This window comes from Hevea brasiliensis, chromosome 6, assembly GCF_030052815.1.
Source record: "Hevea brasiliensis isolate MT/VB/25A 57/8 chromosome 6, ASM3005281v1, whole genome shotgun sequence".
Taxonomy (NCBI): Eukaryota; Viridiplantae; Streptophyta; class Magnoliopsida; order Malpighiales; family Euphorbiaceae; genus Hevea; species Hevea brasiliensis.
Genome location: NC_079498.1, coordinates 102,444,982 through 102,515,522, shown reverse-complemented (window position 1 = coordinate 102,515,522; position 70,541 = coordinate 102,444,982). Strand labels below are relative to the sequence as shown.

Genomic DNA, 70,541 nt, shown 5'->3' with positions numbered 1-70,541 from the left:
TATACAAACAGTAATAATTGACCTGCGAGGGAGAAAGCAGGTTAACCTCAAAAAATATCCTCCTGTGGCCTGTAAAAATTTTTGAACAGGAGTGAGCGTTCGACTCAGAGAGTAAAATATCAATTTTAACCATAATCCCTATAACTATCTAAAACTAATGCACCCTGTAGAGTGAAATGCAACATCAACAACATTTTCACATCATAACATCAAAAAGGTAATTTGGAGCACTCACACACCCTGTAGTATCAATCATAACATATGGGAGCTGATCCCCTATACAGCTCTCTTAAATCCAACTCGTGCCCGAATTACTCACTTCGGACTTCCACTTAATAACCAAATCGAGGGTCCCGAATTACTCAAGCCGTGACTACCCCTCAAGGATCGGGTCCTAGCGAATTACTCAAGCCGTGACTACCGTCCTATCCATAGTCCACCACATCACACGCCGCCAACGCACGCACACCGCCTCCAAATTACCACAACAACATCCATGGCACATCAACAGTTATGAATGCAACATAAATCATGCCTAGAGTTTAACTACATAAATATATGCATATAAGTGATGCATGGGCATGCTTGAACATATAATAATATCGAAATTACAATTAAAATTAATATTCTACTCACAGACTTGACGATGGTCACTGAGGCGGCTGGACGGAGGAAGAAGGTCATCGGCTCACCTGACAATTTTATTACAATCATTTAATAAATTTGACTCAATACAAACAAAGAAAAAGACCAATACATCCTAAGTCGTGCCGAAAATCCGGCAGAGTCTCCCCTATACCTAGGACCTACCCAACTTGCAAAATGGCTCAAAACACACTTCTATATTCAAAATCCATATATCCACAGCTCAATCATATCACACAGCCCCTCCTGGGCCCATCAAATCAGTCATCCATCACAATACGCAAAATTTCAATTTAGTCCTTATTATTGATCATTTTTGCAAAAAGCGCCAAACAAGCTCTAAAAATTATAAAACTTTGCCCATGTCCTTAGCAATATTACTAAGCTATTGCAAAAAGAATCGTAATTTTCTAAGCTACCACGAATATTTTATGGATTTTTAATCCTATTTAAGCACTAGAAAATTATGAAAAAGCAAGGTTCGGGTTTACCTTTGCCGATTCCGACTTCGGGGACGCACTCGGGACGTCTGACAATGGGGGGGTAGCCAAAACCTCGGTCCAATTTGGAGACTTTTCGAAAATTCACAGACCCGGTCAACTGTCGAATTTCCGCGAATTGAGGATACCTACACGAAGCCCATAACACGGGGGTTAGTACATAAATTTTTCAGAATTTTCTAAGCTCATTTAATGCTCGGAAAAACACTGCGAAGTTCCGTGGGACCCATCGAAAAACGGTGTCGGAAAAATTCGAAATTTATGTCGTTGCGAAGCTCTCGACTAGTGGAGCGTGCTGGTAGCCTCGGTTTTCTCGTGGGATTCACGGTTTTCGAGAAATCTAGCCCAAAAATCGAAATGGGCTAAAAACTTCCCGAGCAAAAATTGGACAAACCGCTCGATGGATTTCGGCGTTCTTGGTGTCTATGGAAAGCTCTCGTCGAGTAGATGATTTTAGACACAAGACTCGGTCCAATTGGTGGCCGGATCGGCCGGATTTTGGCCGGAGAAGTCGAAACGCTGCGCACGCAGGGGAGGGGTGTTCGTGCGCGTTTCCGACCGTTTGGGGCGGCGGCCGGTTGGCTGGGATAGCTGGGAGGCGGCGCCAGCGAGGTGGGGACGCAGGGGAGGCGGCTGGCCGGCGGCAGGGGAGGGGAGGAGAGAGAAAAGAGAGAGAAAAGGGAGAGGGAACGTCGCGCGCGGGAGGAAGAAAAAGGGAAGAAGACCGGTCCGATTCGACCGGTCCGATCCGGTCCGGTTCGATTCAGCCGGTTCGATTCGAAATACAGAATTTTGAAATACAAAATGAGGTCCAAAAATTCTGAAAAAATTTCAGAAAACTCAGAAAAATACGTAGACTCCAAATATATTTTTAGTTTTGCCATGTGGTCTTTAAATAAATTTTTAAAATTCATCAAAGTTTATATTTTCGGAAAATCGAACCCGATTTTTAAAATCCGAAAAATCTCAAAAAAATTCCTAAAATTTAAATAAATTAAAATACCAAAATGCTCATAAAAATTAAAATTTTGGGGTGTTACATTATTCATGAAGTTAGAGACCAGGTCTGCCTAGTCTTGAAGTTAATTCCCAGTTTCATACCTGGCAGAAGAGTGTCTGTAGGATAATCAAAGCTCTCCCATAAGACCCGCCTCACATTTCCATCTGAATTAAGCTACCTCAGCACAAAATTTCCTGAATCATATAGTTTTGCACTCACATTACTGCTTGAGCAGAACTTAATACAATAGGGCTGCCTGCGCTGTAAGAAATTTGCAGCTTGCCAAATTCATCGATGTCAAGAATACCAAACTACGTTTCTATAATCCAATTTGAAGCCATATTTCGGCCTGTTGTAGGATATCCCTAGATATCGGTTTTTTGAAGTGCCTAGGCTAAAAAATCTTAGCCTAAAGATCCCTTCTTCTGAGACAAGGTGCTCCCAATCCTTAAGCTGTTGACCTTGTATCAATGTGCTTCTTGTACTTGCAACTGAGACTGAGTGAAAGGGGATCACAAAGAAAAGGATGCATGGCAAAAAGGCAAGAATAAAATTTCCTCCATGGATTGCCATCCAACTTCCAAGTACAATTTTGAAATGAGCAAGAAAATGGTGTAGTTTGTTTGAGAGAAAAGAGAGACTTGATGTTCTCTCTCTCTCTCTCTTTGGGGGTTTTGGCAGTGTTGATTTTTCAACAATTATCCACATAAATATATAAAAACAAAGTAAAAATATAATTTTCTCATTTGACAATTTCTCTAAATTTTAGATATATTTTTTAATTTTAATAAAAAAAAGAATGAGAACAATTTTCTCATTTCTATTCAGTAACTTTTAATTAAGAGAAATAAGTGAGTTTTAATTAAAATAACTTTATTTATTACTTGACAACTTCTCAAGTTACTCCTCCATTCTCATTTTAGCTTTTGATATACAAACATTATAATTCCCGTAGTAGCAATTTTCTCGCTCTATTTAGTAATTTTTAATTAAAAGAAATAAGTGAATTTTAATTATAATTTATTTATTTAGTACTTAAAACTTCTCAAATTACTCATCCATTTTCATTTCAACTTTTGATATCCCTCCATTGCAAACCCATAATTATAATTTAATGTTTGTACTGTTTTTTTCTTATCCTTTTAAATTCCCAAAGTATTTAATTATTTTCATATAAGAGCGATTAAAATGCTTGTAATTAATGTTTGTAACCTTTTTTCTTTCCTTTAAATTTCTAAAGTATTTAATTATTTCTATTTGAGTTTGAAATTTTAGATTCACTTTACGATTTCCAATCTCAAAAATCAAGGTCTTATTTGAACAATTCTCTTACTGTCTTTCTTTTCCCTAATACACGAGGGTGAGTATACTTTACACAATATAGTTTAATACATATTTGTGTTCATAGTCCATTTGGCTTTGTTTGCTTGCTGAGAAGTGAAAGGATATTTGAAATTAAAAATAGGATTGGTGCAGAAGAGGTTTGGGTGTAGCCCGTGATCTTAGGAAAGGAGATTAGGTTCTTAGGGTTCCAAAATTTGTCTTATAAACAAGGCATAATTTATTAAAAGATAGGATACTCTCCTCTACTGTCAATGGTCATCTCTATTTTACTCATATTCAAATTTGTTTATTTTCCTTACTTTCTAGCAAAATAAGGATCATGGGTTTTCTTTATTTTTGTTTTATGAATTTTACTTGAATTTGTAGTTGCTGTGGTTGCCTGATTTTTTTTCCTATGAAATTTATTGTAGATAATGACTGTAATGTATTTAGGTAAATTTTGTCTTTATTTTAGTTATAAATTAATGTTTGTAATATTTTTAGGCATCTCTATAAAGAACTCGAGTTCATATGAGGATGAATTTATCCATCGTGAAATTGAATTTTTGCATATAGATTCGTGCACTCTATGTAACGGTCGGGCTCCAACCACTAGAGAGAAATTGTCCTCTTTGACTATAAGCCTCATGATTTTGTCCATAGGTAGAATGAAGAACTTCCCAGGAGGTCACCCATCCTTAGATTTCTAGGCTTAACCCTAGAGTTTTTCTAACTTTTCATACCATTCCACCAAAAGGCGTCTCTAGTAATTAGTTCCCCCATTTTATATATCATTAATTTTTGAACCAAAAACCATCTCCTTGCTTTGCTAATGTAAGATTTGCCTAAGGGACCTTTCTCCCCCCCTTTCGGGACTTAGTGTCTTCGCTGAGGTTTGCCCCACCATCTCCCAAGAGGACACGCTAGTGGCTCTGATACCAATTGTAACGATCAAGCTCCAACCACTAAAGGAATTGTCCGCTTTGGCTATAAGCCTCACAGTTTTGTCCCATGGGTGGAATGGAGAACTTTCCAGGAGGTCACCCATCCTAGGATTTCTCTCAAGCGGGTACGCTTAACCTTGGAGTTCTTCCTATTCTCCAGGCCATTCCACCAAAAAGCGCTTCTAGTGATTAGTTCTCCCATTTTATATATCATTACTTTTTGAACCCAAGACCATCTCCGTGCTTTGCCGATGTGAGATTTGCCTAAGGAACCTCTCTTTCACATTCAATTCTTGCAACTCATTTTCATGCTCAATTCATATATCAAAATTCACATATTTCCATTAATTTATATAATTTACAAATTAATTACATAAATTCACCATTTACATGATATACAAATTAATTATAATTCCATAATTTACATTTCAACATAATAACTAATTATAATGCACAACATACATAATATGACTTTTGTGAGCCCTATCTATATGCATTTGGTGAGGAGGTGACAACCTTGAACAATTCTGACACTTCTGCAGATCCGGACTCTAAAATTCCAGTTTAATATCCATTGGGTTGTATTTTCCGTACATGCGCAAAGGAGACAATCCATCGCGCTAAGCATTGCTACTTAGTGGTGCGATAATATATCAAAAAAATAATATATACAAAAAAAGAAAGAAATGAAGCATCATTTGGATACTCAGGAATTTAATTTAATTTAATATGATATTTCTAGTATTAACTATCTTTTATTCTAATTTGTTCCTCTTTGGAAGCGCTTAGTTAGAGCCCGGCTTAGGCTGGACGTGGTGTAAAGCTCCTTTGAAAGACAAGGAAACACATCTCACATCGGAATGGGAGGACAAGGTAATGATATATAAAATGAGAGAACTAATCACTAGAGGCGCCTTTTGGTGGAATGACTTGGAGAGTTGGAAGAATTCTAGGGTTAAGCGTGCTAGAAATCCTAGGATGGGTGACCTCTTGGGAAGTTCTCCATTCCATCTATGGGATAAAACCGTGAGGCTTATGGCCAAAGCGAACAATTCCTCTAGTGGTTGAAGCCCGACCGTTACAATTGGTATCAGAGCGGACACTCCCTCAGTATGGTGTGAGAGCGAGGACGCTCGAAGCTTAAGGGGGTGAGGAGCTCGGCTTAGGCTGGACGTGGCGTAAAGCTCCTTTGAAAGATAAGGAAACACGTCCCACATCGGAATGGGAGGACAAGGCAATGATATATAAAATGGAAGAACTAATCACTAGAGGCACCTTTTGGTGGAATAGTCTGGAGAGTTGAAAGAATTCTAGGGTTAAGTGTGCTCTCTTGAGAGAAATCCTAGGATGAGTGACCTCCTGGGAAGTTCTCCATTCTACCTATGGGACAAAACCGTGAGGCTTATGCCCAAAGCGAACAATTCCTCTAGTGGTTAGAGCCCGACCGTTACACTCTATATATACAATTTAATTAATTCTGCATATATCTCGATACAAATATTTAATCTAACGGTAATTAAACTCGTTCTCATGTGAGCTCGAGTTTATATTAGATATAACCAATTTTTTTTCTTCCCTTTTTAAAATTTCAAAGTATTTAATTATTTGCATATGAGATTAATCAAATTAATTTAATAATTTAATATATCCCTTTATCTTTTTTTATAGAAACAAAAGAAAATTATAAGAAATAAAGTGAATAACATGAGAATGAGATTATCATGTTTAATAAATTTAATATATTCCTTTATCTTTTTTTTATAGAACAAAAGAAAATTATAAAAAATAAAACGAATAACATGAGAGTGAGATTATCATGCGCATTTTCTTAATTTACAAACATTAATTATTTTTAAGCATTTGAAATCATTAATTGTAAATATCCTACTTTGTAAAGGCAAATAATATTTGCACATAAAATTTCATGATACATTTATAATACAGACATATAAAATATTCAACATAAAAAAAATCATCATATGTGAAATTCTTAACTATACATGCAAATAATGTAATATGATTTACAATTCAACCTATTAAAATCATTAATATTTAATCACAATTTGATTATTATTATGGCTCATTTCACAGTATCTAAATTTTTATATATATTCCAGCTGCCTGCTTTGACTCTTGACTAGTCGAGGATAAATTCATGTGACATGATATATATATATATATATATATATATATATATATATATATATATATATATTCCAGCTGCCTGCTTTGACTCTTGACCAGTCGAGGATAAATTCATGTGACATGATCTTTCCTTCTTAGAGAGTTAATTTTCAACATCCACTTCTTGGATACTTCCTGGAAATTACTCAGCATATGTCAATATATAATCTTCAATAATTTAGGTAAATATAGAAAACAAATTTACAATCCAAAGTCCAAAATGTTAGCTACTGAGATTTCGAGATTCAAAATGCAATAATTTTTTTATTTTTTTTTTATTTTAAGTTAATGTGAGTTAACAATTAAGTGTTATTTACGTGGCTTGAATTTTAAATATGTATTCACATACTAAATTGTGATTCAGCCTGAAAAGTTTTGCATTGTGACCCGAATAAAATATTTTGTGAAGTCTATAGTGAAAGCGATGGATACGAGTAATACCCGTATAAATATTTTATTTTCTGCTTAATGTGATAGTATTGTAAGTTTTTGAGAGTTGTATGTAATTTTATCTTGTCCTTTTCACTATAGTAGAACTTTTCTGTACTGTCTTATATGTAGATTTTACTGTAAAATCACGTAAATCTTATGTTCATCATTCTTTTACATTTCTATATTGTTTGTATTTGCGCCTTAGATTTGTGCACTTGTCATAACATTAAGCTTGTTGCTTGTAAAAGTTAGATGCAGTTGGTCTTATCTAATCATACTTTATACTTGATGAAAGCTTGTATAAATTATGAATTGTCAATGAGAATGCTGATTTATCTTTTCAGCAATTGTGAGTTTTGTTTTGTTCCTGCTTTCTTCAAATTAAATTTATATCACAATCCAAGTTTTCAATCATCCATTCCTTGGATACTTCCTGCATTTTTCTTTTGGATTTTCTATTTTTTAAACTTTCTTTGTTCCCATCAAAGTCCAATCCAAGTTTGCAATCCCATTTTTTCTTGATCTGGTCTTGTTCAAAAATTCAAAAAAAAAAATAATGGCATTAGACTGACTATCATATAGAATCTCCAAATACATAATCCGAAAAAGAATCAAAAATAAAAATAAACATCCCAATTCCCAATAAACGTTCAACAATGAACATAAGAATCACAGCCAAGGCCTTAACACAGTCCCCAATTCCACCATTGAGAAAGGACATCATTATTGTGTTTATGGATTCAGAAATATACTATCTGGCTACCATCACAGAAATTGATACTTGATTTATGGAACAATTGTCCGACTGGCTATCGGGTATGTCAGGCTCTTCTGCCACTGCATTGATAAAAAATGCAGGCTGTTTTGGTTCAGGTAATTGCATAGTTTCATTTGAAAGCATGGAAACAACATCTGACATAGTTGGTCTATCTGTTGCATGGTATTGTACACATAAGAGACCCACATGAATGCATCTCAGTACATTCTGAGGGCAAAATTCTTTCAGTATTGGATCCAAAAGATCTAATCCGCAACCTTCATTCCAGATCTGCCATGCCTGAAAACAAGTCCAGTGTGACTCACTGAGTATTGAGTTTACATTTCATATGGGATCAAAAAGATGTGATCATGCATGCTTTTAGATGTATAGTGTAATAATGCAAGAGAAAAGGTAAATAAAGTACTCACATATCCTATAAGGTTGAGTTGATGCTCATGATGATAGCTACCGTTATTCTTCTTACCACTTACAATCTCTAGTAGTAAGACTCCGAAGCTAAAGACATCAATTTTTATTGAAACAATGCCATTCATAGCATACTCTGGAGACATGTAGCCGCTGGAAAAAAAAAAAAAAAAAAAAAACCTTAGAACTTGGCTTTGCACAGAGTCCTTTTTCACACCGAAAAAACAGTCGCTTACTATGTTCCAACAATTCTGTTTGTGTTAGCTTCTGATTCTTTCAACCCAAATATTCTAGCCATGCCAAAATCTGATATTTTTGGGTTCATCTCATCATCAAGCAATATGTTGCTAGCCTTTAAATCTCTATGAATCACTCTTAATCTTGAGTATTTATGGAGATAAAGAAGTCCTTGAGCAATTCCTTCAATAATGTTAAAACGTTTCTTCCAATCTAATATACTCTTCCTAGAAGAAACTGTTTTTGAGAAAATTTATTAGAGAACCGAGGTGATTAACTTATAAGCTACGCATAAAGGGAAACATATGTAAACATGAAGAGCTTTAGATGGCCTACCAAAAATATAGAAATCCAAGCTTTTGTTTGGCATGTACTCATAGACTAAAATCTTTTCTTGTCCTTGAATGCAAAAACCTAAAAGCCTCACCAGATTGGTATGCTGGAGTTTGGCAATGAGTATTGCTTCATTCTTGAACTCCACCAGTCCTTGCCCTGAATTTGTTGAAAGTCTCTTTACTGCAATTTCTTTTCCATCAGTTAGCCTCCCCTGAGATTTTTCTTGTTAATGGCTGCTTATGTAAACTTAATCCAGACTCCACAATATGCATGATCATGCAGGAAGCAGCTTACTGTCTAAATGTAAAGTGTTCAAATCTAATAGCAAGTACAAGTGCACAATGAATCATTCTTTGTTGTTTACCTTATAAACTGGTCCAAAACCACCTTTTCCAAGCTTATTTGCAGCTGAAAAATAATTTGTGGCAGTGGCAATGATTTCGAAACTGAATACGTGTAACTCACTCTCTCCTTCCTCTTGTCTTTCTGTTGCATTTCCTCCTAATTCATTTAATAGAGTCTTCTGATCGATCCTCGTTTCCCCTAATTAGGTTAAATGAAATAAGCATTTGTTAAATGATGATACAGATAATTGGCAATGCACAACTTCTTTTACAAATGTAGCGAGAGATGACCTTTTTCCTTGAGTTCCTTGAGCTTTGTCCACAATACATAGCAAAAGGAGAAAACTGGGGGAATGATAGCAACTCCTCCTACTGCAATTGTTAACCATAGCCACCACTTGTTTTCTGCATATTAACGAAGAATTTCATCACCAAACATTTAACACTGTTGATAGTTTCGCTTCAAACCTCAGCTTGATTTAAGGACAGAGCAATATTCTTGATGAAAGTTACCACAAATTAAAATTGACTTTCATTCTTCAAAACTACATGCAACGCATCAAAACAAAAGTTTCTTTGGTGAAGATAAACTTTACTAAAATGAACTTGCCTTTGCCAATGAAGTATATTTGTCTTTGGCCATCTGAACTAGTCCTTCTGAAACCTGCTGTTGTGCTCCAAATTTCACAGCCAGTGTCATCGTTATATTTTGAAGCATAGGCAGCACAAGAACAGCTGTTCAAGCATTTAGCCCTGCAATCTTGAAGAGTCAGATTCTCAGTTGCACTATACTCAACAAATCCATTATAGGACATGTAACCATCATGGGGTGTGAATTTGGAGATATCTTCAGGACTCCTGCATTCAGGAAGCTTTTGTTGGACACACCCATCCACTGGAATCATTCTCCCCGCATAAGGGAAGGAACATGAAACTTCTTGATTGTAACCATTCACCCGGAAACCTACAAGATCACCATCTGAATTGATCCTTAACATTGGGAAAATACTAATAGCTGTATTCACTGAATAATTGAAATACGTTTCATTCTCATTGGAAAAGTAGTTGAACTTGTATATTTCATTGAGGGACGAATCATTTAACAGATTAAAGCGCCCCCTCTGCCAAGGACCACTGGTCCAGAAGACATCGCCTAGCCACCGGATGACCAATTGGTTCGTAACATTAGGATCCACACCAAAGGTAAAAGATCCTGACGCAGGAGACACAGAGCTTCTTCTTGAAGTAAGAAACCACTTATGCCTGGTTCCTAAATTAATTCCTAATTTCATCCCTGGCAATAGTGTGTCAGTAGGATAATCAAAACTTTGCCACAAAACCTGCTTAGATCCATCAGGATTAACTTGATGGAGTACAAAATTGCCAGAATCCTCTAGGGTAGCACTTGTGTTACTCGGTCTTTGAACTTTATATAAGAAAATCGGCTCACCACCATCGTGCAAAATTTTCAAGCTTCCGTTACCATCAATTGTAAGAATTCCAGACGTGCCAAGGACCGGAGCGTCTCGGTTCGCAACCCACACCGGATAACTGCTTTCATAAGTGTAATATATTGCTAAGTAACTCCGGAGATCTCTCTCTGGAATTGCAGTCTCTTGGAAGCGTAACGTAAACAAGCTATTATTTGCTGACAATTCTCCCTTAAGCTGTTCACCTTGCACTATTGTTGTTTTCTGGGAAGCAGAAGGCCTTGTTAAGAGTATGAAACATGATAAGCTGAGAAGGATTAGGGTTATTGCTGAACTAGCCATTAATGGACAATGTCAATGCAACACCAAGAAGCTATCAGGTGGTTTAAAAATGAAACAAAATTATTCAGTAATAGCAATTCATTGTAATTGGATAGTGAACATTGAGAAAGGTCAAATAAAGTGCTCCTCAAATTCAAAAGTTCACATTGAATCAGCATTTACTGAATTATATACTAAAGAATGAAGCTCCCATTTTTGATTTAGGTGTATAATAATCTAATGCTGAAAATAATGTACGTCACTAAAATTACTAGTAAGAAGCATATGAAGCTTCCATTTTATTTAGGATTCATGCTAGATGATTCAAAGCCGGAGACCAATTCTCCCTTTGCGTTTCACACTGGGAACATTTTCTTCAGAGTAAGTTTCATGATGTGCCTTGAATTTTTAGTTTTATATATATATATATATATAATATATATATATATATATATATATATATATATATATATAGAGCAGAGTGGTGTTCTTAAGAAAATGCCACATGCCACCTTCCATAAATACTCGCCTTTATATTAATTATTATTTAGTTTTTTTTATTTCTCTTTTGAATTATCACTATTATTTACAATACTACTTTAACATTTATAATTTAAATTATTATTTCCTTTAAAGTTTAATTTTTAAAAATTAAGACATTTTGTAATTGAATACAACATTTAAAAATTATTTATATTATTTTACAAATACTAATTATTATTTAATTTTTTTATTTCTTTTTTAATTATCATTATTATTTACAATATTACCTTAACAAGTATGATTTAAATTATTATTTTCTTTAAAATATAATTTTTAAAAAATTAAGTCCTTTTATGGTTAAATGTAATGTTTAAAACTTATTTGTATTATTTTTTTATAAATTCATTTATGTAAAAATATTATTTACCACATTTTACCCTTCATAATAATAATAATAAGTCATTGATGGCCATTAGTTTAAAAAAATTGACCATTAATTTTTTTATCTTATGATCAATCATAAATATTCTTTTTTATATAAATTAGTATTTATTTTTTTTATTTTTCTTTTAATTATCATTGTTATTTATAATACTGCCGTAACATTTATGATTTATATTATTATTTTCTTTAAAATTTAATTTTTTAAAAATAAGACATTTTGTAATTAAATATAATATTTAAAAATTACTTATATTATTTTATAAATACTAATTCTTATTTAATTTTTTATTTCTCTTTTAATTATCATTATTATTAATTTATAATACTATCTTAATATTTATGATTTAAGTTATTATTTTTAAATTTAATTTTTAAAAAATTAAGACATTTTATAATTAAATGTAATATTTAAAAATTATTTATATTATTTTTTTTATAAATTCATTTATGCAAAAACATTATTTACAACATGTTACCTTTCATAATAATAATAATAATAATAATAATAATTATAATAATCAAAGGTCATTGATGGCTATTAATTTAAAAAAATTACCATTAATTTGTAATATTATAATCAACTATCATATAATTTAATCAATTTTAAATTATTTTATATCTTTAATAAATATTTTTATTATATTATTACATTTTTATTATGAAATTTTTATTAAAAAATTTGAGAGACAAAGAGTGTAATTTACATAAAAAGTTATAAAAATAAAATATAAAGATTTGACTTATTTATAATTAGTATATATTATTTTTTATATTAATAATTTAATATTATTTTTATTTTATTTTTCTAATATTAATTAATACTTATAATTATTATCATTATGGCCAATTTATGACGATTTAACTGAAATAACTAAGTAAAGAGGAAATATTTTACCATTATAAAAATTGAATTTGAATGTTTGTTACTTTAACTAAATAATATTTAATTATAAATTAATTTTTATTTAAATAATTTTCATTTATTTGTCTATATATAGTATTCATATGAGACATTTAATACACATCAAGCACTCTCTTCTCACCAAGTATTGTCATTTCACCTAAATACTCTTAAATCTTTTTTTAATTTACACTATTTTTTAATTATTTCTTTCAAAAGTTAGTTATCATTCTCAAAATTTATTTATTTAAATATATTTAATTAACATTTATTTAATTATTATTTTTTTTATACATTTCTTAGTTAATATTTCTTTTAACTTTTAAATATTTTATTTCATTATAAATATATATCGAATACAATGATAACTAATATTTTGATTATTCATATTTTATTATAATTAATTTTCAATAGAATTATTTTTAAATTTAATTAAATATTTATATTTTTATTCATAAATTATCTCTCAATTATATTTTTATATAGAAGTAGAATTTTAAAGATAAATTGTAAAAATGATTATATCAAAAATTTAGCTACAAATAAAGATGATTAAAAATAATTAAAGTTATAAAATTAAAATTATAAAATTTATTTTTTTAAAAATAGTTTATATTTTTAATATTTATTATATTAATAGAAAATGACTATATTTTAAAATTTTAATTTTTTTAAAATATATTTATTTTATATTATAAATTTATGTAAAGTGATAACCATTTTTATCAAAGAATTATTTTATAAAAAAATATATTAGATTAACAAAAAAGAATTTACACTTTGATATAGTATTTTTAAAAAATAATGTAATAGAATGTTATTTTTAATTAATAATAATGTTATATATTTTTATTATTATTAAAATTAAATAATTCAATTTATTATTAGTCCACTACAAGAAATTAAAAAAATAGCTACAAAAATTACCGACCAAATATACTAAAATTTCGTAGGTAATAAGTGATTACCGACGAATTACCGATGAAATTTTTTCGTCCACAAATACTAGCGTAGGTAATTTTTACAGACGAAAAAAATGTTGTCGCTAAATTTACCGACAAATTATTTTGTAGGTAAATTTATATTTTTTTGTAGGTAATTTCGTAGGAGATTTTGCTCTTATAAATTATCGACTATTTACCGACAATTTTTCGTTGGTAATTACCTACGAAAACAAATTTTCGTAGCTAATTTTTATTTAATATTTTTTAATTTAGTCATTACTTTTTAATTTAATTTAATTTTTAATTTTTTTAATTTAAATTAACTTTTAAATTTAATTTAATTTAAAATGTAATTTTAATTTTAATTTAATTTAAAATTTTCAAATTAATTTTTTAATTTTTTTAATTTTTAAATTAAATATTAATTATTTTAATTTATAATTTTTTAAGATTTAATTGACTTAAAAAAAATTACTAGTGGAGCCCAATGTAGGCCCCATATATATGACTATGCCATAATTGCTCTATGTTGGAAAGTAGTTCTCCTTTTATAGATAAACTCACTACCCTTAAATCTATTCTCAAACGATGTGGGAATTTCACATTTTTTGTGATTTACGGACGAATTACCGACTAAATATATTTCGTAGATATTTTTTTAAAATTTTATTTTCAATTTCTCCTTAATATTACCTACGAAAATCGTTTCGTTGGTAATTACCGACGAAAACAATTCGTAGCTAAAATTTTTTAAGTTTTTTAGAATTTTTTTCTCTATTTTCTCCTAAATATTACCTACGAAAAGCTTTTTGTTGATAATTACCGACAAAAATTTTTTCATAGGTAAAATTTTTTTAGTTTTTTAGAATTTTTTTCCCTATTTTCTCCTTAATATTACCGATGAAAAGTATTTCGTTGGTAATTACCGACTAAATACTTTTTGTAGGTATAATTTTTTTAGTTTTTTAGAATTTTTTTTTTATTTTCTCCTAAATATTACTTACGGAAAGTTTTTCGTTGGTAATTATCGACTAAAATTTTTTCGTAGGTAAAATTTTTTTAGTTTTTTAGATTTTTTTCTCTATTTTCTCCTTAATATTACCTACGAAAAGCTTTCTTTGGTACTTACCGACGACAAATTTTTCGTAGGTATTTTTTAAAAAAAAATTATTTTCTATTTTCTCCTTAATATTACTTATGAAAAGCGTTTTGTTGGTAATTACCGACGAAAAAAATTCGTAGCTAAAATTTTTTCAATCTTTTTAGATTTTTTCTTCTCTATTTTCTCCTTAATATTACCTACGAAAAACATTTCGTTGGTAATTACCGACGAAAAAAATTCGTAGGTAAAATTTTTTAGCTTTTTAGAAATTTTCTTCTCTATTTTTTTCTTAATATTACCTACGAAAAACTTTTCGTTGGTAATTACCGACGAAAAATTTTTCGTAGGTATTGTTTTTAAAATTTTATTTTCTATTTTTTTCTTACTATTACCTACGAAAAGCGTTTCGTTGGTAATTACCGACGAAACATTTGGTCGTTATTTTTATTATTTGGTCGCTAATTTTGCCGCTAATGTTAGGCACTACTTTTACCTACGAAATTACATCGTCGGTAAAGTTTTAGTCGGTAATTAGTCGGTAATTTCGTCGGTAAAAATTAGTTTAAATTTTATTTCTCTTTTCGTCGGTAAAGCGTCGGTAAATTACCCACGAAATTCTATAGTCGGTAATTTTCGTAGTTATTTTTAACTTTTCTTGTAGTGGTCATTTAATTTTTTATTATATTAATAACAAGAAATATTATGTTTATATATTTATAAAATAATATTATTTTCTCATTAATTTAATATATTTTCTGTAATTTATAAAAAATAAATATTAATTTACTAAATTATGAAATAAAATATAAAAATTTCATAAAATTTAAATTATTCTTGAATGAACTATTTTATTACATTTTAAACGAAATAATCATGAAAATTACTATTAATATATATATAAAAAGAATTAAATATACATTTTAATTAATTATATCATAAATTAATTAAAAATTTATTAATATAACATGTAAAAATTTATTCAAATTAAATTAAATAAAAAAGAAATTTTAATTTAAAATTAATTTAATAATAATAATTTACCTTATTTAAAATATAATTAAAAATTTAATTTAAAAATAAAAATTATAAATTACCATGTATAGCCTGGACATCATACTAGTTGTCCACTAAGAGGTACCGTTGGCAAGACTTGAAATCTAATGGGAGTATTGAATGAGACTTGCTGAGTGAACCAACCATCGTCGGCAAGATTAGATTTTTAATCCTATATGAAGTGAGTTCCCAAGATTAGATTTTTAATCTCTAATGGATACCCATTCAATCTCACAGTTTGACATTCGGTAGATCGCTTCTTCTTATTGATTGTAACAAAAAGTCAGCCTCTTAAAAATAGCAGGTTGCTAAACTTTAACCTTTCCTCGTCGAGTTTGCAAATTATGAGGTTGTGCGTCTCATGTTGTTGTTGCTCCTTTAGATATAAATAATGGGAATTCTTTGTTTTTGCTTCTATACTTCGTATGCTTTGTAATGAAGCAGTTAAATTTTGGCAATGGAGATCGAATTTCAAACCTGTACCAAAGACTATGAATTTATCAATCATGTGCCCAGTAATCTCCAGCTTCCCAGGGTTCACTTGTAGCATTTGCTGGCCATATTTTGAACATTTCATGTCATTGCAGGATCTGAAATTTCTGTACCTAATACATGAATCCAAACAAACAGAAAATTTTGATAACAGAATCCCAGTGCTCCATCAACCATTGTGAATATTTACATCTACTATGTTAATTCAAGCAGTACAGATTAGGTGCTAAAGCAGAAATGTTATCTGGCTTCCACCACAGTAATTGATGCATTGTTGGTGGAGAAATTTTCCCAATTGTTTTTGGGTACCTCTGGCTCTTCCTCAAGTCTGTTAAAAAAAAAGCCGGTTGTCTGGGTGCAGGTAGATTTAAAGTTTCATTTGTTAGCATAGAAACAATATCTGACGTAGTGGGTCTATCTGTTGCCTGGTCTTGCACGCTCAAGAGACCAACATGAATGCATCTCAGAACTTCACTATAAGAACATGATTCTTCCAGAGTTGGATCCATTAACTGTAAGCCTCGTCCTTCACTCCATAGCTCCCATGCCTGAAATGACTCCAGTATCGTAAGCACTTCAAGGTTAAATTGCACATATGGGTTGAAGAAGTTTGTGCACTTGTAGACAACGTCAAAATTGAATGAGAAAAACTAACAAGTCCTATAAGGTTGAGTGGATATTCAGAACCATAGTTTCTGTAATTCTTCCAAGTAGTATAATCCCAAAGCTAAATACGTCTATTTTAATTGAAACAGTGCCTCTCAAAGCATACTCTGGAGCCATATTGCCACTGAAGTCAAGTTGATTAAAAATCTTAGCATTTGAAGAGACAAACATATATTTGCATGATCTGATATGCTTGATTGTGGAGCTGATCAATACTTACTGTATTCCAACAACTCTTGTAGTTTTGGCTTCTGATTCATTCCTCCCAAATATTCCAGCCATGCCAAAATCTGAAATTTTAGGATTCATTTCAGCATCAAGCAAGATGTTACTTGCTTTCAAATCTCTATGAATTATTCTCAATCTTGAATATTTATGCAGGTAAAGAAGTCCTTGAGCAATGCCTTCTATGATATGGAGGCGTTTCTTCCAGTCCAATAACTTCTTTTTAGTAGGATCTGTTCCAGAAAGAAATTAATAAAATGAATGTTTCAGTGACTAAAGATTACCAGATAAAATTAGTAGAACGTAGAGTAGGAAAATAGAAAGTATTGAAGTTTGCAAACCAAATAGAAAAGAATCCAAGCTTTTGTTTGGCATGAATTCATAGATTAATATCTTCTCCTCTCTCTGAATGCAACAGCCAACAAGCCTGACAAGATTAGTGTGTTGCAGCTTCGAAATTAGTAAAAGTTCATTCTTAAATTCTGCTAGTCCTGACCAGAATTTCTTGGAAGTCTTTTTACTGCCACTTGCTGCTGCTGGCCATCATTTAGTTCTCCCTGAAAGAATAACCAGTTACTCTAAAATAATAGTTTAATTAGTTGGTCCATTCTAATCATATATTTTTTTTAATGTACCTTGAACACTAGTCCAAATCCACCTTCACCAAGCTTATTTGCAGCTGCAAAATTATTTGTAGCAGATACTATACTTTCAAAGCTGAAAAAATGTAGTTCATTGCTTTTCTTCCAGTCTCTTTTGACTTCATTTAACTTCCCAGTTCCACTAGAATCTGTTGCATTAGCTTCTAACTCACACGGTAAAATCTCCTGTTCTGCATCATTCTCTGCTGCAAGTTGTATATGTTGAGACAGTGACTAATCAACAACAAATGATGATTTGCAATCCTTTGAAACATTCTAATTAGTTGTGGGAACTTACCTGCCATTCTGTTTCTTCTTTGTATGAAGTAGTACACTGAACATGCCATGAGTACAGCCCCAAGTCCTGGAAATGTTATGACGGGCCATATCCATCTCTTTGCTGCATTAACAGACATGTTCTTCATACTTACTAACTACAGCATAATTTCCTAATTAGTTTAAAAACTTGAACAAGATAGGAGGTACGTGCATCTACCTTTCTTCCCTCTGAGGACATATATGACTCTGGTTTCCTCATATTTCTTTGTGAATGCAATTCTTTGACCCCATATCTCACAAACAGTTTGGTTCTCACTAGCATAAGCATATGCTGCACAAGAACAATTGTTCAGGCACTTTGCTTGACAATCAGAGAAGCTCAAGTTGTAAATTTGATTGAATTTCTGTCCTTCAGCAGACATGAATCCTTTCCTGGCCTCGAACCAAACATTCTGGCTCCTGCACTCAGGGATCTTTTGCGCCACACACCCAGGATCAGATTTGTAGGAACAAGCACCAAATGGTGCTATCCATCTTACTTCTAATTGCGAACCACCTGAATCTATCATATATCTCGATAAACTGTGATTTTCACTTTGACTCAGGGAATATGTGAAATAATTCATGCCATCATTAGAGATGAAGCTAAAGTTTCGATGGCCTTCATTTGATAATTGAGACACTAGATCAAAATAGCAAACAAGACTTATTGAGACTTGATAATCTGATACCTTTTATCAAATGAAAATGCAACATATACAAGTCATAAAAACAGAAAAATCATAGGAAAAACTAAAAATATGCTGCAAGTAAATAAGATAGAGCCAAAACAGCTACTACTTATCTTAAATCATATTTTAAAGCAACAACAAAATTTGAAAATTTCAAAGACTTGACTTGTTCAAAATTCTTCCAACATTGCAATGCACATCAGTAGGTTAAACATGACAAATCAGCATACAAATCAGCAGCAACTGATGCAAAACTTCAACAGTTTTCACCCGGATAGTTTTTTTGTAGAAAAATGTCTACTGGTGCATGGTTTGTTGTCACGGTTGCGGGTAATGGAAATAAGTTTATAATGTCCATCACAATAATAGTCTATTGCCATGCAAAATTTTTTGAATTTGCAAAATTCACCAAATGAATAGATATTTAAAAATATAAGTAAAACTAAAACATCCAACTAAATAATAAGTACAAATATATCAAATAAAGACATTAAATCTATTATTCTTAGATATTATAAGCATTAATCAATTTAAAACTAAAATAACTACATGTAAATAGTTAATACAAATAATACAAAAAAATAAGCATCAAACATAATTTTCTTCAACAAATAAGCAAAAAAATAATAAAAAAAAACTCTCTTTTGCATGATATGGATGTGTAAAACTAGAAAGATAGATTATGATCTTAGCTCAAGATACAATAAGTGAAAGATTTGTAAACACATAGAAAATTTTATATGGAAAGTTAAGAAAGAAAGTACATAACAACTTAAAACTCGCCAAACCAGGAACAAAGCATGAGGAAGAGCTCCTGCCTCCATTTAGACCAAAAAAAGTGAGGTAATGGACTGTTACCATTACTTAATGGTAAATAACTGCCGTTACAGTTGCATGAAGGCCGTTACAGATGTATTTTGTTTGTTGCTTTTAAATAACGGGTATAACGGTAATGGAAGTCTAAAACACCTTTATGAATATTGATTATCACCAACCTCTACTTCAACAATTGCATTAATCAAAAGGATTTCGCCCCTTTACCTTGCTTCCATCTCACTGATTGATACCCCATTTAATGACAAAAATTCTTGCTTGTGCTCTGTTGTCTCTGCACTCAGCAAATTCCTCCTATTGTAAAATGAAGGTTGGTTTGGAGAAGGCAGCTGAGTAGCTCCATTATAAATCATAGACTTGATGTCTAACATGACAGGTAGACCCATTGGGTTCTCTTGTACTCATAAGAGACCTACATGAATCCATCTGAACACTTCATTCTGATATTTGTTACCCATTATTGGATCAACCAGATACAAAACCTCTGCTTTATACCCACAATTCCCATGACGAGATCCATTCAGTTGTGATAATTTGTGAGACCAAGTTCTCAAAACAAATAAAGTAAAGAGGTAATGAAGGAAATTAAGTTAGAAGAGAAACTCGCATATACCAGAAGACTCAGTGGGCCATCAGAATAATGAAAACTGTTACTTCTCTTGCCATTAACAATTTCCAGCAACAATACTCCAAAACTGAACGCACATGAATTTGTTTGAGAAAATGCCCCCCATTGCATACTCAGGAGAGATATAGCCACTGCATTTACATTAATTACTGGTATTTAAGGTAGGAAGAATGTTTTTAGGCATTATTGGTTGTTACTGTGATCAATCTATTATAATGAACGCGGATTCTTCCACAGCACAAGGATGATCTAGATATCACTAGTTCATACTCTCACAACTCTACTGCAACTTGTCACCAAATTTTATATGTTTTAATCAATAATTTATATAAAAAAATAAATAATTCTATAAAATATTTAAATTTAATTATTTAAAAAAGTAAAAAACTTATAAATTTTATTATAACTACCCAAATTTATTTTAATAATATTTAATTGAATTGAAAATCTAAAAATACCCAATTGGTTGCATTCTAAACTAGTTAAGGCCATAGAGGTGGACTATGCATTATGAGCTGTGTGGTTTATCGATGGGCCCGATGTTCGGCAGCAACTAAGCCCGATTACCTGGTTTCCCAGTCACTTTGTTTTTAACAGTTTGCATTTCATTGACTCGAGAGGGAAGGGTAGGTCTGAACATCAGCTGAGCTAACGAGGATTGGCAGGTAAAGAAATTTGAACCTGGTGGAGCACCATACTAGTAAGTCAATTCCCTTCCTCTCTCCCTATCAGGGGAAAAGAAAAAAGAAAAAAAATCTCCCATCTTCAACATGACCTCAGTGATTTCTCTTCATTCATCTGATCATCTTCCTCATTCTTGAAGTCATGGTATGTTCTCTCTCTCTTTGTTCTTGTGCCTGCCTATGGTTTATGTGTGCATTTTCCCTCTCTATCGTCTTGGTTCAGAAGAATGTAATTTAATGTATTCCTTGCAGGCTTTGATGTTGAGGTTACTAGTGAGGCTGCTGATGGCACTAATGTCGCAGCCAGCTGCCTCTGTCACAACCTTACTGTATTACAGTAATCTTCTTCCAAGAAACTTGAACTTAGAGCGATTGGTTCGTCAAGAATTGCTCCACGAGGAAAACTATTTGTTTAATTTTCTCATCAGTGTCTTGAGATGTTTCTGGTAGCTATTGTTCTGCAGTAATTTTTGTCAATTTTTTCCCAGTAGGAGTTTTCAAGTAACTTTTTTTTTTTTTAAACCCATTCTGTTTCAGAGTGAGGACTGCATACTTTTCCTGCAATGGTATCCATGGATGGATCGGTGAGTTGTAATCTTTTACGTTTGAACAGATGCAAGAAATTATGAGGCTTTTATACAGTACTCCTGAAGAGTTGGAATCAATATTTTGTAATTAGGATTATTTGCATGTTAAAGGGAGAGGCTGAGTCTGTGAAATGGAGAGCATGAGCGTTGATGATTTGATATTTAACTGAAGTATTCAATGTTACATATACATTTCTCTTGCTTTTATTGATATTATTTTTTGGGATTGCAATCAATGTATTTCCTCTGCTTAATTCAACTCTTTATGGTAATATTTACGTTGGATCTTTCTTTCTGCTGGCGAAATGAAATTAGGGTTGTAATGGGCCTTTGTTGCAAACTATTTGTCGTGGGCCTGCTTATTTCAACTGACTTAAATCAATTGAAAACCTCCACTTGTGAGAATAGGCCTGGACCGGCAGTTTTCATTTCAGAGCAAGAGGATTGGGACTGAACTCTGATTCACTCTGGTTTTGATTAGACATAGCGATTAAATGTTTTTAAAATTATTTTTTAAGGAAAAAATTTGATCAGATTAAAATAAATTGACTGATATAAATACAATTTTGGTTTGACTAATTTTAATTGTGAATTGGATCGATCTGATTTCAATTTCAAATCAGAAAGTGACACCTTTAGCAAAAAATATGCAACTCTAAGGCACTTTTAGAAGCAGCCTGAAGTCCCATGTAAGAGTTTATTAACCCTAGGCAGAAGATTCAAGATTAGATATTGAAGAGTAGAGCGCAAAACTAAATCCCATAGAAAAATAAGCCTTGAGAGCCTTGAAATACGTAGAAGTAGGGCTGAGCAGAATTCGGTTCAAACTGAAAAATCGAACTGAACCGAGTCAATTCAGTTCAATCAGTTCGATTTTAAAACTAAATCGATTCGGTTTGGTTTTATATTATAAAAATTTCATTTTTTTTTGGTTCAGTTCGGTTTTGAAGATAAAAGAATCGGTTAAACCGAACCGAACCGAATAATAATTTATATAGTCAAATCAAATTAAATCGAACCGAATCGATTTTTGAATTGATTTATTTTTATGAAAAATTTATGAATTATATTTAATTTTATATATATTAATTGTTTAATTTCATTGATTAATAGTTATTAGGTTCAAACCAAAGTTAAAATTAGACCAAATAACTTGAAAATAAGTCTAAATTAAAAAATTAATAAAAAATCAAACCGATTAATTTAAATCGAACCGAACCAAAATAGAATGGTTTGGTTCGATTTGGCTTTTCACCAATTTCGGTTCGGTTCGGTTTCTAAAATTTATTATTCGGTTTTTATAATTTTATTCGGTTCGATTCGGTTCGGTTCGGTTTGAACCGAACACTGACCCCTACGTAGAAGTCCAAACACAATATTAGAATTCTAGCTCTTTTAAAGTGGTATCTCACTGATCGCTCGAATCCCCTAAAAGGGGCAAAGAAAATCAACTACTAAAATAAAAAAGGCATATAATGGAAGGATTTTTATTGCTTAGATTTAGTTAACCGTGAATTCAAGATACAATTTTAAAATAAGTTAATTAAATGAAATCAATTTTACAAGGGATGATGAGATTGAAAATGAAATGCAATTCTTGCAATAGGATTGCAATTCAATGGAAGTGCCAAATCCTGCCAATATGTATTATGGAAGGAATAATTCATAGGAGCTAAGCTTTATCCCCTCAGCTTCATGCATCTATTGAAGATTCTGATGTATTATTTAATTTGCTGATGTAGTTTGCTTTTTCTATCTATAGCCTTCTTATTAAAAGCACTACCATGCCCAACAAGATATGTAAATTAATTAACATAATCATAGTGTTCATATCATACTTATCCTAAAACTATTTTCTCATTTTCCCTTCAAGATTCATGAGACCATACTGATTAATTAAGACCTTTTTCCTTGGTAGCGTCCATTAATATTTGTAACAGCCACTACCCACCAGGCAGTCACTTTCTTGCTGGAAGAGGTAGAGTTCTTAGCTGAATTTTTCAAGGGAATCAGAGAGGACAGGCTCTTTATTTATCCATGACCAACGCCATTTTTAATGATCCATAGCAAACATAACCCCATTAATTAAGCAAACCTCAAGCAACTCAATATGCTTATTTTCAGCTACTTGTCCTTAAAGTTTTATTCCATAGCCAATTCATTGCCAGCTGCATGCTCTTGAAATTCTTTGCCATGTGAACTTGGTAGAATATTAAACTCTCAAACATCCTAGCTAGCTCATTATTGCCTTGACTTATACCAAACCCCTCTTTTTTATTATTTTTTTAAGCCATTAATTATTTACCCAAGGTCTCTACCCTAATAAATTAATTTAATTATGCAATTGCATATATATATATATTCTTATGGTTAATTATAACAAAATTTTTATTTAAAATTTATGCATTTAAGGAGGGTATGCTTTTGTTTGGAATAAATTATTTATAAAAAAATTTAATAATTGAATTTTCAAGCGATCGTGTTTTATTTTTATTTTTTAAAAATGAAATATTTTTAAATTAAAAAATTAATTAATTTTTTAAATATAACAATTAATTAATTAAAATCAAATTTTAAATTTCAAAAAGGATTAAAAAAAATAAAGACATAATGGAGAGCAATTTTCTTGTGATAAAAGGAACAACCTTAATGAGCATGTTGTGCAAGTAACAGCTGGTTGTGGTGGGTGTGAATCCTATGATGTATAGCACGTGACTTATGGGGCCCACAGAAACGACCACCTGGGATCGATGGTGTGACCTCAACCACCTTAACAGCCAACCGATAAATGACCTCCAAAATCCCATGTTCGAATGTGCCTAGGATTCTTTTTTTTTTTTTCTTAGATTTTATATGTTGAATTTTTATAAAATATTGGGTGACTTCACTTGGGTCCTCCCCCAGTCCACCAAGCCCCTACCGAAAATGTTCAGTTAAATATTCTTTTTAACAGGGTCTCAAAATTATTAAACACCACCAATGATGAGAGAGGTTGAGGTCGTGTACTGTGATTCTTATGATTAGCATCCAAGTAAGTTAGCTTTTATGTCCAGCATTATTGTGGCATGGAGATTCTCATGTTGCAACCCATCATAAGTAAAAATTGTAGCTAAAATCAAGCTGAAAAGTTGTCATCTTTTTCCAATTGTAGCTAAAATCAAGCTGAAAAGTTGTCATCTTTTTCCACGTTGATCGACCATAGCATCACCCATTTTATTTTCCTTTTCCTCATTTCAGAAAAGCACAATTGGAAAAAACTACTGGCAAGATAACACTATATATTATTATGATAATTAATATTTTAAAAAATTGATAAGATTTAATTAACAATTAAAGAATTTGGATTTCGAGGGCAAAGTCTTATATATAATATATAAATGTTGGTCACAGCTGTGTTGTAGTAAGGCTGAGATTTCTTGTAGCATATTACAGGGCCTGCATGATGATTCTTTGCTTTTTCATGGAATAGTATATGGTTGTTACACATGGATATTCATTGTGAGTGCCCAGATTTTCAGTCTAAATTAATGCCTAATCATGGAGATGCTTAGAATGAAATTATATTTTCTCTTTAATTAATTTTGAAAGTGCATTCCACCATATCAGCCTACATGCATACTTCTTCTTCACTTCCTCTACTTATTCTTCCACATCCATTTGTATGCATATAAGACCAAGTTGTATTTATTTTTCTTTTTTAAATATTGGGTTCAATCCATCTTCTGTGTGACTCACTTTAAATCAAGAAAATTGACTAAGTAGCCGATGAATGGAGTGTTTGGCAAGCAAGAAATTTCAAACCGTGTCAATACTAAAGAAAAATAATGCTCACTTCACCACCATAATTCTTCGTTTATGCTTCCATTTGACAACACGCGGCTATTTTTTATATATAAGATTCAAGCTTCATTCTATTCTTTAGTTCATTAATTAATAGCCATTGAATCAAGCCAATCATCATTCATATACTTATTAAATACTTTATTATTATTATTATTAAAAGTTGATCTTAATTTCAATTTATTATTTTAATTTATGTTTTTAATTACTGAATTAAATCATACTTGACTAATTTGTTAGCCATTGTATGATTACCTTTTATTTTTGTTATTTTCGTTATAACAAAAACGTTTAATAAGAAATTATTCAATATAGTTGCTATATAAAAATTTAATACATATATTGCATTAATATGTATGCTGGTAGCGGCTTATTCTCAGCGCTGCTTGACAGATCGCGTCTACGTAAAATTTGTTTTTGCATTTACCCAAAATTGCCCTCACTTATTTGCCAAATATACCTGAACAGGCAGGCGTTATAGTAAATTCCATAACTAATAACTGTCATCGCTCTGTAATTAATTGAAAGTGAAACAAAAACGGCGCGCAAAAGCTTCTGGGTATTTTTAATTCTAGGTGGCAAAGCTCTCTGTCTCCTCTAAAAGGCCTCTCTCTTTCTTTCTCTCTCCAAACTCTGAACCTACAACTTCTTCCGTTTCTTGCTTTTGAGCTTCCTTTTTTATGCCAGTCTGGAGATTCTTGATTGACCATTCACCTCTCTCTCCCTCCCTCTCTTCTCTATTATCTGTCTTGTTCTCTTGAACACCTAAATCTCCTCCTTTGGGAGACCCATCTCTACACTTCTTATGTTTCTAGTTCTTTGCTTCATGGCTATTTTAATGCTGATTCTTGGTGTTTCTTGATCCCCATTTTCGATTTCTTGTCATTTTTTTAACTTACCATTAAAAATAAAAAAACAAAAGCTGACCTTTGAAAATCACTCTCTCGCTCTTTGGAGTTCTGTGATTCATTGGAAAGATTGAAGAAATCAAAATGTTTGACGGATTATTGAAGTCGAAATTTTATACAAAATGGTATTTTTATAAACCTTAAATTCTTGAATGTTTTCTTCTTTTTTTGTTCATGGTGCTCTGTTTTTCTTTTCCTCTTCCCAACCCTCTTAATCATTTTGTTGATTCAGTTCATTATTATTATTTCACCTTCAAAACGGCTTTTTGGGTTTTTTTGATGGATATAGCAAGTCGCAGATGAAGATGACAAAGGCTCGACTCGAGATGCTAAAGAAGAAGAAAAGCTCGGTGGCAAAGTTCTTAAAGGATGATATGGCTGATCTTCTTAGGAGTGGCCTTGATTACAATGCTTATTGCAGGGTTAGTTTTCCTTTTTTGCTTGATTTATAATTAGATTGGTGAATATCTTTAGGTTTAACTTTTCCTGGAATAATTTTTCATTTAATGCAATTGGAATATTTCCATTTCTCCCTCCATTTGTTTGCGTTTCTTGTAGCAATTTCGATTTTTGTTGGAAATTTTTATGATAATATCACAGTTATTTTCTTCTCTATATACCTCTGGAGCACTCTCTCTCTCTCTCTCTCTCATTTTTTTTCTCTGTTTATTGCAATTTGTCTGTCGTTTACAACAACAGAAATTGATAAAAATATTTCATCTAAGCTTCTTTCGTCTTTTATTTGGTTATGGCACCTTGCCATTGTCTATTTTTAATGCCTTCTTCTTCATGGCTTTTTATTTAATTGCACGTTGCACCAGCAAATAACTCCATGTGGGACCCAATTTTCTCATTTCAGCCATGGATTCACATGTGCCTCGCCTTGAATGACTTGTTAATTTTTCTTACTCATGCATGTGTCTTGCCTTCTAAGTTCCAATCCACATATCCTCTGTTTTAACTTAAAATTGTCTATGATTCTGATTCAATTGTGGTCGTGCAAAAAGTAATTCTTGTGCTAGGTTCAGTGCCGTGAAAAATGATCTTGGAAGGGATCACTTACTATAGTTTTTAATGGGTGGTGATGCAGGCTGAAGGGCTTCTGGTTGAGCAAAAGATGTTAGCTTGCTTCAATTTGGTTGAGCAGTTCTGTGGATGCATCTCCAGCAATCTTTCTGCCATGAATAAACAGAGGTTTGCTGCCATCCAATTTGAGGCAAAACTTATTGTGGACATCATTTTTAATAGGATATAGTTACGCTTACACTTTAATTTCCTCCACATTCTTTTTTCTAATTCAGGGAATGCCCTGAGGAATGCAGAGAAGCTGTACAATCTCTAATATATGCTGCAGCAAGAATTGCCGAATTCCCAGAACTGAGAGATCTTCGTACCCTATTAACGGAAAGATATGGTAGTCACCTTGAATCTTTTATAAATAAACAGGTAAAAATATGTTTTATCTCTTTCAATTTGGCTAGATCATTGAAAAGTAGTGTGTAAATGATTGAAAGACATGTTTATATGTATCTCTTGAAATTCTTATATATATTCACTTGATAACAGATCTAGTAAATTTGTGATGTGTAGTTTGTTGAGACATTGACGCCAACGCCTACCACAAAGGAGATGAAGCTTCTGTTAATGCATGAAATAGCAGAAGAATTCAATATAGAATGGAATTCAAAGTCTTTGGAACAGAAAATCTTCAAACCGCCTCAGGAGGTAAGCCTCCTATATATTCCCACCTCCCCGGGCCCTTTGAATTTTTGTGCATATAACATGAGATGGTATTTGGTCTCTACATATCCCTTAAATGTTCTCTTTCATTGACAACTTGTGGGATTATTTGGCAGGACCAGAATAATCATTGTCCCAAAAGCAATGATGACATTGTCGCGAAAGGAGACTGCCAGGACGATGATCAAAATGGAAACAAACGGAAGAAAAACAAGGAAGATTTGACAAAAAGAACAAACCATGAAACCGAACTTCCATCTCATGGGAGGAAGAATGCCATCGATAAGGGATACAATCTGCCTTGCAGCGGTGAAGATGAGGTGTTTTCTCTCCACAGGAGAGATAGCAGTGATCTCGATAGCCTGCAAGCTACTTCAAGTTCAGCAGGAAGTGTTTCAGAGGATGAAGTGGATAGCAAGAAGCCCTTCTACAGATTCGTTAATCCCCCTTACGTCAAACCAAAAGTGGAAAAAGAAGAAAGCAAGATTGAAGAACCCCCAAAACTAACTGGCAATGTTCTTGCTGAAGATGATTTGGTTAGTGAAGCTAATCCAAAAACAAGATCAGTCCGAAGGAGACCATTGAAGCCACCTCCAGGTCATGAAGATGTTGGCATTGTTGAAAGACCATTGAAGGCACCACCTGGCCGTGAAAAATTTGTCAGTCCTGGAAATGGTGGGCTTGCAAAGGCTAATTCAAGTGCAGTACTGAAAGAAGATGGGGCTAAGAGGGGTTCAAGAATCTCGCAAGCAGATGAGGTTGATCAAAAGGATGAAGAGGAAGAGATGATTGATGGACTTCTGATGCATTACAGCAAGGATTCAGTGAAACCATATCTAAAACCTCCTCCAAATATCAGAGGCACAAAATCTGAGTCACCTCTTCCGCCTGGTGGAGAAGTATACCAAGCAGCAGCAGCAAGTCCAAAGAAGGCTGCTAAAAGGCATAATCGAGTAGTTTCATTGCAGCCAGAGACTGGACATGTGCACCCTAACCTGCCTGATTACGAAGATTTGGCAGCTTGGTTTGCAGCTCTTAAGAGCAGATAATAGAAAATGGGATTATGATCGTCAGCGCCTAATACTTATAATCTAATTTTTCAGTTTGTAAGCTTTTAAAAGTTTAATTAGTTAATTGTTTAGTTATAATGCTTATAAGTGAACGAGAAATAAAATTTTAAGTAAAAATATCTTATAAATATAATTATTATTAAAATATCTATGAGAATTTTAAATTATTTTAAAATTAAATAAAAATATAAATTTTAAAATAAAATAAGAAAAATATATTAAATTAACTTATAAGTACAGTGGTTATCTAATAAATTTTTAAATAAATAGACTAATTTAAAATTAGAGCTTTAACCAGATTATGAGTTAGGTTAAACACGTTTTTAATTTGATTATACTCTTTAATTACTGTTAGTAAAAATAACAAAATAAAAAAAATGAAAAAAAAAACAGATAAAAATTATAAAATTAATCTTTATTTCTTTAACGATAATGCATATTTGTATGCCAAATGCAAATGACCATTATCTGGTTTCTAAAGGAAGATGCGGAGGCTGATAACAATGCCATAGAACTCACCGGAAACCTTTACTTCTCATGCAGTGCATCTTTGCAATAATCTATCATTTGCATTTTAGTTAAAAACCCGATTTAATTTTAGAATTCATAATTAATAATTATTTTAATTCAATAAAGACACATCAAATAATAATTAACAAATTACGTAATAAAAATAAATAAATAAAAAGACTTCACCTATAAAATAAAGGCCAATCAAATTATTCCTAATTGACATAACTATTTATATCATCGACTCTCTAACTAACTCATTTTACTACGATGTTTTCTTTTCTTTGGGAAAACTTTAAAATATATTTGTCAATTTGGGTAATTAATTTTTAACCTAAACATAATTTTTGTTTTCAAGGACCATCAAAACGCATCGTTCCACTAGATTATATATCAAGACGCAGCGTTTCGAGGAGTTCATCTTCCAAGGCCACGAACGGGAAGAGTTCAGTTTATGCCCTTTGCTGATGGAGAAGAGACGAAAAGATAGTTGAATCTCCAGCCTCCCCCACCATCAACACCGACACAAAAATAAAAAGTGCAAATATCGAGATCAATGGAAAGGCCATGTTTAGATGAGAGGGAGGAGGAAGCTCAGGTGATGAGCGAAGTCCACCTTGGTTGCCCACCTGGCTCCTCTGGGCCACATATGTCCCATTTCACCATCTCCATTCCACCTGGTATTGAACTCTGTCCTAATTCTTTTACATATGTTATTTGAGATGCGATGACAGAATCAACTTGCTCAGGCTGCTTTAGTGGTTGTTTGCTAAATGCGTTTTATTTTTTTATTTTTGCATCAAAATTTCAGGTTCTCGTACGAGTAATTAGTTTTTGCCTTTGTGATTTTTAATAGATATTTTGCATCTTTATGTCGATAAATTGAAAGGGTTGTAAATTGAAATCTTGTGGTTATTTAGGTGTTGATCATAGCAGATGTAAGGATTTATTTAAAGATGAAGTAATACCTACGCACCAAATGATTTGTGTGGACGAAGATGGTGATCTTGTTCTAAACAGACGCAGCAGTAAGTACTCATTAAGTGTCTATCAGTTCTCTTATCAAAATATGTGTTTCCCTTCATTTATGATCAACTCATTGAGCTTGTATTTTGTGTTTATTTACATGGGGATTTTGGTTTGACTGCTTTTAGGACCTAGGATTGCTTAATAATTGTGCTTATTATATAATATGAACCAGAGGGAGTGTCTTGTGCTTTATTACAATTAGCTGCATGGAAAATGAATGAGCCATGATAGCTAATTTTAACCTGATTTTAATTCTTTGTTATTGATGTTTCAAGCTTAACTTCAGTAGGCATGGACAGAGATATTAACCAAATGATGACTTAGTTAATTAGTCCCATGTTTGTTTATGGTTTGGTTTGTCTTTACTGTCTAACCATATGTATTGTATTGCTAGCTTTATATCTCAAGCTTTTGCATTTATTGATAGAATTGACTCTAGGCAGAACTTGTTGTGCAACTTTTGCAGATTTTCCAACTCGTAGTTTTAGTGTAACCATCCAGCATAATATCACATCATCAATTCCAAGTGTGGGGTTGCAGGTGATGGTTGGCTTATTATGCTGTTTTCAGTTTACTTGCCATCTGATGAAATGATATGACTTGTTTTCTTCCGTCAGGTTTGGAAGGCAGAACTGGTATTATCTGATTTTGTGCTGCATAAAATGTTTACTTCATCTGAATTGGATGGGATTAGTTCGCTAGAACTTGGTGCTGGAACTGGTATGCTAATTTCTAGTCCCAATGTTGACCCTTTCCGATCTTCTGTTTCTTAATATTTAGCAGACTCAATGGTTCAATTACAGTTGAATATTTTTTTTTTAGCTTTAACTATGCTCAGCATAAATCCTAAGTATTTCTTGTATGACAGGGTTTTATTTCACTGTCTTTACCAGGGCTGGTGGGTATGTTGCTTGCACATGTTGCTAAAACAGTGTTCCTAACAGGTATTGCATGAGTATAATTACATATTGAAACTTCTTTTTTAGGTTTTATTCTTTATGGTGTTGATTCTTTTAAGGATACCATTCTTTTCAGAGCTCAATTTTCAATCATTTACAGTTTATTATCTCAATTATTTTGGTTTTTCACGTGTCTGTCAATTTTTTGAAACATTAATATCAAATCATAATCATTGTATCTTCAGTGGAGTTCTTAGCTGATGTTTATCTTAAATTCAACATTTTGTATTTTCTTTTATCCCTCTCCTTTGTCTCATTTCCAAATTAACTAGTATTTGTTTTGTTCCTTTCAAAAAGCAAGTAAAATGTGGAGTTTGTGCACAACTAGATAGTCACGGCTTAGAATTCATTAGTTTCCATAAATTTCAGTATCTGTATAGAGTGAAACTTAGTCCAATGAGTATCGACTTTTGAGTCTGATGAGTGTCAGTGATAAGAATTTGTGCACACAAATATATAGCCATTCCTTAGAATTAATTAGTTTTCATGAATTTCAAGATCTGTATAGAGTGAAACTTGGCCCATTGAGTATTGACTTTTGAGCCTTTGACTGATGATAGTGTGTCAGTGATAACAATTACTTTCACCATTGCAAAGTGTTTGTCCTCCCTTATATTTTATCAGTCTTGTAGTGATAATCTATTCAGAGTAGTCTCTGTAACTTGTTTCACTTTACCAAATTGCTGGTTATTGGGATATAAAGTTTATCATAGTTGAGCAATAGAAGGTAGGTGTTGAAAAACCATAATTAAATTAGTGAGCATGAATGCACTGGTGGTTGTATTCTTAAGATGCTAACATTTTTGAAGAGGACAGACACTTTGGGGAAGAGAGAAGTTTGAGTTTGAGATGCTTTTTTTTTTCTTTTCATGTGTCTCAGACAAGCTTTTCATGATTAATAACAGACCGTGGCACTGAAATCCTTGACAACTGTGCAAGGAATGTTCAACTCAATTCCGAAGTGTTAAACTATCAGGATGCAATTCATGTACGCGAACTTGATTGGTTGGGTTCCTGGCCACCTGCATTATGCCTAGAAAATTCTGGAGATCATAAAAGGTAAAATGTTAGTTGATATTCTTTTTAACAAGCACTTAAAATATCTTGGTGGCTTCCAATGGAATTTTTCTTTTCAGTTTTATAAATACAGTCTGTATATTTGAGAAATCTATCACATTTTCTTATGGATTGATGAGTTGTGTGGTTTTGCTGATGTTGCTCTGACTGAAGAGTACTGTTTTAATGATTGTAGTTTTGTAGAAGAAGAGAAAAGGTGCTGCTTGTACAAATGATATTCACTCTTGCTAAGGATTGCTCCCCATGCCTAGGGAGTATTTATGATAGCACCAGAAATAGTAAAAGAGAATCAAATTTTAACGAAGGATAATTCAGACCTGCAAACCTTGTAAAAAATTTGGGTCTTAAACTTGTAACCTAGGTCTATAGTTAAGGTTACTCTCCATGTACCTATAGTAGGAAGAAAGAAGGTTGGAGAGGGTTGCAGAAGTTGGTCACTTCTATCAATTATGGGAAGTTAGAACAAGTTGGAAGGAATAGGAGAAAAAGAATATCCTATGAAATTCCTAGTCGGGATGTGAGGGATTTGTGTAGATAGAGTAAATCCAACAGAGTTTAGGAGTGCAGCAAGATTGGAGGGTTTGGTTTTTAATTTGTCTGGTTATGTTGCTTGGTTTTGTATTTTCTTCTCCTTAGGAAGATGTATTATCCTCCTTATTGTAATCAAAGTACTTTTTTTATGAAATTGCTTTTCTTATAACAAAAATTACATTTTCTTTGTTATGATATCCAGTTATTCTTGGACCCCTACAGAAGTTGAAGAAGCTCAGGGGGCTTCTTTGCTTCTAGCTGCTGACGTGATATACAGTGATGATCTTACTGATGCTCTTTTCAGTATTCTAGAGAGACTAATGTCATTGGGTTCAAAAAAGGTATGCATCAGTAAAGTAAAATGGTTAGCAGTAAGGAATAGCATTTGTGACTTAGGAGTGAGTGATTCTTTTCTGCTTGAAATATGCTAAACTGTTGAGGTTTAGATCTATAAAAAATCCATTTGAATATGAGTTTCAAAAAGGTTATTGGATCCTTTTTGTATTCGAGTATGAGAATACATATTCATGTTTGTATTAGCTTAGTATAACGGCTTAATGATAGCTGACCTTGCAGCCAAAAGAAAGGATGTAGAATGTTGGAAAAAAAAAAAAAGAAGAAAAAATTGCTTCTTCATGTAATCATTATGAAATAAATTGTGGTATGTTGCTCTTCAATGTGAAAAAAAAAAGGTCACTCTTTGCGAGTTTCCACTTTCCATGGTGCAGATGGTTTTGATTCTGATGCTCTCCTGATTGTATCTTTATATTATTTGTTCTATAAGAATCAATGAAGTCCCAAGCATTTTATAAGAAAATGAGCGCGTTATTTTTTTGTGTTTTAGGTTTTATACTTGGCATTGGAAAAGCGATACAACTTCAGTCTTGACGATCTTGATGTTGTCGCAAATGGCTATGCGCGTTTCCTAGGTTATCTTAGAGAGGAGGAAGGTATGTGTGTTTCCAGTTCCATATTCTCTTCCTATGACTTATATTATCATTTTAACTTAAAATATAGCAACGAATGATGCAGAATATGAGGACCTTGAATATGGATCCTCCCTTTGTTTTGTGGGCAAACGTGTTGATCTTTCATTAATTCCACAATATGTTAGAGAGTATGACAGAGGAGATGATGTTGAACTTTGGCAGATCAAGTTTGGTGGCAGATTTCAGCTTAAATTCATTTCTTAAACAAATCCAAACCATAATTGATCTCTTACTTGGGAAACTTTTTTTTCCAGGAAAATTTGAACTAGCTGCTATTGTTGGTTAGGAATTCCGGCTGATGCAGCAGGCTACAGGAGTCTACTGCCTGTTGTCCTTGAAAAGAAAAGATGACAATCGCAATTTTAGTTTCTTCTTGTTCTTTTGTCTAGGCTGAATGTATGTAGTCATTGATCATCAAATGAAGTAGTTCTGTATCATTCGGCCATTTCCTAGCATGCTCGCGTGTTTCTTTCTAAAATCAAGACACCAAGGGAGGGCCTCGCTTGTGAAAGAAGGGTGAAACGTGATCCATTTTTCCTGCAAGAGCTTTTAAATTTCTTAAATTAGAGGTAGAAAACCAAAACATGAATACTTGATTTGGTCTGTTGTGCTGTAAGGCCACCAAGAGTTCCTTTTTCCTGAAACTGAAATGGCATAGGCCGCTGGCTCATTTGAAAAACAAGCGCGGAAGTTGACACTGTGACAGGACATGTCCAAAGTTTAACCTGTCAGGAATTGCTGCTAGGAACAACAACGAAGGGCAGGCAGGCCATGGTTCGGCTTGCGTACGGAACCAACATGTACCGGACTGTTCTCTCTTGTTTTTAACTAAATTGGAATTGGCTGGTTGGATTTAAGACTAGATCTGAATCTTTTTTTTTTTCCTTTTAAAAAAATTAAAAAAAATTCAATCCTTGGAATAATAGCCTGATTTGTCTAATAATGAGTTGGGTTCAAGTTTGTTAATATTCTATGCATTGGTTAATTTGAGTGGGTTCATTGTATTTCGTTAAATCAAACCGATAAAGTTGGTTGTTTTGATAATATTCAAATTGAAACTAACAAATTAAATTATAAAATGATATATGTTTGGTTTACACATTAAGTGGTTTGAGTTTGGTTTTCAGAGTTTTTTTAGTACTTGTTAGATTTTATAATTCAACTCTAAATAAATATTAATTCAATATATATATATTTGGTTTGAGTTAAATTTTTACTATGTTAAAAATAAATATCAATCAATAAATTTAATTTGAGTTAAACTTTTACTATCTTAATTGGCAATGCAAATAGAAAATTTGATTTACAATTATTTTCAAATTATAACTAATATATAAATGTTTAAAATCACTAGTTTTTGTTTGATTTCATTTGGATTGATCGGATTTATCAGTTTAGTAGTTTCATATACACCCTTAATTGCGAGTTGACTTATAAATAAGCTTGTGAATGAGCTCGTATGGAGGGTGTATATCTTTAACTTATAAGATAGTTAAACTAGCTTATAAATTCTAAATAAAAGTTGATTTATTTGTTTCTTACAATTTTTGAGTTTATAATTGAAGCTTATAAGCTAAACAAATAAACTTGGAATACTTAATTTTTTATTTTGGAGCTTATAAGTCATGTATTTACAAGTTAGTTTGATAAAGTATTTTATTATATTATTCTCATTTAATTTTTAAAATTTCAACATAAAATTTATTTAATATTATTTTTAGTCATTTTAATAATAAATGTGTTTATAAGATAATTTTTATCAAACATTTCAATTATTTATCAATTACTCATAAGCATTTTAACTAATTATGCAACTATATAAAATATCAAATACTTATAAATTCAATTTAATTTATAAAAACTAAATGTATATCAGTTAATTTTTATAAGTTAAGTCAAACACTTTCATAATAAGTTTTTGAGCGAGCTTCTTACACGGGTGGACTTATTTAACACGCTCAATTATAAACTCGTGATCGAACTTGTTTAGAACTTCGCACGTTGGTTAGTTAGCTTGGTTGGTTAGGTGAAAATTTAGCTCATTCCTATTAATATATTAATTTTATATATAATTATTTTATAAAATAATATGTCAATAATTATTATTTAAAATTATGATATAATTAAATTTGTAAAATATAGATATAAAATTAAAAGTATAATCAATTCATAACTTTATAACATTAACATAGTATAATTTAATTTTTTTTATTATTTATATTCATTCTTTTAAGGAAAAAGTTCACATAATTTTTCTTTAAGAAATTATTTTTAATTCCTAAATGGAAGCTGAAAGTTGATGTCCTAAATGTTCTTTGTAAAATTCTAAAGTTTGATAAAATTTATAATTTAATCTCTGTACTTTTAAAATTAAATAATTTAGTTATCAAGATTTGACAAAGTTTATAACTTAATTTTTACTGTTAAAATTTTATTAAATTGCTGTTAATTTTAATAAAAAGACTAAGATAGCTTTATCTTTTTTCGATCTCTTTCTTTTAGGCTTGTATTGTTGGGCCCTCAACTTATATTAACCCTTTTCAATGGAATCATAAAAAATGAAAATGTGACCTCATCCAATATGAAATAATTCCACATTTGATAATTGTTTCTTTTAAAGAAAAAAAAAAGGCACATAATTTTTCCTAAAGAAATTCATTTTAATTTACAAATTGAAGTTCAAAGCTAGAGGTTGATATATGAAGCACTTCTTATAAAATTTAAAAAGAGAATGCCATGGAAATTGCAGCTACTTTGACTTGTAAAACAAAGGAAACTTCTGCAGAATATAAGGTAAAGTTTGAAAAACTGATGCCAGCAATGACAGCATTTGGAAGCACCTAGAACTATAAGCACGACACGAAATTGCAATATAAAAGCTTGCCTATGTCTCACTTTGATAGGCATCGCAAAGAGAAAACAAAAACTATATCTACTATCTAAACGTTTCTGCTTATTTTCTGCAATAATGGCCGAGGCTGACCAGCTACTTCTACTGGATTTGCTTCCTAGCCCTTTCGCAGCAAGGGTGAGGATAGCATTGGCTGAAAAGGGATTAAATTATGAGTCCAGAGAAGAAGATTTGAGCAACAAGAGCCCTCTTCTTCTCAAGATGAACCCAGTTCACAAGCAAATCCCAGTGTTGATCCATAATGGCAGACCTATATGCGAATCAATGGTAATAGTTCAATATATTGATCAGGTATGGAACCACAAATCCCCATTGTTGCCTTCTGATCCTTATCGACGAGCACATGCTAGGTTCTGGGCTGACTATATCGACAAGAAGGTCAGTTAATTAGGCCCTCTAATAAGCTATGTATTACCATGTGGCATATGCATTACTCTTGCACCTTTTATCTTTTACTTGCAATAATGCAAATTGGATTACCTACAGATTTACCCTATTGGACGGATGCTGTGGGCATCAAAAGGTGAAGTGAAAGAAGCTTCAAAGAAGGACTTGATTGAATGCTTTAAAATATTGGAGGGAGAGCTTGGAGACAAGCCATACTTTGGAGGTGAAAGCTTCGGCTACATTGATTTAGCACTCATTCCATTCTATAGCTTCTTTTACACATTTGAGACTTTGGGAAACTTCAGCGTGGTAGTGGAGTTCCCTAAGCTCATGGACTGGGCTCAGAGATGCTTGCTGAAGGAAAGTGTGTCCAAGTCTTTATGTGATCAGCGCAACGTTTATGAAGCTGTTTTGGAGATAAGGAAGAAGTTGGGGGCTGAATAGACCTTCCATAAGAGCAAAGCCAGCCAGCTGCTTGATACTCTTTTGCACCCTCATGTGTATTTCTGTTTCAGTGTCCTTGTATTGAAATCTGTTTCGATTTCCCAATAATCAAAGAAAATAGCATTTAAGGGTTGGGGTTGTTTGTTGGGCTTCTCTGCTTCCTGAATATTGTATTAGACCAAGGTTAGCTTTGGGCTTTGTCATCTCTTGTATCTTTTTGACTCTGAATAATGAACGAATTTCTCTGTTAAAAAAGTGTGGGTCTCTATTCCATGGCATTTCTTTATGAAATTAATTATTAAAAAGGAGAACGCAGGTACTGCAGCTACTTGGACTTGCAAAACATAGGAAAAATTCTACAAGCATGGACTATTGACTTAAAATGAAAGATATAGGAGGAGTGGATACTATCTTAGGTATCAAAATTAAAAAACATAGTGGGGGTTTTGCTTTGAGTCAATCTCATTATATTGATAAGATTTTGTCCAAGCGTAATCATTTGTCTATTAAAAAAGCTATTTCTTCTTTTGATGTTTCTAACAAATTAGTTGAAAATTCGGGAAAATCTGTAAGTCAATTAGATTATGCTAGTGCAATTGGTACTTTGATGTATGCTATGCATTGTACTTGGCCAGATATTGGGATAAATTTCAACAACTGTCCTTAAACTTATATAGTTGTAACATCTGATCCTTTAATTTTAAAATGTAACATAAAACCCCCTAAACTTTCAAATTTTGTACAGTAAAATCCCTCTGACTTTCAATTATTGATTTTTTAGTTAGAAATTGATGTGAATAGCTCCCGCATGACACTTAGTCAATATTTCTCTCTCATCTCTTATTCAAAGTGTAAAATTATTCTCTTCACGCATGAAAAATTGTTCTACCTATAGAGAGAAAAATGATTCAATTTACACATAATTTGAGAGAGAAAAGAGAAATACTGACTAAGCTCCATCTTTGGCTGTCTAGGTCGTCTAATCAAAAAGCTGTAATTAGAGGTTAGAGGGATTTAACTGTACAAAATTTGAAAGTTGCTGGAGTTTTATGTTACATTTTTAAGTTGAGGGACTGTAATGTTACAACTAGATAAGTTCAGGAACAGTTGTCAAAATTTATCCCAAGATATTACTTTTGCTATTTGTAAACTTTCAAGATATACTCATAATCTTAGCGCTGATCATTGGAGAGCTATTGAAAGAGTTTTCGGTTATCTTAAAAGGACAAAGTCTTTTGCCATGTTTTACAATAAGTTTCCTTCAGTACTTGAGGGTTATAGTGATGCCAGTTGGATAACTAGTATTAATTATAATAAGTCTACAACTGGTTGGATATTCACTTTAGGTAGAGGAGCTATCTAATGGGCTTCTAAGAAACAAACATGCAATGGCATCTGAGTTTATTGCTTTAGCAGCAGCAGGCTAAGAGGCAGAATGGCTGAGAAATTTAATGTTAGATACAAAGTTGTGGCCACAAACTGCAAGAATCTCTTTGCCTTTGTGATAGTGAAGCTACTATGTCTAGAGCATTTATCAAGATTTACAATGACAAGTCTAGACATATTACTTTAAGACATGAGTATGTTAGACAATTAATTTCTAATAGTATTATCACAGTTATATATATCAAATCAAAAAATAATCTTGTTGAACCATTAACCAAAGGGCTCCCAAGGGATATGATTAGTAGCACTACATGTGCGATTGGTCTAAAATTTTTTTAACTTGTTACTAGTAATGGGAACCTTACCTTTATTATTGCTTAGTAATTTTAAAGGTTTAAAAAGTCGTAACAAGTTATAATTTGTGACGATTTATGAGCACTAGAAATTTAAGTAGTGCTAAAGAAAAAGAGGTTGAGTATTTGTTACTCTTAATGAAGATACTGGGTTTGGTTTAGAACCAAAAAGTTTAAACTTTACCTATGTAAACACAAGAAGTGTTGTCGTTTCTATCAAAGTTTGGATAATAATACTTTGTAAGTATTTATGAATTCAGGAGGTAGCACAAGGCCATAATATGGTGCTAAAAGCTCACGGTGAATGTGTTAAAGAAGTTGATAAGATTTATGTGTACAATATTTTTGATCTTGTCAATATAGGAATTATGGTTTAATATTTAAATATAATCAATAATTTTGATAAGATTTTGAAATATTTATACTAATAGTAGGTTTAAGTCGAAAGGCATCTTCTGTATGCATAAATCTTAATTCATGTTGATTATGTTTATTACTAATTAAGTGTGGGATTGTTATAAATAGTTAGTGATATAAAAGTTGTCCCATATCAAAATAATTATATCTATTCATTAAAAGGTATCAAAAGAAGTTGTTCATTATCAACAATTGTATCTTTTATAAGAGGTGTATATGAACTAATATAATTATTCTATTTTAAGAGGTATAAGTGAACAAATATAATTTTTCTAAGAGATATGAAGTGAATTATTGTATCTATTATAAAAGTTGCAAGTAAACAGATATGATTATTCTAATAGATATAAGGTGAACTGTTATATCTATTTAAAAGAGGTGTAGATGCTTTATAAATAGCAGTAGTTTTTGGAACATAAATTTTTAATTATCTCTTTCTCTTCTATCTCTTCTCTTCATTTCGACTAACAATCAACAATATTATTCTTTAATTTGTTTTTGGGAGAATTCTAGAATTATTGGTTAGAATTCTGTTTTGACTTTGTTATCTTGGAGGGATTTGCTCAAATTACCAGGCAGTAACATAGTGGAGGGCATAATTCCCATAAGGAGAGTGACTATACGATCAAAGCCTATTACTGTTGTTATTATTGTTATTTTTTTCTAACACTAATTCTATTGGAGTGGTATCGTAGTCCTTTTGCAGCGAGGGTGAGGATAGCCTTGGCTGGAAAGGGACTAAAGTATGAGTTTAGACCAGAGGATTTAATTAACAAGAGCCCTCTTCTTTTGAAGATGAACCCAATTCACAAGCAAATCCCAGTTTTGATACATAACGAAGACCCATTTGCAGGTCAATGGTAACAGTACAATACATTGATGAGGTCAGGAACCACAAATCTCCATTGTTGCCCTCTGATCCTCTACAACGAGCACATGCCAAGTTCTAGGCTGACTATGTCGACAAGAAGGTTAGTTAATTATTAGATTAGGTCCTCAAATTCATTTTCTGTATCCATAAATTCTTTGAGATTGTTGGATTTAAGAATTCTACTTTTGGGATTTTGACATATGCATGAAACTACTATGAGCTTTATCATACTTTCCCTGCAATGGTTTCCATAGATTTTCGGTATTGGAGCTTCAAAGAAGGAGTTGATTGAGTGCTTTAAAATATTGGAGGAAGAGCTTGGAGACAAGCCATACTTTGGAGGTGAAAGTTTCTGTTACATTGATTTATCACTCATTCCATGCTATAGCTCCTTCTACACATATGAGACCTTGGGAAAGTTGATCATGGCAGAGGAGTGCCCTAAGATCATAGACTGGGCTCACAGATGCTTGCAAAAGGATAGCATGTCCAAGTCTTTATGTGATCAGCGCAAGTTTTATTAAAATTATCTTGGAGATAAGCAAGGAAGGATCTACTTGGAGTTCAGTTCAAAAATTCTTATACAAACTTGATCTACTACGTGATTCATAAATTTAATTAACCTCCCAAATAAAAATGTGTCCAACTTTAGTAGTAATTCATAAGGTGGTGTTATTGTCAACACTCTGATAATTGTCATTGTCTAAAATTCAAATTTTTTTATAAGAGGATAATTAGTAGCATTTACCTGAATAAATTAATTGGACTCTCTCCATTTATTTTTCTCATCAATTTTTTATTAATTGTATGAGAAATCAATGATTTCATCTTTAAATTATATCAAAATTAACACATATGTCCCTATACATTCTAAAAAACAATGGTTTCATCCTTACATTTTGACTCTGTCAAACTAAAAAAAAAAAAAAAATTTAATATGGACTAATGGCTTTTAGTTTGATAAATTCAAAATATAGGGACTAAATCATTTAGTTTGAAAATTAAAAGACTAATATTAATTTTAACATAACTCAAGAATGAAAAAAGTAATTTACCATTATTAAAATCGCAATTTTGACTCAAAGATAAGTGTGGGTCTCCAAAGAAAATTTGCAGTCTTTGAATAGCTTTGAAACTCCTTTGCCTTCAAAGGCCTCACTTGGGCTGCACCTCTTTCTTTGCTGTTCTTTGTTAGCTTATAACCCTTTCATATCGCTTGGGCAAATGTTTTTGTTTGCCCTCTTCCTCGAAATAGATGTTTAGATTTCTGAGCTTATCTTGTTATAACATTACAGTCCCTTAACTTAAAAATATAACATATAACCCTATCAACTTTCAAATTTTGCACAGTAAAATTGTAACACCCCTATATGCATAGCTTGGTATATTGTACTGTTCCGGTGACCGGTGTCGGTCCGGACAATTAAGAGGATTAGAACTATGTTTACGACACCTAGAAAAGCCCTGAATGGAAATAAATAGTGACTACTAGATAGTGAAGTATAAATAAGAAAAACAAAGCATAAAATGTTAAATGAGCCGAGGGTCACAGCGATGAGTGACCTTTCCGGGAAGTGACTGCGAGGTCAATCCTAACCCTACTTTTGAAAGGAAAATTGTGACACCGCGGTCCTAAGGACTATTGGGAACCTAGTGAAAAAGAGAAAATCATAGAAAAGAGTTGATAAGTAGGTCAAATAATTAGGTGAGGACTCTAGAAAAAAATACTAGATTATTTGCAAACCGGATCAAATCGGCGATGGACAATTTTGTCAATTCACCTCTAGAGGTGACTCCTGACCTAACTGTCCAATAAAATAGGAGAAATAAAAATTTCGGAATAAAGAATTAAATTAAAGAAACAAGAAAAAATAAAGGAAAAAGAAAATGGAATTAATGACATCATGTTGTGACCTCACCCATGACATCATAAATAAAAATTATTTAATTATAATTTGAATAAGTAAAAAACAAGACATAAAAACATGAAATTGAAAAACAAATTTTCATTTCCTTCAACCTCATGGACGGCACATCTCCATTTTCTCTCTCTTCTTTTTTTTGTCCTCCATTAAAGCTTGATTTCAAGCTTTTCAAACCCCCAAATTAGCCATAAAATCTCCCAAATTTTTAAATAAACCTTTCTCTTGCAACTTGAGAAGGAGAATTGAAGAAGAAATTTTGAAGAAAAGAGAAAGGATTTGAAGATTTGAAAAGTGCCAAGTGAGGTTAGTATTTATTCTTCAATTTCTCTTTATCTTATGATTTAAATACTTGAGTGAAGTTGGAATTTGATGAAAAATTGAAATTAAATGACAAGAAAATGGATCATATGGAATTCGGCCAGCCTTGTGAACTTGAGGAAATGGTGTGTTTGATGTTAATTAATCATGCAATTAAGTTCAATTGAGTATGTATGTGTGAATACCTCACTTTGATTGCATGAATTGAGCAATTTAGAAAATTAGGGTTCTTGAGTTCATGAAGTTGGAGGAAAAATTAGAGAAAACGGTCAATTGATGCAAATGATCTTAATGAAGGTTAGAAATGGTCAATTAGGACCATTTGTGATGTATTTGAATTGGTAGGAACAAAATACAATTTGGATTGGAGTGGGGTCCTAATCTGTCAGTTTGACCTAGGTCCCTTTCAGGGATCAAAAATGAAATTTTACCAACCCAATTGGTGTGAGGCCAATCGGGAATAAAAATAGACACATAATGACACATTTTTCATGCAGAAACTATGCCCAGAAAATTGTATTAATATAGTGAACAATTAGGTCAAACCCGGGTGTTGTGCACTGCCACTGTACAAAAATGACCAAATAAACAGTATTTGTTCATTTGGCCATAACTTGGGCTAGACAGGTTTAAATGACCTGATTTTTGTGGCATGGGAAATGTATGACATAGCACTACAACTTTCATGAAGAACACCAACCCAAATTCTGCCCATAACCAAGTGAAATTGCCACCCAAATTTAGTTGTCCAAAACTGCCAGAACCAATAAAGTGCCCAGAAATTCTGGGTAACACAAATCCGGCGAGCCTTAGGAAAATGGCCATAACTTGGGCTACAAAACTCCAAATGGAGTGATTCAAAAAAGAAATTAAAGATAAGACAATAAGAAACAACTTTGATGTAGAATACTTAGCCAAATTTCTACAATAACTAGACCAATAGAATAGTGCAAAATATGGCACCAAAACTGAAAAATTGAGTTTTATCTTAGGAGACCTAGAAATTGAAATAGCAACCTAAACCAACAAATTAGGCACCCAAAATGTGGTATGTGGGTGTAATTGAAATTCACATATCTATTAAGTATAAGAAAGTCAATAATTTGACCAGAATAGTACCATAAATAGTAATCCCGAAATACAAAGTTTAGAAAATGCCAATTTAGGCCTATGTAGAGATACAATTAAATAAGTATGAAATAAATTATTGGATTTATTATGAGATAAGATACTGAAACACTATAAATTGCATGTTTCAGCTGAAAAATACCTGGAAAAGGATAAGGCAAACTGAGTCAAGGCCTAGAGGCGACTCACATCAGGTTTGTGCACAAAAATTTTTAAATTATAGTTTTCACAATAAAAATTGATTTGTTATACATTGTGAATGTGTTTTGTTCATTTTGAATTTCAAGAATGTTGTGTTGCCTATTTTACAATGGAAATTTGGAATAAAAATTATTTATTGATTTGTATGAAATATTTGAACAATATGGTTTTGAATTTGGTTTTGGCATTGGGAATTTTATTTGAGAATTTGTATGTTGCCTACTTTAGAAATGGAGATTTGAAATGAAGTTTGTTTGATTGTTGTATCAATTATAATTAAACATTATAATTTTAAATTGTTTTTTATTCACACTTGGCATGGCAGTCCCTTAATATGTTCCTCCTCCACTTGTGGGGTTGGGTTTGATATTTGATAATTTTCCTCCCTCTCTGGCTTGCCATTCTGAGGTGAGTTTGGATGAGTACTCATTAGTTAGCTAGCCACCTCCCTCATTGATTTCGATTAGTGGGGTGAGTTTGCCTTGTCGTGGTGTACAACATGGCATGTTTGGAAATTTTGTGTCATGGCCTAAGTTGTGTTATTGATTGGCAACACTGTGTTTATTAAATTGTTTGACCAAATTTGTATTATATTGAACTTTGAAAATTGTGAAATATTTAAATTGTGATTTGTTATAAATGTGATTTGAAAATTGTGAAATGTAATTGTGTAATGTTTAAATTATGATTTGGCAATGAATGGTTTATGTTCAGCTTTTTAAATTTTATTGCGCACTACTGAGTAAAATTTACTCAGCGATGACTTTATTTTGCTGTCGCAGATAGGGAAAAGGACATAGCAGCAGAGTGAGCTGCTATAGAAATAGGGGAGCACAGTTTGAAGATTTTGTACGAGTATTTATTTATATCCTTGTAAATTTGACTTGATGTAAATAATATTTTGTTCATATGTATCTAAGTAGTTAGATGAGCAGTTGTACATTAAAATTTGTAATAATATTATTTTTTATTTTCCTTTTGTAAATTAAGACTTGTGTAGGTAAATTTAATTTAATGCAATGTTTATGAATTTATCGAATTATTTTGAAAAAAATTTTGAGTTATAAATTTTGAATTGAAATTTGGTTGAATTGTATTGATTTGAGAATACATTAGCGGTTGAGGTTGAGAAATGAAATTATTGGGAGTGTTTTCACAGGTTTTGAAGAACTGATTTTTCTCAATTATAGATGGCACTCTGCCGAAATTTTTATAAAATTTGCAGAAACTTTAAGTTGATTGAAAATTTGATATGTGGTTTAACTTCAAATAAAAGTTTTTAATTCCTACCAAAAGTGCTCACCACCTTCAAAAGAAGTAAAATTGTTTCAAAATCCCTTGTGGTGTATTTAATGGGTTATCGGTAGGCGAAGTTCGGTAATTCATTAAGTATACTACAGGATCATGTTATGCCTGACAGAGGGGTAAGGTGACAAAAATCCCTCTAACCTCCAATTATCAGTTTTTCAGTTAGACGCTGATCTAGACAGTTCCAACACAGAGCTTAGTCAGTATTTCCCTTTTCTCTTTCAAGCCATGTGTAAATTGAATTCTTCTTCTCTCTATAGACAGAATAATTTTTCATGCATGAAGAGAATAATTTTACACTTTGCATAAGAGAGGAGAGATAAATATTGACTAAGTGCTATGCAGGAGCTATTCATATCAGTTTCTAACTGAAAAATCAATAATTGAAAGTCAGGGAGATTTTACTGTGCAAAATTTGAAAGTTTAGGGGATTTTATGTTATATTTTAAAGTTAAAATATTGTAGTGTTATAACTATACATTACAAGAAATTAAAAAAATAGTTACGAAAATTACCGACCAAATATACTGAAATTTCATAGGTAATCAGTGATTACCGACGAAATTTTTTCGTCCACAAATACTAGCGTAGGTAATTTTTACCGACGAAAAAAATGTTGTTGCTAAATTTACCGACGAATTATTTTGTAGGTAAATTTAAATTTTTTTGTAAGTAATTTCGTAGGAGATTTTACTCTTATAAATTACCGACTATTTACCGACAAAATTTTTCGTTGGTAATTACAGACAAAAACAAATTTTCGTAGCTAATTTTTATTTAATATTTTTTAATTTAGTCTTTACTTTTTAAATTAATTTAATTTTTAATTTTTTTAATTTAAATTAAATTTTAAATTTAATTTAATTTAAAATTTTCAAATTAATTTTTAATTTGTTTAATTTTTAAATTAAATATTAATTATTAATTATTTTAATTTATAATTTTTTAAAATTTAATTGACTTAAAAAAAATTATTAGTGGGGCTCAAAGTAGGCCCCATATATGTGACTATGCCACAATTGCTCTATGTTAGATAGTAGTTTTCCTTTTATAGACAAACTCACTACCCTCCAATCTATTCACAAACGATGTGGAAATTTCATATTTTTTGTGATTTACCAACGAATTACCGACTAAATATATTTCGTTGGTAATTACCGATGAAACATTTTTAATAGGTATTTTTTTTAAAATTTTATTTTCTATTTTCTCCTTAATATTACCTACGAAAATCGTTTCGTTGATAATTACCGACGAAAACAATTCGTAGCTAAAATTTTTTAAGTTTTTTAAAATTTTTTTTCCTATTTTCTTCTTAATATTACCTACGAAAAGTATTTCGTTGGTAATTACGGATGAAATACTTTTTGTAGGTAAAATTTTTTTAGTTTTTTAGAATTTTTTTTTCTATTTTCTCCAAAATATTACCTACGAAAATCTTTTCGTTGGTAATTACCGACGAAAAATTTTTTGTAAGCATTTTTTTTAGTTTTTTAGAAATTTTCTTCTTTATTTTTTTTAATATTACCTACGAAAAACTTTTCGTTGGTAATTACCGACGACAAATTTTTTGTTGGTATTTTTTAAAAAAAAAATTATTTTTTATTTTATCCTTAATATTACCTACGAAAAGTGTTTCGTTGGTATTTTTTTAAAAAAAATTATTTTCTATTTTCTCCTTAATATTACCTATGAAAAGTGTTTCGTTGGTAATTACCGACGAAAAAAATTCGTAGCTAAAATTTTTTTAAGCTTTTTAGATTTTTCTTCTCTATTTTTTCCTTAATATTACCTACAACAAGCGTTTCGTTGGTAATTACTGATGAAAAAAGTTCGTAAGTAAAATTTTTTAGCTTTTTAGAAATTTTCTTCTCTATTTTTTTTCTTAATATTACCTACGAAAAATTTTTCGTCGGTAATTACCGACGAAAAATTTTTTGTAGGTATTTTTTTTTAATTTTATTTTCTATTTTTTTCTTACTATTACCTACGAAAAGTGTTTCGTTGGTAATTACCGACAAAACATTTAGTTGTTATTTTTATTATTTGGTCGCTAATTTTACCGCTAATATTAGGCACAGCTTTTACTTACGAAATTACATCGTCGGTAAAGTTTTGATCGGTAATTAGTCGGTAAATTTTATTTCTCTTTTTTGTCGGTAAAATGTCGGTAATTCGTCGGTAAATTACCAACGAAATTCTGTAGTCGGTAATTTTCGTAGTTATTTTTAATATTTCTTGTAATAATAAATTCAGGGACAGTTGTTAAAATTTATTCTTTATTCTTGTTAAACTTGCGTTAAAGGTTGTAGTCACCACTTTTTCAATGATAAATTTTGTTTTTGATGCTGATAGATGCGTTCAATCTTCATATCCCTTTCATTGGAACTCAATCAAGGAGTTTAGGTAATGAGTAGTTTATAAATCACTTTCACTTATATTTTCTCCACTCATTTCATCTTTTCCTGTTATAGAAATTTTAATACTTAAATATTCTCAATAATTTCCCTTTCAAGCGTAAATTGCTTTTATATTGGACTTATTAGGCTTGCTCTCTCTTGAACAAAAACCTTTGTATCAACTCGAATATTAGAGCGTCATTAAAAGTCCAATTGACTGTTAGCACTATTAAATTCATTAATTATTTTTAATTTAAAATAATTTATTTCTTGAAGTTTTATTTTATTAACAAAATAGTTTTTACATTCAAATTTTATATTTAAGTAACTATTTATTATATTTATATAATTATATTTTATAAGTTTTAAAAAATTTTTAAGTTTTTTTTTTTATATTATGGTATATAATTTTATGTATTTTTTAATAAATAAATAATTATAAATTATATTTTAAAATAAATTTTATTTCATCAAAATTATTAATTTTAAATAATTAAATTAAATGAAACTTTTAATTTGTGAATATTTATTAATTATAAACAAATTATAATTTAAAATGATTTATGTATAATGACGTGTTGTCAAAATCAATTGTATTAGATCGTCTTCGTAATTTTTTTCTTGAAAATAATGTTTAAATAATTTCTATAATTATTTATTTAATGTAAATATTATTATAAATAAAATAATTTTTATTTTTAAAATCATATATCATAATATGAAAATTTTAAAAATTTAGAATAATACATTGTTTGTTAATAACTATTTTTTATTATTTGAAAAAGGATATTATTACTTAATTGAGTATTTTAGTATTTCACATTTTAAAAATTATAATTATGAATAATATTTAATATTTTTTTATAATATATAATTATCTAAATTAAGATAAATAATTAGTTATATATAAAATTTAAATGTAAGGAATATTTTCTTTGCTAAATAATATTTAATTATTTCAAAATGAAAAGAAATTAATTAATTAATGGAGTTTTAATGGTCAATTTGGACTGTTAACAAACGTAAATCTCAGGAATTTAATTGTTACAAATTAAAAACTTAGAGATTAACATTGTGATTTTTGACAAACCCATGGACTTATAAATTGCTTACAAAATTATATATTAATTAATAGTTATTATTTAAAATTATGATATAATAAATATAAAATTAAAAGTATGATTAATTCATAGCTTTATAAAATTAATAGAGCCATAATTATAATTTAATTTTTTAATTAAAAATAAAGTCAAAATGTTAATCATTCTTTTAAAGGAAAAAAAAAAGTCACATAATTTTTCCTGAAGAAATTCTTTTTAATTCCCAATGGAAGCTGAAAACCAGAGGTTGATATCTTGAAAATTAAAAAATAGAATGCCATAGAAATTGCAGCTACTTTGACTTTGTAAAACAAAGAAAATTCTTCTGAATGAGAGGTGAAGTTTGAAAACTGATGCGAGCAATGACAGCATTTGGAAGCACCTAGAACTACAAGTACGGCATGCAATTGCACTATAAAAGCTTGCCTATACCTCCGTTTGATCGGCATCGCAGAGAGAAAACAGAAACTATATCTACTATCTAAACGCTTCTGCATATTTTCTGCAATAATGGCCGAGGCTGAACAGCTACTTCTACTGGATTTGCTTCCTAGCCCTTTCGCAGCAAGGGTGAGGATAGCATTGGCTGAAAAGGGATTAAATTATGAGTCCAGAGAAGAAGATTTGAGCAACAAGAGCTCTCTTCTTCTCAAGATGAACCCAGTTCACAAGCAAATCCCAGTGTTGATCCATAATGGCAGACCCATATGCGAATCAATGGTAATAGTTCAATATATTGATGAGGTGTGGAACCACAAATCCCCATTGTTGCCTTCTGATCCTTACCGACGAGCACATGCGAGGTTCTGGGCTGACTATATCGACAAGAAGGTCAGTTATTAGGCCCTCTAATAAGCTATATATTACCATGTGGCATATGCATTACTCTTATACCTTTAATCTTTTACTTGCAATAATGGAAATTGGATTACCTGCAGATTTACCCTATTGGACGGATGCTGTGGGCATCAAAAGGTGAAGTGAAAGAAGCTTCAAAGAAGGACTTGATTGAATGCTTTAAAATATTGGAGGGAGAGCTTGGAGACAAGCCATACTTTGGAGGTGAAAGATTCGGCTACATTGATTTAGCACTCATTCCATTCTATAGCTTCTTTTACACATTTGAGACTCTGGGAAACTTCAGCGTGGTAGTGGAGTTCCCTAAGCTCGTGGACTGGGCTCAGAGATGCTTGCTAAAGGAAAGTGTGTCCAAGTCTTTATGTGATCAGCGCAACGTTTATGAAACTATTTTGGGGATAAGGAAGCAGTTGGGGCCTGAATAGGACCTTCCATAAGAGCAAAGCCAGCCCCAGCTGCTTTTTTTTTTTTTTTTTTTTTAATTTTATTTTTTATTTTTTATCTAGGATACACTTTTGCACCCTCATGCGTATTTCTGTTTCAGTGTCCTTGTATTGAAATCTGTTTCGATTTCCCATTAATCAAAGAAAATAGTATTTTAAGGTTGGGGTTGTTTGTTGGGCTTCTCTGCTTACTGAACATTGTATTAGACCAAAGCTTGACTTTGGGCTTTGTCATCTCTTGTATCTTTTTGACTCTGAATGATGATCGAATTTCTCTGTTAAAAAAAGTGTGGGTCTCTATTCCATTGCATTTTTTTTTATGGAATTAATTATTAAAAAGGAGAACGCAGCCACTCAGCTACTTGGACTTGGAAAACATAGGAATAACGGATTAATTGCATTAATTGTCCATGAAGTTAGAGGATAGTTTCATTTTTATCTCTAAATTTTAATTTATTATAATAAAATCTCTTAATTTTAATTTATTTTCATAAAAAATTCTTATAACCTGTAATAGCAAGATTACAGATAAAAAATAATAAAATTATCCTTTTACCCTTTCTACCATAAGCCAGATTGGTTGAGACAAATCTTTATTCACTTTATTCATTAATTATTCAAATTATCATTACCCTGCCATCATAAGCGCATGTTAGCACTCGACTTTTTATACCCACTAAAATGTACCAAATAACAAAAAGATAAACAAATTGAATTATTGGGTTCTTGAGTTCCGGTCTGCATAGAGCTTGCAACTAAAAAAGGGTTGACGTATATTCCCTTGTATTTGAAAAACCACTGGGCTACAATCAGGTTCGCCACCAAACTGAAAACAAATTGTGGGTCTGGTTCAGCCTAGACTACCAGATGGAGTAGAGCTGCTGGTTTATCTGGCTGGTTCCCCAGCTTTAACCATCCATTTTGAAATACTCTTGGGTTGGACTGAACATTCCTCAAATCTACACTGACTTGGACTTGACCCAATAACTTCCCGCCATTGACTCCACAAGTGCGTCCCATTCGGCCAGTGAAAACTTCCACACGGAGTGTGATTGGCTTACCAGGGAGACGACGAATGGTGTTAGCGTCAAGGTGGAAGCCATTGGATAAGGTGGAGGTGTCAAGAGAAGAGTCATTAGCAGTAGAACAAAGAGGGATGAGGGCAGTTTGGGAAGGGAAATTCTTGATGCGTAATTTGCAGAAACAAGGCGTGGTTGATGGGTGGACACCAGAACCAGCTGGTTTGGTGGCCAAAGGGACTTTTAGAGCGAGAGATTCGACGATTAAACGAACAAATGGACATGGACGTGTTATGGATAAATTGAAGTGGCATTTGCCAAAGCCCAAAATATGGAAGAAATAGAAAGGAGAAGGCAGAAATCAACTTGTAGAATCTTTGATTAAGAAGTGTCTCATGGATCAACAAGGAAGGAGTGTGAGTCCTGCTTTGTCGAAAAACCAATTTCTCCCTTCTCGTCAATTTGTGTCATTCCGGCAATAGGGGACTGCAAATCTAGTCAGAAAAATTTTCCTAAGTTGTGACGAGTTGAATAGAACTTAGAGGCAGCGAAAAGGTGGTTGGAAATTGACCCATTGCTCACCGCTCAATTTCTCCACTAGTGTGGACATTTCAAGAGTTGTTATCATTGATGCTTGTCGACATTACAAGGTTGTTGGAAACAAGGTTGTTGGAAATAAGAGCTGCCTGAGGATGTTGAGGTCATTGCCATCATCGACGCTTGTTGATTTTGGCTGGAAGAAAACAGACAGAAGGGAAAGGGATTGCGATGCTAAATGGGATGTTGGAGCTCAAAACGCGATTTTTGTTTTGGTAAAGATATAAGAGAAAAAGATAAAAGAAATGAAGGAATAAAATGGTGATTTTATTTTTAGTAAAGAGGGACAAAAAGTTAATTTCACTCTTTTTAATCCGTAAATCTACTATTACAAGTTATAAAAATTTTTTATAAAAATAAATTAAAATTAAGAAATTTGATCGTAACAAATTAAAATTCAAAAGTGAAAATGAAACCATCCCTAAGTTCAGGACGGTTGATGTAATTAACTCTAGGAATAATTCTACAAGCATGGGCCATTGACTTATTGGGTTAGTTGAGCACTGACGTGAGCAATGACAACATTTCGAAAGGTGCACAATTCCACAACGAAATCAAATTGCAATATAAAAGATTGCCTAGGCCTCTTTTTCATAGAGCATCGCAGAGGGGAAAACTAAGACTATATCTACCATCTACATCCAATTTTCTTCTCAATTTTTTGCACTAATGGCCGAGGACGACCAACTAATTCTATTGGAGTGGTATCCTAGTGTTTTCGCAGCAAGGGTGAGGATAGCCTTGGCTGAAAAGGGACTAAAGTATGAGTCCAGACCTGAGGATTTAATCAACAAGAGCCCTCTTCTTTTGAAGATGAACCCAGTTCACAAGCAAATCCCAGTCTTGATACATAAGGGCAGACCCATTTGCGGGTCAATGGTAACAGTACAATACATTGATGAGGTCTGGAACCACAAATCTCCATTGTTGCCCTCTGATCCTCTACAACGAGCACATGCCAAGTTCTGGGCTGACTATGTCGACAAGAAGGTCAGTTAATTATTAGATTAGGCCCTCTAATTAAATTCATTTTCATTATCTATAGATTCTTTGAGATTGTTGGATTTAAGAATTCTACTTCTGGGATTTTGACATATGCATGAAACTACTATTAGCTTTATCATACTTTCCTTGCAATGGTTTCCACAGATTTTCGGTATAGTAGAGTCGAAGAAGGAGCTGATTGAGTGCTTTAAAATATTGGAGGAAGAGCTTGGAGACAAGCCATACTTTGGAGGTGAAAGTTTCGGTTACGTTGATTTATCACTCATTCCATGCTATAGCTCCTTCTACACATATGAGACCTTGGGAAAGTTGATCATGGCAGAGGAGTGCCCTAAGATCGTAGACTGGGCTCACAGATGCTTGCAAAAGGAGAGCGTGTCCAAGTCTTTATGTGATCAGCGCAAGTTTTATGAAACTATCTTGGAGATAAGCAGAGGCGGATCTACTTGGAGTTCTGTCCAAAAATTCTTAAACAAACTAGATCAACTACATAATTCATAAATATATTTATATAATTATAAATAAATATGTAATTTAATTTAAAATTTCTTTAAATTATGAACGATTTGTCAGAATTTTATTCACTAATATAGTCTACAATTATATCATAAATATAATAATTTATTGATTCAGGAAATCAATTGACTCTCTAAACTCAAAAAAAAAAAAAAAAAAAAAAAATATATATATATATATATATATATGTTTATATTTATAGTAATTTAGGTTAGTACCAGCAAAAGAATTAGCATTTTCCCTCACTAAGTTTTCTCTCTTAAAATTTGTTGTTGTACTTGTAAATTTAAAAAATTGTGTGGTTGTGCTAGGAAGCCATTTTATGCTTAAATATAAATTAGCACGGATAGCTCACTTCCATTTTAGCATTTGTTGAACTAGTATTTGGCAACATTACTTCTAATCTGGATACTACCTTGTAGAAGACTGCAGTAGTATACCCTGCCAAAATCTACTCCAGGTCCCTCATAAGCCATATTGATTCCTGGATCCTCAATTGAGGACAGTCGTGAGCTTTACAAGTAAAGTGTTTGGGCAAGCATTGTGCCCCTCCTTGGCTTCCCAGAAGTTGAAGATAGTGATCTCTTACAGGAAGGTTATAATGCTTTTGATGATAACCTTTTGCAGTCAAACGAACCTGAACTTGTTGTTGATGATAATGATGATGCTGACGCTGAAGCAGGACTGTTGTTGCACATTAACCTCAATAAGTTAAGGAATTGACTGTCAATAGAGGGAACAAGCTTATTAGTCCAATTATAGTTGTAGAGACGGTTTCTGAAGAATTTCCAGACGGCTTATTAGTCCCATTCTCAAATCCTAAAGGTAATACAGAGAAATAGAAATTTAAACACCAAAATGAATTATTAAACCATTTTAGAAGGGCTCAGATCAATGACCTACTGGAGAGATATAAACAGAAAAGGTCAATTGTACAATGTGCAATCAAGAGATTTCATTTCATCAACAAGGTAATTAAGGAACACAGGTAATAGAGGAAGAAAGTACCCAAGAGACTGACAGTTTCTCTTTCATTAAAGCCCTTAGATGCAAGGGTTTCAGGTAGATGAGCTTGGGGTGAAGGAATCTCAAATGTTGCCTTATCTGGGAAAGAATGGGTAGCATCTCTTCTGCCAGTGAACACTGGATAGAATGGACACCAGTTTGAAATTCACAAATTCAGTAGGACTGTCAGAGAGACGGAGGAGGGAGGTGGAGGCCGCAGATATACACCTGAAGAACACCTTCTCTGGCTACTAAAACAACAATATCGGCCAAGAAACAACTCCAGGGCACACTTCATCAATATGTGACTTGATTTTGTCAATTATATCAAATCCTTTCAGATTCAGATTGGGCGAAGATTCTTCCTCATATTTTAAGCCTCCAGCGGAATCCAATAAAACAGAACCATCACAGCCCTGCACAAGTTGCATTACAAAGCAAATAAATCAAAATTACATTGGTTCAAATCACAAGAAATGAAGCATAGAAATACAAAATGAGAAATCAAGAAATCCCAAGAAATCCCATCCCATTTCAAATCACAAGAAATGAAGCATCGAAATACATTAAAAAAAAACCTATCATTTATTATTTTAAATTATTTTTTTAAACCCAGACACTATGTTATAAAACATTTTAAAAATTGAAGTGCCACTCATTTTTTTTTTAATAAATTCCAGGTGTAAACCTAAATATTCTGTAAACTTTCAAGTGTTGGGATGGGAGGTGACCATATGCCATATATAAAAAATCAAGTAAAACACATACGATTATGATAAATATATATATAAAAAAAAAACTATGACATTATATGTTAAAATTTATTCAATTTTTAAGATATTGGTAGGTGGTTCATGCGATGAGTGTGGCTATATTTATTTATAACAATAATAAGCATTTCTTTAGGATAATTATATAAATGGGCATGTGAATATCAAGGAAAAGAAGAGATCTCCAACCAAAGAAGTAAAAATCAACATATATTAAACATAGATATTAAAATGATGCCAATTTTGTGCCAACAAAAAAAAAGAAAAAAAGCAAGCCTCTATCAGCTAGTGCACCTAATAATTGAAGTTATGGGGGGCACTGGCATGCATATTCTTTAAGATGGAGCCATGATTGCCTGATTGGAGAAACCATTATTTTGAAAAAGCTAATAATTCAATCAGAGCATGACTTCATGTCCGCATTCCAATGATCTAACAGAAAAAAGAAAAACCATTCCAATAATTCACTATAAAACAATACTCACAATTATGAACAATTCACACAAGACTATAGAGGTGAAGAATCAGTATTGGGAAATAGGAGACTTCATAGTGAATTTTGTTTTTAAACCTAGTTTAGATTGGTTTATTCAAAGTTGGACTTCAAAGTGAATCATATTTAACATTTGTTTTTATTTAGAATCCAGTTTCATATATATATAGCACATGCCTAATTAGAATTCTGAATTTCTGATGCAAGCAATGACGACATTGATAATCAAGAACAGCATAGTCGTGTTATAATAAGGCTTGCTAATCTTGACCAAGGACCCCATCACATTCTCCCAAAGAAAGAAGAAGTTGATTATCAGTTGATGGAGTAGCGAGTGTAAAAAATGGCAGATGAGGAAGTAGTTCTGCTGGCTGCCAAGTTTACTCGTTTTGGAGAAAGGGTGAAGATAGCCCTGGCAGAGAAGCGAATAAAGTATGAGTTATAGGAAGAAGACTTGAACAACAAAAGCCCTCTTCTCCTTGAGATGAACCCCACCAAGAGTTCCTTTTTCCTGAAACTGAAATGGCATAGGCGAATGGCTCATTTAAAAAACAAGCGCGGAAGTTGACACTGTGACAGGACATGTCTAAAGTTTAACCTGTCAGGAATTGCTGCTAGGAACAACAACGAAGGGCAGGCAGGCCATGGTTCGGCTTGGGTACGGAACCAACATGTACCGGACTGTTCTCTCTTGTTTTTAACTAAATTGGAATTGGCTGGTTGGATTTAAGACTAGATCTGAATCTTTTTTTTTTTCCTTTTAAAAAAATTAAAAAAAATTTCAATCCTTGGAATAATAGCCTGATTTGTCTAATAATGAGTTGGGTTCAAGTTTGTTAATATTCTATGCATTGGTTAATTTGAGTGGGTTCATTGTATTTCGTTAAATCAAACGGATAAAATTGATTGTTTTCATAATATTCAAATTGAAACTAACAAATTAAATTATAAAATGATATATGTTTAGTTTACACATTAAGTGGTTTGAGTTTGGTTTTCAGAGTTTTTTTAGTACTTGTTAGATTTTATAATTCAACTCTAAATAAATATTAATTCAATATATATATTTGGTTTGAGTTAAATTTTTACTATGTTAAAAATAAGCATCAATCAATAAATTTAATTTGAGTTAAGCTTTTACTATCTTAATTGGCAATGCAAATAGAAAATTTGATTTACAATTATTTTCAAATTATAACTAACATATAAATGTTTAAATCACTAGTTTTTGTTTGATTTCATTTGGATTGATCGGATTTATTAGTTTAGTAGTTTCATATACACCCTTAATTGCGAGTTGACTTATAAATAAGCTCGTGAATGAGCTCATATCGAGGGTGTATGTCTTTAACTTATAAGCTAGTTAAACTAGCTTATAAATTCTAAATAAAAGTTGATTTATTTGTTTCTTACAATTTTTGAGTTTATAATTGAAGCTTATGAGCTAAACAAATAAACTTGAAAGACTTAACTTTTTATTTTGGTACTTGTAAGTCATATACTTATAAGCTAGTTTGATAAAATATTTTGTTATATTATTCTCATTTAATTTTTAAAATTTCATCATAAAATTTATTTAATATTATTTTTAGTTATTTTAATAGTAAATGTGTTTATAAGATAATTTTTATCAAACATTTCAATTGTTTATCAATTACTCATAAGCATTTTAATTAATTATGTAACTGTATAAAATATCAAATACTTATAAGCTCAAATTAATTTATAAAAACTAAGTGTATATAAGTTAATTTTTATATGTTATGTCAGACACTTTCATAATAAGTTTTTGAGTGAGCTTCTTTCATGGGTGGACTTATTTAACACGCTCATTTATAAACTCGTGATCAAACTTGTTTAAAACTTGGCATGTTGGTTCGTTAGCTTGGTTGGTTAGGTGAAAATTTAGCTCATTCCTATTAATATATACTAATTTTATATATAATTATTTTATAAAATAATATATCAATAATTATTATTTAAAATTATGATATAATTAAATTTGTAAAATATAGATATAAAATTAAAAGTATAATTAATTCATAACTTTATAACATTAACATAGTATAATTTAATTTTTTTTATTATTTTCAATTAAAAATAATTTTTTTTATTATTTATATTCATTCTTTTAAGGAAAAAATTCACATAATTTTTCTTCAAGAAATTATTTTTAATTCCTAAATGGAAGTTGAAAGTTGATGTCCTAAATGTTCTTTGTAAAACTCTAAAGTTTGATAAAATTTATAATTTAATCTCTGTACTTTTAAAATTAAATAATTTAGTTATCAAGATTTGACAAAGTTTATAACTTAATTTTTACTGTTAAAATTTTATTAAATTGCTGTTAATTTTAATAAAAAGACTAAGATAGCTTTATCTTTTTTCGATCTCTTTCTTTTAGGCTTGTATTGTTGGGCCCTCAACTTATATTAACCCTTTTCAATGGAATCATAAAAAATGAAAATGTAACCTCATCCAATATGAAATAATTCCACATTTGATAATTGTTTCTTTTAAAGAAAAAAGAGGCACATAATTTTTCCTAAAGAAATTCATTTTAATTTACAAATTGAAGTTCAAAACAAGAGGTTGATATATGAAGCACTTCTTATAAAATCTAAAAAGAGAATGCCATGGAAATTGCGGCTACTTTGACTTGTAAAACAAAGGAAACTTCTGCAGAATATAAGGTAAAGTTTGAAAAACTGATGCCAGCAATGACAGCATTTGGAAGCACCTAGAACAATAAGCACGACACGAAATTGCAATATAAAAGCTTGCCCATGTCTCACTTTGATAGGCATCGCAAAGAGAAAACAAAAAACTATATCTACTATCTAAACGTTTCTGCTTATTTTCTGCAATAATGGCCGAGGCTGACCAGCTACTTCTACTGGATTTGCTTCCTAGCCCTTTCGCAGCAAGGGTGAGGATAGCATTGGCTGAAAAGGGATTAAATTATGAGTCCAGAGAAGAAGATTTGAGCAACAAGAGCCCTCTTCTTCTCAAGATGAACCCAGTTCACAAGCAAATCCCAGTGTTGATCCATAATGGCAGACCCATATGCGAATCAATGGTAATAGTTCAATATATTGATCAGGTATGGAACCACAAATCCCATTGTTGCCTTCTGATCCTTATCGACGAGCACATGCTAGGTTCTGGGCTGACTATATCGACAAGAAGGTCAGTTAATTAGGCCCTCTAATAAGCTATATATTACCATGTGGCATACTCTTGCACCTTTTATCTTTTACTTGCAATAATGGAAATTGGATTACCTACAGATTTACCCTATTGGACGGATGCTGTGGGCATCAAAAGGTGAAGTGAAAGAAGCTTCAAAGAAGGACTTGATTGAATGCTTTAAAATATTGGAGGGAGAGCTTGGAGACAAGCCATACTTTGGAGGTGAAAGCTTCGGCTACATTGATTTAGCACTCATTCCATTCTATAGCTTCTTTTACACATTTGAGACTCTGGGAAACTTCAGCGTGGTAGTGGAGTTCCCTAAGCTCATAGACTGGGCTCAGAGATGCTTGCTGAAGGAAAGTGTGTCCAAGTCTTTATGTGATCAGCGCAACGTTTATGAAGCTGTTTTGGAGATAAGGAAGAAGTTGGGGGATGAATAGACCTTCCATAAGAGCAAAGCCAGCCAGCTGCTTGATACTCTTTTGCACCCTCATGTGTATTTCTGTTTCAGTGTCCTTGTATTGAAATCTGTTTCGATTTCCCAATAATCAAAGAAAATAGTATTTTAGGGTTGGGGTTGTTTGTTGGGCTTCTCTGCTTCCTGAATATTGTATTAGACCAAGGTTAGCTTTGGGCTTTGTCATCTCTTGTATCTTTTTGACTCTGAATAATGAACGAATTTCTCTGTTAAAAAAGTGTGGGTCTCTATTCCATGGCATTTCTTTATGAAATTAATTATTAAAAAGGAGAACGCAGGTACTGCAGCTACTCGGACTTGGAAAACATAGGAAAAATTCTACAAGCATAGACTATTGACTTAAAATGAAAGATATAGGAGAAGTCGATATTATCTTAGGTATCAAAATTAAAAAAACATAGTGGAGGTTTTGCTTTGAGTCAATCTCATATATTGATAAGATTTTGTCCAAGCGTAATCATTTGTGTATTAAAAAAGCTATTACTTCTTTTGATGTTTCTAACAAATTAGTTGAAAATTCGGGAAGATCTGTAAGTCAATTAGATTATGCTAGTGCAATTGGTACTTTGATGTATGCTATGCATTGTACTAGGCCAGATATTAGAGTAAATTTCAACAACTGTCCCTAAACTTATATAGTTGTAACAGTACAGTCTTTTAATTTTAAAATGTAACATAAAACCCCCTAAACTTTCAAATTTTGTATAGTAAAATCCCTCTGACTTTCAATTATTGATTTTTCAGTTAGAAATTGATGTGAATAGCTCCCGCATGATACTTAGTCAATATTTCTCTCTCATCTCTTATGCAAAGTGTAAAATTATTCTCTTTACGCATGAAAAATTATTCTGCCGATAGAGAGAAAAATAATTCAATTTATACATGATTTGAGAGAGAAAAAAGAAATACTGATTAAGCTCCATGCTGAAACTGTCTAGGTCAGCGTCTAACTGAAAAACTAGTAATTAGAGGTTAGAAGGATTTTACTGTACAAAATTTAAAAGTTGATGGGGTTTTATATTACATTTTTAAGTTGAGGTCCTATAATGTTACAACTTGATAAGTTCAGGAAGAGTTGTTAAAATTGATCCCCAGATATTGCTTTTGCTGTTTGTAAACTTTCAAGATATACTCATAATCTTAGCGCTGATCATTGGAGAGCTATTGAAAGAGTTCTCGGTTATCTTAAAAGGACAAAGTCTTTTGCCTTATTTTACAATAAGTTTCCTTCAGTACTTGAGGGTTATAGTGATGCTAGTTGGATAACTAGTATTAATTATAATAAGTCTACAACTGGTTGGATATCCACTTTAGGTGGAGGAGCTATCTAATAGGCTTCTAAGAAACAAACATGCAATGGAATCTGAGTTTATTGCTTTAGTAGCAGCAGGCAAAGAGGCAGAATGGCTGGAAAATTTAATGTTAGATACAAAGTTGTGGCCACAATCGTTGCCAGCAATCTCTTTGCACTATGATAGTGAAGCTATTATGTCTAGAGCATTTAGCAAGATTTACAATGACAAGTCTAGACATATTGCTTTAAGACATGAGTATGTTAGACAATTAATTTCTGATAGTATTATCACAGTTATATATATCAAATCAAAAAATAATCTTGTTGAACCATTAACCAAAGGGCTCCCAAGGGATATGATTAGTAGCACTACGTGTGCGATTGGTCTAAAATTTTTTTAACTTGTCACTAGTAATGGGAACCTTATCTTTATTATTGCTCAGTAATTTTAGAGGTTTAAAAGGTAATAACAAGTTATAATTTGTGACAGTTTGCGAGCACTAGAAATTTAAGTAGTGCTAAAGAAAAAGAGGTTGAGTATTTGTTACTCTTAATGAAGATACTGGGTTTGGTTTAGAACCAAAAAGTTTAAACTTTACCTATGTACACACAAGAAGTGGTGTCGTTTCTATCAAAGTTTGGATAATAATACTTTGTAAGTATTTATGAATTCAGGAGGTAGCACAAGGCCATAATATGGTGCTAAAAGCTCACGGTGAATGTGTTAAAGAAGTTGATAAGATTTATGTGTATAATATTTTCGATCTTGTCAATATAGGAATTATGGTTTAATATTTAAATATAATCAATAATCTTGATAAGATTTTGAAATGTTTATACTAATAGTAGGTTTAAGTCGAAAGGCATCTTCCGTATGCATAAATCTTAATTCATGTTGATTATGTTTATTACTAACTAAGTGGATGATTGTTATAAATAGTTAGTGATATAAAAGTTGTCCCATATCAAAATAATTATATCTATTCATTAAAAGGCATCAAAAGAAGTTGTTCATTACCAACAATTATATCTTTTATAAGAGGTGTATATGAACTAATGTAATTATTCTATTTTAAGAGGTATAAGTGAACAAATATAATTTTTTTAAGAGATATGAAGTGAATCATTGTATCTATTATAAAAGTTGCAAGTAAACAGATATGATTATTCTAATAGATATAAAGTGAACTGTTATATCTATTTAAAAGAGGTGTAAATGCTTTATAAATAGCAGTAGTTTTTCGAGCATAAATTTTTAATTATGTCTTTCTCTTCTATCTCTTCTCTTCATTTCGACTAACAATCAATAATATTATTCTTTAATTTGTTTTTGGGAGAATTCTAGAATTATTGGTTAGAATTCTGTTTTGGCTTTGTTATCCTGAAGGGATCTGCTCAAATTACCAGGCAGTAACATAGTGAGGGCATAATTCCCATAAAGAGAGTGACTATACAATCAAAGCCTATTACTGTTGTTATTATTGTTATTTTTTCTAACACTAATTCTATTAGAGTGGTATCCTAGTCCTTTTGCAACGAGGGTGAGGATAGCCTTGGCTGGAAAGGGACTAAAGTATGAGTTTAGACCAGAGGATTTAATTAACAAGAGCCCTCTTCTTTTGAAGATGAACCCAATTCACAAGCAAATCCTAGTCTTGATACATAACGAAGACCCATTTGCAGGTCAATGGTAACAGTACAATACATTGATGAGGTCTAGAACCATAAATCTCCATTGTTGCCCTCTGATCCTCTATAACGAGCACATGCCAAGTTCTGGGCTGACTATGTCAACAAGAAGGTTAGTTAATTATTAGATTAGGCCCTCCAATTAAATTCATTTTCTATATCTATAAATTCTTTGAGATTGTTGGATTTAAGAATTCTACTTTGGAGGTGAAAGTTTCTGTTACATTGATTTATCACTCATTCCATGCTATAGCTCCTTCTACACATATGAGACCTTGGGAAAGTTGATCATGGCAGAGGAGTGCCCTAAGATCATAGACTGGGCTCACAGATGCTTGCAAAAGGATAGCATGTCCAAGTCTTTATGTGATCAGCGCAAGTTTTATTAAAATTATCTTGGAGATAAGCAAGGAAGGATCTACTTGGAGTTCAGTTCAAAAATTCTTATACAAACTTGATCTACTACGTGATTCATAAATTTAATTAACCTCCCAAATAAAAATGTGTCCAACTTTAGTAGTAATTCATAAGGTGGTGTTATTGTCAACACTCTGATAATTGTCATTGTCTAAAATTCAAATTTTTTTATAAGAGGATAATTAGTAGCATTTACCTGAATAAATTAATTGGACTCTCTCCATTTATTTTTCTCATCAATTTTTTTATTAATTGTCTGAGAAATCAATGATTTCATCTTTAAATTATATCAAAATTAACACATATGTCCCTATACATTCTAAAAAACAATGGTTTCATCCTTACATTTTGACCTTGTCAAACTAAAAAAAAAATAAATAAATAAATATGGACTAATGGCTTTTAGTTTGATAAATTCAAAATATAGGGACTAAATCATTTAGTTCGAAAATTAAAAGACTGATATTAATTTTAACATAACTCAAGAATGAAAAAAGTAATTTACCATTATTAAAATCGCAATTTTGACTCAAAGATAAGTGTGGGTCTGCAAAGAAAAGTTGTAGTCTTTGAATAGCTTTGAAACTCCTTTGCCTTCAAAGGCCTCACTTGGGCTGAACCTCTTTCTTTGCTGTTCTTTGTTAGCTTATAACCCTTTCATATCGCTTGGGCAAATGTTTTTGTTTGCCCTCTTCCTCAAAATAAATGTTTAGATTTCTGAACTTATCTTGTTGTAACATTACAGTCTCTCAACTTAAAAATATAACATAAAACCCCATCAACTTTTAAATTTTACACAGTAAAATTGTAACACCCCTATATGCATAGCCTGATATATTGCACTGTTCCGGTAACTGGTGTTGGTCCGGACAATTAAGAGGATTAGAACTATGTTTAAGACACCTAGAAAAGCCCTGAATGGAAATAAATAGTGAGTACTAGATAGTGAAGTATAAATAAAAAAAAAACAAAGCATAAAAGATTAAATGAGCCGAGTGTCACAGCGATGAGTAACCTTCCCGGGAAGTGACTGCAAGGTCAATCCTAACCCTACTTTTGAACAGGAAATTGTGACACCGCGGTCACCTAGAAAAGCCCTGAATGGAAATAAATAGTGAGTACTAGATAGTGAAGTATAAATAAAAAAAACAAAGCATAAAAGATTAAATGAGCCGAGTCTCACAGCGATGAGTAACCTTCCCGGGAAGTGACTGCAAGGTCAATCCTAACCCTACTTTTGAACAGGAAATTGTGACACCGCGGTCCTGAAGACTATTGCAAACCTAGTGGAAAAGAGAAAATCACAGAAAAAAGTTGATAAGTAGGTCAAATAATTAGGTCAGGACTTCAGAAGAAATACTGGATTATTTGCAAACTGGATCAAATCGGCGATGGACAATTTGGTCAATTCACCCCTAGAGGTGACTCCTGACCTAACTGTCTAATAAAATAGGAGAAATGAAAATTTTGAAATAGAGAATTAAATTAAAGAAACAAGGAAAAATAAAGGAAAAAAGAAAATCAAATTAATGACGTCATGTTGTGACCTCACCCATGACATCATAAATAAAAATTATTTAATTATAATTTGACTAAGTCAAAAATAAGACATAAAAACATGAAATTGAAAAACAATTTTTCATTTCCTTCAACCTCATGGACGGCACCATCTCCATTTTCTTTCTTTTGTTTTTTTTGTCCTCCATTAAAGCTTGATTTCAAGCTTTTCAAACCCCCAAATTAGCCATAAAATCCCCCAAATTTTTAAATAAACCTTGCTCTTGCAACTTGAGAAGGAGAATTGAAGAAAAAATTTTGAAGAAAAGAGAAAGGATTTGAAGATTTGAAAAGTGCCAAGTGAGGTTAGTATTTATTCTTCAATTTCTCTTTATCTTATGATCTAAATACTTGAGTGAAGTTAGAATTTGATGAAAAATTAAAATTAAATGACAAGAAAATAGACCATATGGAATTCGGCTAGCCTTGTGAACTTGAGGAAATAGTGTGTTTCATATTAATTAATCATGCAATTAAGTTCAATTGAGTATGTATGTGTGAATACCACACTTTGATTGCATGAATTGAGCAATTTAGAAAATTAGGGTTCTTGAGTTCTTCAAGTTGGAGGAAAAATTGGAGGAAATGGTCAATTGATGAAGATGATCTTAATGGAGGTTAGAAAGAGTCAATTAGGACCATTTGTGATGTGTTTAAATTGGTAGGAACAAAATACAATTCGGATTGGAGTGGGGTCCTAATCTATCAGTTTGACCTAGGTCCCTTTCAGGGACCAAAATTAAAATTTTACCAATCTAATTGGTGTGAGGCCAATCGGGAATGAAAATAGACACATAATGACACATTTTTCATGCAGAAACCATGCCCAAAAAATTGTATTAACATAGTGAACAATTAGGTCAAACCCGGGTGTTGTGCACTGCCACTATACAAAAATGATCAAATAAACAGTGTTTGTTCATTTGGCCATAACTTGGGCTAGACAGGTCTAAATGACCTGATTTTTGTGGCATTGGAAAGGTATGATATAGCACTACAACTTTTATGAAGAATACTAACCCAAATTCTACCTATAACCAAGTGAAATTGCCACCCAAATTTAGTTGTCCAAAACTGCCATAACCAATAAAGTACCCAGAAATTCTGGGTAATACCAATCTAGCCAGCCTTAGGAAAATGGTCATAACTTGGGCTACAAAACTCCAAATATAGTGATTCAAAAAGGGAATTAAAGATAAGACAATAAGGAACAACTTTGATGAAGAAAATTTAGTCAATTTTCCACAATAACTAGACCAATAGAACAGTACAAAACATGACACCAAAATTGAAAAATTGAGTTTTATCTTAGGAGACCTAGAAATTGAAATGGCCACCTAAAGTAACAAATTAGGCACCCAAAATGTGGTATGTGGGTGTAATTGAAATTCACATACCTATTAAGCATAAGAAAGTCAATAATTTGACCAGAATAGTACTATGAATAGTAATCTTGAAATGCAAAGTTTAGAAAATGCCAATTTAGGCCTATGTAGAGACACAATTAAATAAGTATGAAATAAATTATTAGATTTATTATGAGATAAGATACTGAAACACTATAAATTGCATGTTTCAGCTGAAAAATACCTGGAAAATGATAAAGCAAACTGAGTCAAGGCCTAGAGGTGACTCACATCAGGTTTGTGCATAAAAATTTTTAAATTATAGTTTTCACAATGAAAATTGATTTGTTATCCATTGTGAATGTGTTTTGTTCATTATGAATTTTAAGAATGTTGTGTTGCCTATTTTACAAAGGAAATTTGGTATAAAAATTATTTATTGATTTGTATGAAATATTTAAACAATATGGTTTTGAATTTAGTTTTGGCATTGGGAATTTTATTTGAGAATTTGTATGTTGCCTACTTTAAAAATGGAGATTTGAAATGAAGTTTGTTTGATTGTTGTATCAATTATAATTGAACATTATAGTTTTAAATTGTTTTTTATTCACAATTGGCATGATAGTCCCTTAATATGTTCCTCCTCCACTTGTGGGGTTGAGTTTGATATTTGATCATTTTCCTCCCTCTTTGGCTTGCCAGTCTGAGGTGAGTTTGGATGAGTACTCATTAGTTAGCTAGCCACCTCCCTCATTGATTTCGATTAGTTGGGTGGGTTTACCTTGTCGTGGTGTACAACACGGTATGTTTGAAAATTTTGTGTCATGGCCTAAGTTGTATTATTGATTGGCAACATTGTATTTATTAAATTATTTGACCAAATTTGTGTTATATTGAGTTTTGAAAATTGTGAAATATTTAAATTGTGATTTGTTATAAATGTGATATGGAAATTGTGAAATGTTTAAATTATGATTTGACAATGAATGGTTTATGTTCAGCTTTTTAAATTTTATTGTGTACCACTGAGTAAAATTTACTCTGCGATGGCTTGATTTTGCTGTCGCAGATAGGGAAAAGGACATAGCAGCAGAGTGAGCTGCTATAGAAATAAGGGAGCAAAGTTTGAAGATTTTGTACTGGTATTTATTTATACCTTGTAAATTTTGACTTGATATAAATAATATTTTGTTCATATATATCTAAGTAGTTAGATGAGCAGTTGTAAGTTTGTAATAATATTATTTTTTATTTTCCTATTGTAAATTAAGACTTGTGTAGGTAAATTTAATTTAATGCAATGTTTATGAATTTATCGAATTATTTTGAAAAAAATTTTGAGTTATAAATTTTGAATTGAAATTTGGTTGAATTGTATTGAATTAAGAATATATTGGCAGTTGAGGTTGAGAAATGAAATTAGTGGGAGTGTTTTCATAGGTTTTGAAGAACTGATTTTTCTTAATTATAGACTACACTTTACTGAAATTTATGTAAAATTTGCGGAAACTTTAAGTTGATTGAAAATTTGATATGTGGTTTAACTTTAAATAAAAATTTTTAATTCCTACCAAAAGTGTTTGCCACCTTCAAAAGAAGTAAAATTGTTTCAAAATCCCTTGTAGTGTATTTAATGGGTTATCGGTAGGTGAAGTTCGGTAATTCATTAAGTATACTACGGGATCATGTTATGTCTTACAGAGGGGTAAGGTGACAAAAATCCCTCTAACCTCTAATTACCAGTTTTTCAGTTAGATGTTGATCTAGACAGTTCCAACATAGAGCTTAGTCAGTATTTCTCTTTTCTCTTTCAAGCCATGTGTAAATTGAATCTTTCTTCTTTCTATAGACAGAATAATTTTTCATGCATGAAGAAAATAATTTTACACTTTGCATAAGAGAGGAGAGAGAAATATTGACTGAGTGCTATGCAGGAGCTATTCACATCAGTTTCTAACTGAAAAATCAATAATTGAAAGTCAGAGGGATTTTACTGTGCAAAATTTAAAAGTTTAGGGGATTTTATGTTACATTTTAAAGTTAAAATATTGTAGTGTTATAACTATACACTACAAGAAATTAAAAAAATAGCTACGAAAATTACTGACCAAATATACTGAAATTTCGTAGGTAATCAGTGATTACGGACGAATTACCGACGAAATCTTTTTGTCCACAAATACTAGCGTAGGTAATTTTTACCGACGAAAAAAATATTGTCGCTAAATTTACCGACGAAAAAAATGTTGTCGCTAAATTTACCGACGAATTATTTCGTAGGTAAATTTAAATTTTTTTATAGGTAATTTCGTAGGAGATTTTACTCTTATAAATTACCGACTATTTACCGACAAAATTTTTCATTGGTAATTACTGACGAAAATAAATTTTCGTAGCTAATTTTTATTTAATATTTTTTAATTTAGTCTTTACTTTTTAAATAATTTAATTTTTAATTTTTTTAATTTAAATTAAATTTTAAATTTAATTTAATTTAAAATTTAATTTTAATTTAATTTAATTTAAAATTTTCAAATTAATTTTTTAATTTTTAATTTGTTTAATTTTTAAATTAAATATTAATTATTTTAATTTATAATTTTTTAAGATTTAATTGACTTAAAAAAAATTACTAGTGGGGCTCAAAGTAAGCCCCATATATGTGACTATGTCACAATTGCTCTATGTCGGAGAGTAATTTTCCTTTTATAAATAAACTCACTACCCTCCAATCTATTTCCAAACGATGCGGGAATTTCACATTTTTTGTGATTTACCGACGAATTACCGATTAAATATATTTCGTTGGTAATTACCGACGAAACATTTTTCATAGGTAGTTTTTTAAAATTTTATTTTCTATTTTCTCCTTAATATTACCTACGAAAATCGTTTCGTTGGTAATTACCGACGACGAAAACAATTCATAGCTAAAATTTTTAAAGTTTTTAAAATTTTTTTTCCTATTTTCTTCTTAATATTACCTACGAAAAGTATTTCGTTGGTAATTACCGATGAAATTCTTTTTGTAGGTAAAATTTTTTTAGTTTTTTAGAATTTTTTTTCTCTATTTTCTCCAAAATATTACCCACGAAAAGCTTTTCGTTGGTAATTATCGACGAAAAATTTTTCGTAAGTATTTTTTTTTGTTTTTTAGAAATTTTCTTATCTATTTTTTCTTAATATTACTTACGAAAAGCTTTTCGTTGGTAATTACCGATGACAAATTTTTCATTGGTATTTTTTAAAAAAAATTTATTTTCTATTTTCTCCTTAATATTACCTACGAAAAGCGTTTCATTGGTAGTTACCGACGAAAAAAATTCACAGCTAAAATTTTTTTAAGCTTTTTAGATTTTTTCTTCTCTATTTTCTCCTTAATATTACCTACGAAAAGCGTTTCGTTGGTAGTTACCGACGAAAAAAATTCGCAGCTAAAATTTTTTCAAGCTTTTTAGATTTTTTCTTCTTTATTTTCTCCTTAATATTACCTACGAAAAGCGTTTCGTTGGTAATTACCGACGAAAAAAATTCGTAGCTAAAATTTTTTTAAGCTTCTTAGATTTTTTCTTCTCTATTTTCTCCTTAATATTATCTACGAAAAGCATTTTGTTGGTAATTACCGACAAAAAAAATTCGTAGGTAAAATTTTTTAGCTTTTTAGAAAATTTCTTCTCTATTTTTTTTCTTAATATTACCTACGAAAAACTTTTCGTTAGCAATTACCGACGAAAAATTTTTCTTAGGTATTTTTTTTTAAAATTTTATTTTCTATTTTTTTCTTACTATTACCTACGAAAAGCGTTTCGTTGGTAATAACCGACAAAACATTTAATCGTTATTTTTATTATTTGGTTGCTAATTTTGCCACTAATATTAGGCACAACTTTTACCTACGAAATTACATCGTCGGTAAAGTTTTGGTTGGTAATTAGTCGGTAAAAATTAGTTTAAATTTTATTTCTTTTTTTTGTCGGTAAAATGTCGGTAATTCGTCAGTAAATTACCAACGAAATTCTGTAGTCGGTAATTTTCGTAGTTATTCTTAACATTTCTTGTAGTGATAAGTTGAGAGACAATTGTTAAAATTTATTCTTTATTCTTGTTGAACTTGCGTTGAAGGTTGTAGTCACCACTTTTTCAATGATAAATTTTGTTTTTGATGCTGACAGATGCGTTCAATCTTCATATCCCTTTCATTGGAACTCAATCAAGGAGTTTAGGTGAGTTTGAGGGTGTTGAAGCACCATAAAAAAGTTGGTGTTCGAAGTTTTTTACTTTTTGTCTCATTTTAAGGCTGCCATGCCTGGGTTGGTTGTGGGAGTAAGTGTCTGATTCACATCCTTCAATGTTGGCAGCCTTTGGTGGCTGTTATCCTTATTTCTCCCTAATTTGTATATTTTAGGCATAGTGTGTTTTTCTAAAATAAGCTTATAAGCTTTTAAAAGTCTTAAATAATTGAGCAGTTAAAGTAATAGTA

At 31.6% G+C, this 70,541-nt stretch overlaps 7 protein-coding genes, 1 long non-coding RNA gene and 5 pseudogenes across 13 annotated transcripts; 9 read left to right on the top strand and 4 right to left on the bottom strand.

Annotated features, from left to right (window-relative positions):
• LOC110645676 (G-type lectin S-receptor-like serine/threonine-protein kinase CES101) overlaps positions 1–2,814 on the bottom strand; it is a 12,835-nt pseudogene extending 10,021 nt beyond the window's left edge.
• Positions 2,815–7,568: 4,754 nt separating this feature from the next.
• LOC110645684 (receptor-like serine/threonine-protein kinase SD1-6) lies at positions 7,569–11,006 on the bottom strand. Of its 2 annotated transcripts, XM_021798909.2 has the most exons (7): positions 9,742–11,006; positions 9,423–9,536; positions 9,152–9,330; positions 8,788–8,998; positions 8,451–8,688; positions 8,217–8,367; positions 7,569–8,085 (listed from the first exon to the last, which is right to left on the bottom strand). In XM_021798909.2, exons 1-7 carry the CDS (start codon positions 10,901–10,903, stop codon positions 7,780–7,782), a joined length of 2,361 nt encoding a protein of 786 aa, XP_021654601.2. In that variant the 5' UTR covers positions 10,904–11,006; the 3' UTR covers positions 7,569–7,779. The 2 variants fall into 2 exon arrangements, with proteins under 2 accessions (XP_021654601.2, XP_058004905.1); XM_058148922.1 differs by lacking the exons at positions 8,451–8,688; positions 9,152–9,330; positions 9,423–9,536; positions 9,742–11,006 and having other exon boundaries at positions 8,788–8,924.
• Positions 11,007–16,541: 5,535 nt separating this feature from the next.
• On the bottom strand, positions 16,542–20,063 carry LOC110664681 (G-type lectin S-receptor-like serine/threonine-protein kinase CES101; annotated as a pseudogene).
• A 908-nt stretch (positions 20,064–20,971) lies between these two features.
• Positions 20,972–21,811, top strand: LOC110660438 (uncharacterized). Its single transcript, XR_002495937.2, has 3 exons — positions 20,972–21,133; positions 21,241–21,434; positions 21,526–21,811. It is a non-coding gene; the product is annotated as an uncharacterized LOC110660438 (long non-coding RNA).
• A 4,064-nt stretch (positions 21,812–25,875) lies between these two features.
• Positions 25,876–29,112, top strand: LOC131180696 (uncharacterized). The gene is made up of 6 exons (XM_058148059.1): positions 25,876–26,448; positions 26,613–26,745; positions 27,414–27,517; positions 27,625–27,769; positions 27,914–28,048; positions 28,180–29,112. Exons 1-6 carry the CDS (start codon positions 26,408–26,410, stop codon positions 29,110–29,112), a joined length of 1,491 nt encoding a protein of 496 aa, XP_058004042.1. The 5' UTR covers positions 25,876–26,407.
• Positions 29,113–30,093: 981 nt separating this feature from the next.
• Positions 30,094–35,090, top strand: LOC131168729 (uncharacterized). Of its 5 annotated transcripts, none has more exons than XM_021818376.2 (10): positions 30,094–30,323; positions 30,564–30,671; positions 31,139–31,212; positions 31,290–31,392; positions 31,566–31,616; positions 32,537–32,690; positions 33,442–33,580; positions 34,084–34,189; positions 34,257–34,395; positions 34,483–35,090. In XM_021818376.2, the coding sequence occupies exons 1-10, from the start codon at positions 30,200–30,202 to the stop codon at positions 34,490–34,492; spliced, it is 1,008 nt and encodes a 335-aa protein (XP_021674068.2). In that variant the 5' UTR covers positions 30,094–30,199; the 3' UTR covers positions 34,493–35,090. The 5 variants fall into 5 exon arrangements, with proteins under 5 accessions (XP_021674068.2, XP_021674143.2, XP_021673854.2 ...); XM_058148921.1 differs by having other exon boundaries at positions 30,097–30,323; positions 34,272–34,395; XM_021818451.2 differs by lacking the exon at positions 34,257–34,395 and having other exon boundaries at positions 30,095–30,323.
• Positions 35,091–37,121: 2,031 nt separating this feature from the next.
• LOC131180888 (probable glutathione S-transferase parC) lies at positions 37,122–38,112 on the top strand. Its single transcript, XM_058148919.1, has 2 exons — positions 37,122–37,517; positions 37,626–38,112. Exons 1-2 carry the CDS (start codon positions 37,197–37,199, stop codon positions 37,968–37,970), a joined length of 666 nt encoding a protein of 221 aa, XP_058004902.1. The 5' UTR covers positions 37,122–37,196; the 3' UTR covers positions 37,971–38,112.
• A 1,878-nt stretch (positions 38,113–39,990) lies between these two features.
• LOC110664520 (probable glutathione S-transferase) lies at positions 39,991–48,287 on the top strand (annotated as a pseudogene).
• A 1,516-nt stretch (positions 48,288–49,803) lies between these two features.
• LOC131180887 (probable glutathione S-transferase parC) lies at positions 49,804–50,724 on the top strand. Its single transcript, XM_058148918.1, has 2 exons — positions 49,804–50,207; positions 50,315–50,724. The coding sequence occupies exons 1-2, from the start codon at positions 49,887–49,889 to the stop codon at positions 50,657–50,659; spliced, it is 666 nt and encodes a 221-aa protein (XP_058004901.1). The 5' UTR covers positions 49,804–49,886; the 3' UTR covers positions 50,660–50,724.
• A 529-nt stretch (positions 50,725–51,253) lies between these two features.
• On the bottom strand, positions 51,254–52,057 carry LOC131180695 (uncharacterized; the record flags this gene model as incomplete). The annotated part of the gene is given in 2 exon segments (XM_058148058.1): positions 51,254–51,511; positions 51,514–52,057. Coding segments are annotated over 2 exon segments (663 nt in total), but the record flags the coding sequence as incomplete, so codon positions are not given.
• An 825-nt stretch (positions 52,058–52,882) lies between these two features.
• On the top strand, positions 52,883–53,882 carry LOC131180886 (probable glutathione S-transferase). The gene is made up of 2 exons (XM_058148917.1): positions 52,883–53,283; positions 53,443–53,882. Exons 1-2 carry the CDS (start codon positions 52,963–52,965, stop codon positions 53,797–53,799), a joined length of 678 nt encoding a protein of 225 aa, XP_058004900.1. The 5' UTR covers positions 52,883–52,962; the 3' UTR covers positions 53,800–53,882.
• Positions 53,883–58,910: 5,028 nt separating this feature from the next.
• LOC131180885 (probable glutathione S-transferase parC) lies at positions 58,911–59,845 on the top strand (annotated as a pseudogene).
• Positions 59,846–61,158: 1,313 nt separating this feature from the next.
• Positions 61,159–63,127, top strand: LOC131180694 (probable glutathione S-transferase; annotated as a pseudogene).
• Positions 63,128–70,541: the final 7,414 nt, after the last annotated feature.

What these genes read in the sequence shown, in the direction of transcription:
- LOC110645684 (XM_021798909.2), bottom strand. Translation starts at nt 10,903, where the DNA reads ATGGCTAGTTCAGCAATAACCCTAATCCTTCTCAGCTTATCATGTTTC. An exon ending in CTTGGATTTCTATATTTTTG is followed by an intron (nt 8,689 to 8,787) that starts GTAGGCCATCTA and finishes TCTCAAAAACAG; the next exon opens with TTTCTTCTAGGAAGAGTATA. An exon ending in AACAGAATTGTTGGAACATA is followed by an intron (nt 8,368 to 8,450) that starts GTAAGCGACTGT and finishes TTTTTTTTCCAG; the next exon opens with CGGCTACATGTCTCCAGAGT.
- LOC131180696 (XM_058148059.1), top strand. Translation starts at nt 26,408, where the DNA reads ATGTTTGACGGATTATTGAAGTCGAAATTTTATACAAAATG. An exon ending in TCTGCCATGAATAAACAGAG is followed by an intron (nt 27,518 to 27,624) that starts GTTTGCTGCCAT and finishes TTTCTAATTCAG; the next exon opens with GGAATGCCCTGAGGAATGCA. An exon ending in TCTTCAAACCGCCTCAGGAG is followed by an intron (nt 28,049 to 28,179) that starts GTAAGCCTCCTA and finishes ATTATTTGGCAG; the next exon opens with GACCAGAATAATCATTGTCC.
- LOC131168729 (XM_021818162.2), top strand. Translation starts at nt 30,200, where the DNA reads ATGGAAAGGCCATGTTTAGATGAGAGGGAGGAGGAAGCTCAGGTGATG. An exon ending in TTCCAAGTGTGGGGTTGCAG is followed by an intron (nt 31,213 to 31,289) that starts GTGATGGTTGGC and finishes TTCTTCCGTCAG; the next exon opens with GTTTGGAAGGCAGAACTGGT. An exon ending in AATTCTGGAGATCATAAAAG is followed by an intron (nt 32,691 to 33,441) that starts GTAAAATGTTAG and finishes TATGATATCCAG; the next exon opens with TTATTCTTGGACCCCTACAG.
- LOC131180888 (XM_058148919.1), top strand. Translation starts at nt 37,197, where the DNA reads ATGGCCGAGGCTGACCAGCTACTTCTACTGGATTTGCTTCCTAGCCCT. An exon ending in CTGACTATATCGACAAGAAG is followed by an intron (nt 37,518 to 37,625) that starts GTCAGTTAATTA and finishes GATTACCTACAG; the next exon opens with ATTTACCCTATTGGACGGAT.
- LOC131180887 (XM_058148918.1), top strand. Translation starts at nt 49,887, where the DNA reads ATGGCCGAGGCTGAACAGCTACTTCTACTGGATTTGCTTCCTAGCCCT. An exon ending in CTGACTATATCGACAAGAAG is followed by an intron (nt 50,208 to 50,314) that starts GTCAGTTATTAG and finishes GATTACCTGCAG; the next exon opens with ATTTACCCTATTGGACGGAT.
- LOC131180886 (XM_058148917.1), top strand. Translation starts at nt 52,963, where the DNA reads ATGGCCGAGGACGACCAACTAATTCTATTGGAGTGGTATCCTAGTGTT. An exon ending in CTGACTATGTCGACAAGAAG is followed by an intron (nt 53,284 to 53,442) that starts GTCAGTTAATTA and finishes TGGTTTCCACAG; the next exon opens with ATTTTCGGTATAGTAGAGTC.